At 44.2% G+C, this 60948-nt stretch overlaps 1 protein-coding gene across 2 annotated transcripts; it reads left to right on the forward strand.

Moving 5' to 3' along the window:
- The first annotated feature begins 14146 nt into the window (after positions 1-14146).
- On the forward strand, positions 14147-57096 carry C8B (complement C8 beta chain). Of its 2 annotated transcripts, XM_006048265.4 has the most exons (12): positions 14147-14305; positions 21318-21474; positions 24390-24531; positions 26504-26645; positions 29790-29922; positions 32924-33121; positions 37941-38181; positions 39949-40077; positions 42561-42724; positions 50707-50860; positions 53211-53279; positions 56532-57096. In XM_006048265.4, the coding sequence occupies exons 1-12, from the start codon at positions 14214-14216 to the stop codon at positions 56681-56683; spliced, it is 1773 nt and encodes a 590-aa protein (XP_006048327.3). In that variant the 5' UTR covers positions 14147-14213; the 3' UTR covers positions 56684-57096. The 2 variants fall into 2 exon arrangements, with proteins under 2 accessions (XP_006048327.3, XP_025144420.3); XM_025288635.3 differs by lacking the exon at positions 21318-21474.
- Positions 57097-60948: the final 3852 nt, after the last annotated feature.

Below are 60948 nucleotides of genomic sequence, written 5' to 3' on the forward strand. Positions count from 1 at the left end.
CTCAGTCGTGTCTGACTCTAGCGACCCCATGGACTGCAGCCTACCAGGCTCCTCCATCCATGGAATTTTCTAGGCAAAAGTACTGGAGTGGGGTGCCATTGCCTTCTCCATTAAATTATAATAAAGAACATTTATTGGACTTTACTTTGGTTGCAGGTACTATGCAGGTGGTATGTCCACATCATCTTTAACCCTTACAAAATCCCAGAAAGGCTTCAGCATTCCCATTTTGTTGGTAAAGAAACCATAGAGAGTTTAAAGCCCTCATCCAAGGTTGACAACTCTGGCAGCCTCAGGATTTGAGTGCAGATCACCCGGACTCCAAACCTTATTTTTAAAAGCTGTGTGACCTTGAGCAATGAGAGTTCCTCATCTGTGACACAGCAAATAATAATAATAATTCATGTTGTGGAAAGACTCATAGAATAAATAAATCAAAATAAATAAAGTAACTGCTATCTATCAGGATTGCCATCAGGATTAAATGAGTTGATAGGAGAAAGTGCTTTGTAAACTGCAATACACCATACAAATTTTATCAGTATTATTATTTCCAAAAATATGGTTGTTCCCATAAAGTCATCTATGGCATATATTTATGACAACATGACTCAGAAACAATTTTCATTCTGATGGGTTGCCTCCCTATCATGTTATTAAAAGATTAAGGAAAATGAACAATGGAGGATTAAGATTAGATCTTTCACACATGAAACCACAAAATCAATAAAGCCCCCTGTAATCCTTCCGACATTATGAAGAAATATACTCGAGGCACCCAGAACGATTACTCAAGGAAATGTCAACAGGTATTGACAAGAAGCCTGGCAAGGCAGCCTTGGCCGAGGCTTGGCCACCTGCCTCCCCTCACTCTAGCATCGTCCTGGAAAGCTGAGACTCACTTTTGGAGACACGGAGCAGTGAGGGAGCTAAGAAGAGGGGCACTTTTCCTTCTTACAAAGTTCTGTAAAATTTATGTTTCTGCAATTGGGTCAAAGCTGCCTGGGAAAAATGATAGCCTAAGCAGCACCATGGGGAGCACGTGATTACACTTATCTGTGGTCAGTATGAAAGCCCATTTTTATAAAATCGGCTGTGATTATCCTTATGCTATGATGGTCATTAGCACTGCGGTTCTTATTCGTATTTAGAGGATGCCAACTCTGTTGCTGAACACCTGTGTGATTGGGGCCAAGGCTGAAAACTCAAAGCAGTGCATTCTCCTTGGAGGGTTTCTTCTCCCTGCCCACCTAGGAAGGGATACCTGGAGGTGTCAGAGTTCTGGTGATTGTTGTGGTCTGCTTTTGGTCAAAAGTCTGAGATTTGGCTAAATTTAAGATGAAAACCTGGCCCTAGGGTGCCCTAAGATTGCATGCTTGAGCTCCCACATCCCTTCTGCTTAGGTAAGGATACATCAAGTTGGAAAACAGCTATGAACCAAGAAGGGAATCTCACCAGACACCACATCTGCTGGCACCATGATGTTGGACTCCCAACCTCCAGAACTGTGAGAAATAGGTTTCTGTTGTTCATTAGCTACCCAATCTGGTGTTTTGTGATAGCAACCCGAATGGACTGGGACACTCACATTGGCACCCTGCAGCAGGGGTAGAGAGTCTGTGCATACCCATGGCCCACATTGCCCTCTCAGGAGACGGGGGATTCCTTCTTGTCTGGCTCGTGCACAAAGACTGTGGTGTCAGTTTCCAGGATCAAGAGAGCCTCTGAGAAGGAGGAGTGACAGACCGAGGCAAATGCAGTTACTCAAACATGGGTCCAGAGTCATTTGACTAGTACATTCAGGATGAATAGAAACTAGCGAAGAAATATTTTGCATAAAAATCAAAATTGTATTGAAATTCACATAAGACTTCTAAAATAATTTGTTTGTACATCAAGCAGTTTTTTGAAATACCTTTCTTGGGCTGGTGTCATCTTCGTTCAATCACTCAGTTGTGTCTGACTCTTTGCGACCACATGGACTGCAGCACACCAGGCTTCCATGTCATTCACAATCACCTAGAGTTTGCTCAAACTCCTGTCCATTGAGTCAGTGATGCCATCCAGCTATTCATCCTCTGTTGTCCCCTTCTCCTCCTGCCTTCAACCTTTCCCAGCATCAGGGTCTTTTCCCATGAATCAGTTCTTTGCATCAGGTGGCCAAAATATTTATTGGAGCTTCAGCTTCAGCATCAGTCCTTCCAGTGAATATTCAGGACTGATTTCTTTTAGAATTGACTGGTTTGATCTCCTTGCAGTCCAAGGGACTCTCAAGAGTCTTCTCCAACACCACAGTTCAAAAACATCAATTCTTCAGTGCTCAGCTTTCTTTATAGTCCAACTCTCACATCCATACATGACTATGGGAAAACCATAGCTTTGACTATACAGACCTTTGTAGGGAAAGTAATGTCTCTGCTTTTTAATACACTATCTAGGTTTGTCATAGCTTTTCAGGATGAGATGGTTGGATGGCAGCACTGACTTGATGGACATGAGTTTGAGCAAGCCTGGGGAGCTGGTGATGGACAGGGAAGCCTGAGGTGCTGCAGTCCATAGCATTGCAGAGTCGGACACAACTGAGCAACTCAACTGAACTACTTCCAAGGAGCCAGCATCTTTTAATTTCATGGCTGCAGTCACCATCCACAGTGATTTTGGAGCCCAAGAAAATAAAGTCTGTCACTGTTTCTATTGTTTCCCCATCTATTTGCCATGCAGTGATGGGACTGAAAGCCATGATCTTTGTTTTTTGAATGATGAGTTTTAAGTCAGCTTTTTCATTTTCCTCCTTCACCTTTATCAAGAGGCTCTTTAGTTCCTCTTAGCTTTCTTACATAAAGGTGGTATCATCTGTATATCCGAGGTCACTGGTACTTCTCCTGGCAGTCTTGATCCAGCTTATGCTTCATCCAGCCAGGCATTTCACAGGATGTACTCTGCATGTAAGTCAAATAAGCAGGGTGGCAATATACAGACTTGACTTACTCCTTTAAACCAGTCCGTTTTTCCATGTCCAGTTCTAACTGTTGCTTCTTGACCTGCATAGAGGTTCTGCAGGAAGCAGGTAAGGTGTCTGGTATTCCCATCTCCTGAAGAATTTCCCACAGTTTGTTGTGATCCACACAGTCAAAGGCTTTAGTATAGTCAATGAAGAAGAAGTAAATGTTTTTGGAATTCTCTAGTTTTTTTCTATGATCCAACTGATGTTGGCAATTTGATCTCTGGTTCCCCTACCTTTTCTAAATCCAGCTTGTACATCTGGAAGTTCTCAGTTCACATACTGTTGAACCCTAGCTTGAAGGATTTTTAGCATTGCTTTGCTAACATGTGAAATGAGTGCAATTGTGTGGTAGTTTGAACATTCTGTGGCATTGCCTTTCTTTGGGATTGGAATGAAAACTGATCTTTTCTAGTCCTGTGGCCACTGCTGAGTTTTCCAAATTTGCTGGCATATTGAGGGCAGCAGCATCTTTCAGGACTTGAAATAGCTCAGCTGGTGATTCAGTATGATTTCGATGCCCAGGTGATTCAGCCTTAACATTGACTCTGCTATTCATCAATGCTGTGTAGGAACCAAGGCCGCAGCCTTCCTCCCCAGCACAAGCTTCAAGGTGGGTACTGGCTGCACCTAGATAGACATTAATGTTCTCTCTGCCAAGAGGGCTGCCATTCTAGTCTTGTCCACTCTGGGTGCTAAAATTCTCTCATCAGTAGACAGATACAGGAGCCCATCTGAATCGTGTATCCTGCCAGAGGGACATATACATTGGAATTTATGAAATTAACCATCAGGACAATGGCAATAATATTAATTGTTAAAATTTTTTGAAATCCTGCTATACATGGCACTGTGCTAAACACCCTCACCAACCTAAACAGAAAAGTCAATAACTTGACACAACTCCACTCATCCAGCAAGAGGCAGGCTTTATTTACAACCAGACATTCTGACTGCAAAGCCAGTTCTCTTAATGTGTATGCAAGGCAGGCCTAGTGTCATATGTCTGTTATGACCCAGTAAAGCTGAAATAATGTAGAACATGCTAAGGAGATGCTAGACTGGGGTCCTGATGTTGACGTCTTCCTCAGCTAAGGGTGCAGCCTCAGTCCAGGTTGATCTACGCCTCCTGCTTTGTTTTGATTGTCAGGTCTGTTGACTCTCTTCTGAGTGTCCCTGCTCTTCTCGCTGATGCTCTGTCTCTGCATTGTGTCATTTCCATGTATCAGGAGTCTTTAAATCCTTTGAAGGAAGACCTGGGTCTTACACCTGCCAGTTCTCAAAGTTGGTGTGAGTCTTGATTCCTGATCAGATAATTGCTGCCTTACCTGTGAGTCTGGAGATGGTGTTCTCCCATGGTGGTGGGACAGTGGCATACCCAGCTCTCTAATCAAAAACGCCCACCTCCCTCTGTGAGCCATAGCTTCTAGAAACAGTGGTTAAAGAAAGGTATTTGCAGACTCTTTGGAGGAGAAAGAGGCTCTCCTGATTAAGACATATTTAAAAACAACAGTGTTATTAAACGATGCCACTTCTTGAATGAGGAAGCTGGTCTCCAAAGATGGTTCGCAGTGAACCACACCTCCCTGTATTCACACCTGTGTGTCTCTTCCTTCCACAAGGGCAGGCCCTGTGACTCACTATAACCCATAGAATGAGATACAAGCAAAGTAGCACCAGTTCCAGACTAGAGCTTTGGTCTGGCAGCTTCTTGGAGCTCTGAACTGGCATGTAAGAAGCCCCAAGTGGAGTGGTCACCTAAAGAAGAGGCCCTGAGGACAGAGGCCCCAGAAAACTGCCTAGCCGAGTCAACAGGCATATGAGTGGAGAAGCCATCTGGAATGTTCCAGAACCAGTAGACATCATATAGAACAGAGATGACCACTCCTGCTGGGCCCTGTTCAAATTCTTGACCTCCAGAATTGTGAGTAATAGTAAAATAATTGATGTTTTAAGTCACTAAGTTTTGGGATGATCCTTTTTTAAAATGTATTTTATTGAAATATAGTTGATTTGCAATGTTGTGTTAATTTCTACTATACAGCAAAATAATTCAGTTATACATATATATATAAACATTTATATATGTTTATATGTGTTACATATATATATAAACATTTATATATGTTTATATGTGTGTGTACATTCTTTTTCATATTCTTTCCCATTAGAGTTTTTACAAGATATTGAATACAGCTCCCTGTGCTTTATAGTAGGACCTTGTCCATCCTGTATAATAGTTTGCATCTGCTAATTCCAAATTCTTAATCCTTCCCTCCCCGTTGGCAAGCAAAAGCCTGCTCTATATGTCTATGAGTCTGTTTCTATTTTGTGGATAAGTTCATCTGTGTCATCCTTTAGATTCCACATATAACTGATATCATATGGTATTTGTTTTTCTCTAGCTTATTTCACTTAGTATGATCATCTCTAGGTCCACCCGTGTCACTGCAAATGGAATTGTTTTATTATTTTTGATGGCTGGGTAATATTCCATTGTGTGTATGCACCACATTTTCTTTGTCCATTCATCTGTCAGTGGACATTTAGGTTGCTTCTGTGTCTTGGCTGTTGTGAATAGTGCTGCAGTGAGCGCTGGGGTGCGTGTATCTTTTTAAATCATACTTTCCTCCAGATACATGCCCAGAAGTGGGATTACAGGATGTTATGGCAACTCTGTTTTTAGTTTTTTGAAGACCTCCATACTGTTCTCCATAGTGGCTGTACCAGTGGTATAGAGGTTCTTTGAGATGATTATTCATGGCAACACTGGATAACAGAAACTCTGGTAACATTATTAATTGCATCAGTAATTCAAAATCTGATCACTTAACCACTATACTGTTTGGTTTGGGTTTCCAACTGTAAGTAAATTTTCCCAGAGTTCCTTCCCCTCCCCAAGACATCACCCTAATAATATCGGGCAAGTATATGATTTTACTTATAGTTACTCAGGTCGTCATCATAGATATGTACAATTACTCAAGTTTATTTCCTCCAGGAACCTGGGAGCTCCGTGTGGGCAAGGAACATGGGCTTTATTTACTGCTGCATCCCCCACTTTAACCCAAGGCTCCCTGTACAGTAGGCGTCAAAAATATCTAGATATTTGAATAAATATAGATACACTGATATGAAGTTCAGAGGAACTAAAGCATAGACTGAGAAGTATTCATTTGCCAGGCTAAGAAGTTTGAATTTGATCCACTAGTGAGTGAATGAACAGATGAACAAGGGGGCTTAAATTTCACCATTTTCCACAGTTAATCCACAAAATCAATGCAACTACATAATCCATTGAGTCATTTCAAGTCCCCCAGGTAATTAGTTTCCTGGCATATTGCCAGGCAGAATCCTATTTCCCCTCCTTACGCATTTCTAGCATTCCTGGAAATAATCTGAAATTAGAAAATGAGTACTCAATATTTTATTTTTAAATAATTTCCTGTACTTTAATCTAAAAACATTTACAAAAGCCTGTTACTCTGTGTTGAACTCCAGGCATTTCATTGCCTATGCCAGTAACGCCAATGGACTTTACGGGGTCAGTGAAATATCCTTAGACACTGGAAACCAGAAGTGTTTCATAGAAAATATGATGTACTGTGCTCCAATATGAAACATGCAATTATGTATAGATTCTGAGAACCACTAGGTAACCTATGAATCATCCACTTTGCCCATGTGTGGATCCTGGACACACTGCTGCTTCATGATATTCCTCGAAGTTTTCCCCAGTTTGAGGACTGCATTAAAAGTATACTCTTCACCACTGTCATGACCCATCTGTCTGCTAATGTTTCTTCTTTACCCCGTCTTCTCACATATACTGTAGAGTCTCTCTGATCAGTGCTCTTGTCAATAACTAGGAACCAAGCAGTATGCCCTTTCCAGCTCTAAATCACTAGCATTAAGTCTATTTGTACCTAGGAGGGCTCTCCCAAACTTTCCAATTGTGTTTGATAAGTACATCCCAGATGATGGAGGCAGAACCTGCACAGCTGCCTCTCCTCTTGGCATTCTGGCCAGCCCTCCCTTTGGAGCCCACCACTACCTTTCCCCATCTATCTGGCCTTTACAGTGCTAACCACCCCATCAGTGCTGATCCTCTGTTCTTGACACACTCCCTCTGTTTTCCTGAACTGTCCTGCTTATGCTCAGTGTCTTATGTCTGTTCCTGTCTACTTGCAGCCAGAGAGAAATACATACCTACCCTTTATCAACATCAACAATAGAAGAAACAGGGCATCTGTGTGGATCCAGAGAGAAACACCTATTCATATTTATTTGCAGAGATATACATATAATAGAGAAACAGAATCCCATACCCATCATCAGAAAGGACAAACCCTACCCTGGTGTAGACAGGGAGCCTCCTCTGCTGCTTTTCTGCCAGCACCAGCACTGTGTCGAAGATACTGGCTACTGTTTAGAACCCATGACTGCTTTCCAAGGGATATTTGCCAGTTCCATGGGGGTGAGAATGAGAACTGTGGGAAAGAGAGTGTATTAGTTTAGGTAACGTGCCATAACAGGAAAACACTGAAATCTCTACAGCTCAGCACAATAGAAGTTTATTTTCTTTTTATTGGCATTTCTTATGTTTTTATTTTTAATTAAAATTTTTCCTTAATCTTTATACAATTTTAAGATTACATTCTATTTATAGTTATTGCAAAATATTGGCATTTTTTGTGTGTGTTTTACAACACATCCTTGAACTTACATTACATCCAATAGTTTGTACCTCCCACTCCCTGACGCCTTTTGTCCCTTCCCTCTTCTCTCCACTGGTAAACACTAGTTTGTTCTCTGTATCTGTGAGTCTGCTCCTTTTTTGTTATAGTCACTATTTTGTTCTACATTTTAGAATCCACATTTAAGTGACATCACAGAGTATTTGTCTTCCTCCATCTGACTTCTTTCACTTAGCATTATGCCCTCGAAGTTCATCCATATTGTTGAAAATGGCAACATTTTGTTCTTTTTATGGCTGAGTAGAATTTCATTGTATATACTCTTAGCAGCTCAGCACAGTAGAAGTTACTTTCTTGCTCAGGCATAGACCATTTACTGGGGAGTGGGGAGAGTTTCTGCTCCACAGTCATACAAGAATCCAGCCTGCCAGAGCTTCCACCCTCTCCAATACTGACTCCCAAGGTCACCACAGGTATCCACATTTGGCAGGTGGTTGAAGGAAAAGAGGGAGAGTAGTGTTAACTAAACACACACACACACACACACAATGTTAAAGTTGTGAGTTAAGTTTTATTTGGGGCAAAATGAGAACTATATCCTGGGAGACGGCATCCTAGGTAGCTCTTGAGAAACTGCTCCAAAGAGGTCGTGGGGAGGCTCAGTGTATATGTGATTTTGGTAAAGGGGAAGTACATGCAATAAAGCACTTTTTTTTTTTTTTGCAGAAGGTTTTCTGCTAGTCCTGAGGAGCAGATGTCACCATGAAGGAATTAAGTGCTTTTCTAAATATGAGGGAATCCAAGAATTGGGCTCATAAAATCAGCTCCTGAAAATCTCTCTCTCTGGAGGTCTGTTCTGCCAGTTTTTCCAGAGCACAGAGTGCCTCATTTCTGCTCTCCGACCTGAACTCCCTTCAGGGGGTGCTGAAGGTCACCAGCTACAGCAGCACCTGATTGAATCCTTGCAGAGGTAGATGGCAAGTGCCAGTTTGTAGTTGGTGATAGAATGGCACAAGGGAGGGTGAAGTGGAACTCACACTTCTCCCTGTATTTCACGTGACTCTAGTCATAGACCCAGGCAGAATTGTGGAGGTGCCAGGAATGTAGTGTAGCCAACTGCCTCAGAGGAAGGGGCTGGGGATCCATATTCTCTTTCCATGAGAAGATTGGACTCTTCATTCATTTTACTGGCTATTTTTCCCCCTTCTCATGTTTCTATTTCAGAATAGAGACATTTCCTTTTCTCCCGTGGGTTATTGTTTTGCCAATTAGTCCTCCAAAGAGCCTGCTCCCCTCTCAGCCCATTCATACTTCTGTCCGGCCCCGTTTGGCACCAGCCTGGTGATAACAGCCCTCCATGGGTGAGTCCCAGCATGAATCACCACCACTGGTGATGCAGTTATCACAGCGGGACGCCAAGGGCTGTTTTAAATCAGGCTCCCCAAGACTCACGGAAAAACCTACAGTGGAAACCTTGGAGGTGAGGGGCTCCAGACACTGATGAGGACTCTGAAACAGCAGGAGGGGCATAAAGCTTTACCTCCAGAATTCTGGAAGGTGAGCCTGGAAGACAAGGAACTCTACTTAAGATAGACAAGTCTGGGCACATTAATCCACAGGACCAGGTGACCAAGAAAAAAGCATGAGCTGTGTGGAGGGGGGCTGCTTAAAACAGCTGCTAAACTCAGCCCTGGGTACTTAATATACCCTTCTTAACAGAGAACCATAATCTCGGTCATAATCATCCCACCTTTGTGCACAGTTGCATTGTTTACAAAGCCATTCACAAAGAGTATGTTATTTGCTTTTCTCAATGACAGGAGACGGATACTGTGTTTATGCCCTCTTTTGCTTTGGCACCACCAACTGCCCTAATTCAGGCCCTCATCATCTTTCAGAGGACTAACAGTCTGCTAACCGGTCTCTCTGCTCCAATTTGCCTCCCTCTAATCCATTCTCTATACTGCAGCCTAGCAATCTCTCTCACAAAGAAAGCTACCCCCTTCCTTCTCTCCGGAAACCCATTGAGAGCTCCCCCTTGCACTGAGGATAAAATCCATATCATTAGCCCTGCCCATCGAGCCCTACTTCTGACTCCCATCTGCCTCTCTAGCTTCATTCCTTTCCATACTCAAGCTGAACTCCAGACTCCAGCGACACTGACTGTCAGGTTCCCCGCACATGCTGTGTAATTTCTCGCCTTTGCATCTTGATTTTTCTGGCCTTTCCCTGAACTGCCACACACCCTCCCTTTGGTGCTTGGTTTGTTAACTCCTCCTGACCCCCGAGGGGCCAACTCAAGCATCACTTCTGAGCAACATTTCCCAGTGACCACATGCACACCCATGCAGGTGCACACACGTGCACACACACACACTCGGCTAAACCCAAACCACGGTACTGCCCTGATATATGACTGTGTCTGTCCCTCTCACCGTGGTGCCAGCTCTTACAGGAAGGTCTATTACATATTCATTTGTATATCTACGCACCTAGGATTGTACCTGGCATCTAGTAGCTCTCAGTAAATGATTATTGAAATATTATTTCAACAAGCCTACACTGGAAACGAGGGAAACTGGTGCTCGGGGAGCTTAAGGGATTTGTTCAGGATATAAGGTAATAAATGAGAGAAATGAAATGCCAATCTAGGTCTGTCTGATGTCCCAAACATTTCAGACTGCTTTGCACTGCCTTCAAAGAGACCACAGAGAATTCTGTGAGCTGAAGAAGTTCTAGCTCTTGAGGGAATTTTTGCTTCTTGTGTTATTCTATTTTTACTTCTTTTGAGTCTCATATCCTTCTGGAATCTGAGGAGGGCTATAGACTTTTTCCTATAGAAAAGCACACATGCACACTGAATTTTGTATGTAGCAGAAGAGTATATTAGCCAGGGTAGGGTAGCTGTTGCTGTAGTAACATATAGACCACAAAGTCTCAATGAAATAGCACAACTAAAATTTAAATCTCACTCATAGGAAGGATCAACAGGGACTCTCCTCAACCAGTGTCAGGGCTGTAGGCTCCCTCCATCATAAGACACTGTTACCTTAGCGCATGCTTTGAAGTCACCAGCACAGAAGAAGAGAGAAATGGACAAGGCACGCTGGCTCTTAACTGCTTCAGCATGAAAGTAGCATGTTTGAGGTGGATTGCAAAATGTCCCCAAATTCTCTCCAACAAACCCTGATGCACACACCTTTGCAAAGTGACTCTGCTTTTCCTCCTATCAACAGATATTATCTATGTCTCTATCTCTTGAATGTGGATTTGGCCATGTCTTAAGACATACTGAAGTCAGAGGCTTTAAAAGCACTTGTGCATTGGAGCCTATGCTTTCCTGCTGCTCTTTGGAACCATGAAGACCATTGGGAAAAAGCCTTGGTTAATTAGTCTTTTTTGGAGATATGCTGCTCAGTTATCCCATCACATTGGCCAACAACCACGATGTATAGACTGGAAGGATGGATCCTCAGGCTGATAAGTAAGGCCATTCTGTAGCAACCAGCCCCCTGCCAACCCTCTTAACTGGCTGAGGTTGCATGAGTGAACACAGGCAAGACTAGCAGAACCACCCAGCTTATTTAGCCCAGAATTACTTGATGACCCAAAGAATTTTGAGTTTATAAATGGCCATTCTTTTAAGCTAGCAAGTTTGGGGAGTATTTGTTATACAGCAAAAGCTAACTACTACAAAAAAGTGGGTACCAGGAGTGGAATGTTGCTGTAACAAAAACCTAAAACATGTAGCATTGATTATGGAACTGGAGGCTAGAAAATTAATTATCAAAGTGGGGAAAAACAACACTGTCAGTAGGTCCATAGACCTGGAGCTATGAATTGCTACATATCATTTAAAAGCCTGAAGGCCCATGATTGTTTTAAAAACCCCTTTCATGGCCAAAGAAGAGAGCTATGGCCAGAGAATGGAGAGGGAGGTGTGATCATTGTACTAGACATTCATCAGTCCTGTAAATTCCTAAGAGGACGTTTGTAAAGCGTAGGAATTATAAAAAGAAGGGGTTAGGAATAAGGAAAAAAACAACAACAACTTGAATCTAGCCATAGATTTATCTCTTAGCAACTATAGAATCAATTGAGGAACGTTATCTCAGAGGCATATAAGATGACACTTCGTGTTTTTTTTTTTTTGTCAAGATCAAACAAGATGATATATGGGGAAAACTGTTAAACTGCTAACTGTCCATGAAAAATACCTGTATTATCACCACAGCCTGAGGCCGAGTAGCACCTAAAGCCACCAGGGGGCGCTATGAGGTTGGAATTCCAGGAGACCCATTGGTGCCTGGAATCAAGCCCAGAAAAGTCCATTGGGAAGACTTTCTTGAGAAAGTGATGTTAATATGAAACATAAGGAATGACTTATATTTAGCTACATGGCACATATTCTGAGAAGAAGGAACAGCATGTATAAAAAATCTAGAGGTGAGTGAGCACCTGACTCATTCATGTAACTGTTCTCTCTAAAATGTGTGGCTTTCTCCATGAGTCCTTCAAGTTTAGGAGGTTGGACAAGAACCCCATCGTGTAAAGATGTAGCTCCTCTTAAAGGCAAGCTGAAACGAGAAAGGACATGGATCTTTCTTGAAATGCAATTTTCTGCTTGTTTACAAATGATTAACTACCACAATCAATTGTGTCAAAGTTCAGGTCACTGCATCCTTTGGGACAGCGATGAGATGGTGCCTTGAGCTTGGGATAATGACAAGTGGAATGCACACGGGATGGTCTGAGAGCAGAGCTTGTGTTCTGTGTTCTGGGCACAATTACTGTGAAGGGCCTTTGCCCTCTGCGGCTTTCCATCCATCCCCTTGCCACTCTTCCTTGTTTGCACTCCCAAACCCCAGCCTAGCTGTTGCAGCAGACAGGGCAGGACAGGGGGCAGGCTGGTGCTTCCAACCCGTGTCAGGAAATAAGTCAAGGGTTTAATGTTTTATATAGTTAAGCCTCAAAACAACCTTATGAGCTAAGTATTAATGAATCATGATCCCCATTTTCCAGATGGAAAAAAATAGTCTCAAAGAAATTAGGTAGCTTGTTCAAGGAAGTCAAATCTAGTCTGTGTTCTTTCTACCAGACCACCCTCAAGTTGCCCACTGTCTGTTCCCTCTTAGGACCCTCACCTACACCCGCCTAATCAACAGAGATAGGATGGTTGTCGGCCCCGTTCCTTCAACTCTCTATGGTCTGAAGATTGGTTTTGTAAATGCCTGGTCAGTGAAGTTTGGACTTTAACTTGTTGATTCTGAGAGGTCAGTGGTAGGGGTACATTTGAGAGCCGGGGCCATTTGTATATGACCTTTGAGTTTGCACTATGCCTCTTTCACATCACACTTCTGTGCTCCTTGCCACAGGCAGGGTGGGTACCACCTCCAGGTTGGCAGTCAGGGCTAATGCTTTGGCTACAATGGACCTGAAAATGTAAAGACACACCTCACATGTGGCCACAGGCAATCGTTTTTAGGAATCATTTCTACAGGTATCAAAGTGAACGTTTGCTTGGATTATGCCATTTCAGGAGACCCTTAGAGCACATTCCTAGTGGTCCAGTGGATGAGACTCCATTCTTCCAATGCGAGGGGCATGGGTATGGTCCCTGGTTGGGCAACTAAGATCCTGCATGCCTCGTGAAATGGCCAAAAATGAAAACAGGAGACCCTGAGAATCACATTTTGTCTTCATCCTGTTTAATGGTGAAGCTACGTAAAAATGACAGGGCACAGAGTCCCTTTCAGAATAATGAAAATTCAAAGGGGAAGCACTTTTCCAGGCTCAAATAAAACAAGTCTGAATTACCCTACATGAGTGGCACCTGCTTTTGCTGTGCTAAACCATCGCGTCTTCTTACCTTTAACATGGGAGAGGTGATAGGTGAAGGGTGCAGGTGATAAGTAAAAGGTGTTTATTGAACTTTTTCATGTGCTGCTATCACTGTGGCTCTCAGGGTTATCAGTAAATGCTGGAGACAAATGTTTAATCTGTTACTGCTGCTACTGCTAAGTCACTTCAGTCGTGTCTGACTCTGTGTGACCCCATAGACGGCAGCCCACCAGGCTCGCCCATCCCTGGGACTCTCCAGGCAAGAACACTGGAGTGGGTTGCCATTTCCTTCTCCAGTGCATGAAAGTGAAAAGTGAAAGTGAAGTCGCTCAGTCGTGTCCGACTCCTAGCAACCCCATGGTCTGCAGGCTACCAGGCTCCTCCGTCCATGGGATTTTCCAGGCAAGAGTACTGGAGTGGGGTGCCATTGCCTTCTCCACCAGAATCCATTACACATGAATAAAATCTAAGCTTTCCACCATTCTCGTTGGTGTCTGGAGTCCCAGATAAGTCTTCTGTCTGTGCAAAGTCTAGGTGTTTCTGGTCACTGGTGGCTTTCTGTTTACTTTGCCCAGCTGTTTACTCTCCGGAAACAGAAGCTGACGACAGAACTCCCTAGGTAGACTCTTCATGGAACCGGGAGCTGCAGTCAGACTTCCTGTCGCAGAGGGAAAATGAAGACCTCCAAGACATGGGCTTGCAGGATACCGGCAGAGCTGTTTCTTCTCTGTGCTGCCCTGGGATCTTTCAGTGTGCCCAGCTCCAGGTAGGTGATAGTTCCAAATGACTTCCTAATCAATAATATGATGGGGAATATAAAGCCATATCATGCTGACCCTCTCTCCTTGTCACATGCCTATTGAATAAGGAACATCTCCTGAAGCAATTTACATGCATCTGATTACACTATATCAACAACTCTTCAAATTATTGTGGAACCCAGCCACCGACTTCAACAAAAGTTCTCGTAGGAAACAGATGCGTTTAAAGGTATTTTATCACGCTAAGAAGAATAGGATCCTTGCTCTGTATTCTGAACAAAGCCTCAGCATACTTCCTTAAGTAAAAGGTCTGTTATGTATGGAGGAAGAAAAGCCAACTTATAGCAATGATTTTAATGCAAGAGTGACCTACTCTACCTGTTCATCAGGCTAAATTTTTGCTCTCAAACCACCCTCCCCCCGCCCCCCACATACAAACTCCAGATATTCAGTCTTTTAGGATTATTTTTAATTGGGTGCAAAACAGGCTAAAGAAACTATCCGAGTTGAAAGCTCAAACTTAATCTGAGTGAAAGTTCAAGGTGGGATCCAGTGAGGGAAGCCTCAGTGATGTATCAGCTGGGGGATCGTCCTGGTGCAGGAGAAGCTGCTGCCCTTACAGTGAGAAGCTGAAGCTGTCTTGTGTCCCAGGCTCCTTGTGAGCCGTCCCATCGGAGGAAGGACTGTTAATGTCATTTCTCTCACTCATCACATAAAGGCTCTGCATGCACAGCCTCTCATGGGAGGAGCAGCTGGTGCCCATTGAACGGCCCCTGGTGTCAACTCTGCTGAGCACTCAGCCCCTGCTGGGTACCACCCGAGACCAGGGTGGTGAGTTTTCACTGCCCATATTGGGCACTCAATGACTGTTAGCTATTACGATACAAAGAACCTCAACTTGGTCCTGAGAAGAATGAAGTAGCCAAGCCTTCCTTGTGTGTACTATGTGTCTATCAGGATCCAAGGAAATGTGTCTGGAATGGAGGGTTTAAAGGGGTTATAGCAACCCTACCCACATGTGGACCCCTGTGTGGGACCTCTCACAGGCTCTCAGGATGCTGAGATGAATAGGACACAAAGCGGTCATGTTCTCGTGGAGAAAATCAACATGGGAGCACATCTAGGTGTACTGTTGCGAGAGAGAGTACAGGAGCAAGTGGAAAACCAGAGAAGCAGTGATTGGCTTTACCGAAGACAGTGTGGAGAGGCTTCTAGAAGAGAGGACGGTTGAGCTGAATATTTCTGTAGGAGTAGGTGTTTGCCAAATGGGAGAGGGTGAAGGGGTGATTGGCTTTACCGAAGACAGTGTGGAGAGGCTTCTAGAAGAGTCGAGGGTTCAGCTGAATATTTCTGTAGGAGTAGGTGTTTGCCAAATGGGAGAGGGTGAAGAGCATTCCAGGAAGAAGCAGCAGCCTGGACAAGGGCATGGAGATGAAAGAGCCTGGCTTGTTCCTGCAGCTGCATGTCCAGGCCAAGGTGTAGTAATAGTGTTAGTCGCTCAGTCGTGTCTGATTCTTTGTGACTTCATGGACTGTAGCCCGCCAGGCTCCTCTGTCCATGGGATTCTCCAGGCCAGAATACTGGAGTGGGTTGCCATGCCCTTCTCCAGGGTATCTTCCCAACCCAGGGATTGAACTCAGGTCTCCAGTATTGCAGGCAGACTCTTTATCATTTGAGCTACCCAGGGAGCATGCTAAAGTGAGGAGTTGCCAAAGACAGGACCGAGGCAGAGTCGGCAGGAGTCAGATCCTGGAAAGAGCTTAGAGGGGGCACCAGTACTCTGGCTAAGGACCTTGAACTTTATCCTCAGTAGTGGGGAGCCATGGAAGAATTGACACAGTCAGACTTCCATATTAGGAAGTTCACTTGGATGTAGGACATGAAGGGGTAAGATGAGTGAAGCTGACAGGCTGGGAAACCTTGCTGAACCCTCCAGTGATGTCATGAGATGGCTGTTGTCCCTATTCACACTATGCAGAGGAGCAAGTGGGTCCTCAGAAAGGAGAAGAGATTCATTCCCATCTCATGAGTCTCAAGCCCTTAGTTGAATCCAGATTTAGTGCATTGGCCTCGATCTGTGATTCCCATGGAGCAGTCTTGAACATGGCATATGTTTGAATCCCTTAGATGAAATGGAAGAATAGCCTTCAGTTCTGCAACAGAAAATGCTGAGACCTTCATATTAGCTAAGAAAGGCTACCACTTTTAGTTACTCTTCTAATCAAGTCAGATGAAATTCTCATTCCATCTTCATAAGACAGACCTGTGTTTATTTATTGCTGCTCTGTGTAAGGCATTTAGATGTATTAGGTCTGATCCTCACAGCTATTTGAGGTAAGTGCTATCATTTACAGTTTACAGAGAAGGAAACTAAGGTTTGGAGAGAGAGTGTAACTATTTTAGGATTCCTCACTTAATACGTAACAAAATATGGATCCAAATCCATTTTTTTTTCTGGTTCCAGAGCCCCTGTATTTTTCTGCCTCTTGCTAATACATTATCCTTTCTCCACCTGCATTGTGGATCTGACTTGCTGGACTCCAAGGCCATTTCTCTATCTCTGGACCACACATGTGTTGCCTTGAGATGTGGCTTTAAATTCCATGTCTACAACAGCAAATGACACAGAGAAGAGAAATGGAAAATCTGCCACCCAGAAGCTGCCCCTTCCAGCAAAGAAGAAGGATTTTATTTGCAAAGGAGATGCAGCTGCCTAACAAATTGTGTGTGACAAGAAAGTTGTTGTGTCAGGGCATTTCTACAGAAAGCCAAAATATATTGACATACCCCATCTATATAAACTGATGGCTCGCAATTTACTGCTGACCTAATCCTGCCGTGCATGGTGGATCCATCTTTATTTTGATCTGAGACTCCTGCTAGAAAGACTAGGAGACAAGAACTGAGTGAAATATGTCCTCAGCATTCCACACACCTCAAGGAAAGGCAGGTTCATTCTTGTCAGACTTTATGTGGGGGATACATTCCAACACCTCGTAGAAGGGTGTTTGCTGTTGCATTGTTTGCAATTGCCAATGAAAAACTGTAGGTGTCCTTCAAAAAGAAAACGTTAAATGCCTGTCTTATGATGGAACATTTAGATAAAAGGAAGGAACAAGATATCTTTATGAGTCAACATAAATGGGCCAGAAATGCAGTGCTTTTTTCATATTTATTTTAAAAATTTCTTTGTTTGGCTGCACTGGGTCTGAGCTGTGGCATATGGGATCTTCAGTCTTCACTGTGGCATGTAGAAGCTTTTTGTCATGGGATGGTATATGGGATCTAGTTCCCTAATTGGGGATTGAACCCGGGCCCCTGCATTGGGAGCACAGGGCCTTAGCCACCGGGCCACCAGGGCAGTCCCCGGCAACACCATGCTGATTGACAAAAGCAGGTTATAGAATACTATGCCTCGTATGAGTGCAGCTCACAAAAGCAATGCTATATCTTGTGCCTATATGTGTATATGTAAACATTTGAAAGACTGGAAGGATATATACCAAATTGATGACTGTAGTATCCTCTGAAGAATATGAGAGGAAAATGGATCTGGAGCTGGTGTCAACCACACCTGTCAAATTTATAAGGTTATTTTTTATTTAAAAAAAAAAAAGACTTGAAGGAAGTATACCAAAATGTTAGCAATTGCCAATCCTGGGTTGTGAGTACCTGAATATTTATTATTTGTTTTCTGTAGTTCTCTGGGCATGTTTAATTTTTCAACATTAAAGCATAAAGAGAATTTTGAATGACAGAGTCAAGTCAGTTGGTCAGAACACCCATCTGATTCATCTCTTTAAATTCATAGTGTGAAGGCATGTGTTACAATAGCCATACACAGAGGTCCTTACTGCCCCTGTGTTCTGTTGGGTCCATGTTAGTCCCAGGAATTAAAGATGCAATTGAATGCTAGCCTTGCTTGCAGATGGCTTCCAAGTGGTGCCAGTGGTAAAGAACCCACCTGCCAATGCAGGAGACTTAAGAGATGAGGGTTTGATCCCTGGGTCGGGAAGATCCCCTGGAGGAGGGCATGGCAACCCACTCCAGTATTCTTGCCTGGAGAATCCCATGGGCAGAGGAGCCTGTTGGGCTACAGTCCATAGGGTAGCAAAGAGTGGGACACAACTAAATCGACTTAGCATGCACACACTTGCTTTCAGATTTGCATTTTGTAGTACTAATAAACCACACACATCTTATCCAGTGTAATTTACAGACTATTCATTCAGCTGATTACCTCATTATATTGCCACCTCTGTAATGAAAATTGGGTGCAAAAATGAGAGATCTGGTGGTTATAACTACTTTTTACCAAGTTCCTTCTGTAAATGATCATCTTGCCCATTAACAGGCTTTCAAATCTCAGAGAAGAAAGTAATTGTGACTCTTTTTTTTTTTTTAATTTATTATTATTTTTTTAATTTTATTTTATTTTTAAACTTTACATAATTGTATTAGTTTTGCTCTTAATAGCATGTGTACACATTACTTATCTGCTCTGTCTCCGCTGTGGGCCAAAATGGATGGATAGTTGCTAAAAACACAATGTAATGGTTTCTTAGTGGAAACAGGAAGAGCTGTCTTCCTGCAGCGCTGTCAAATGCGTACTTAAAGTGAAGGCAAATCACAGACAGTATTGTTTTGTCAAACCTGGGCAGATTAGTAGATAAGAGCACCGTTCTAACCACCCCCCCACCCCCAACTGCTGTGCAAGTCCTGCCTCAAGTAACCATTTTAAAGAACCCACCTGTGGTTTCCAGTAGTCTTTGACCTTTCATTAAACATTCAACTTTATGAGGCAATTGATTTTTGCTGGTCTCTGGGGTGGTCATGGAGATGGATTTCACTGTAGTTAATATTATCCTCTTTTTAGGACTTTTGCCAAGTGAGAATGTATTGTTAATGACCTTGACTGGAGTGATGTGCTAGTGGAGATTATGTGATGCTCTGCCTAAGGACTGAGTCTTGGATAAGGAGATGAGGGAGGCCTTGCCTGGAGATGGAGGGGACTGGTAGAGGGAATGCTGGCCCGGTTCTTTCTGGGTAGCCTACGGAAATGAACGCAGCACAGAGACTAGAGGCGAGCAGAGCTCAGCTCGGACCCCCACGTGGCTCTTGACCATTTCCCTCATCTGTCTAGGAGGTTGCTGCCTTCTGGCATTGCTGTCAGGATTAGATAAGATGGCAAGGATGAAACATCTCATACAGGACCTGACAAGTCCTGGATGCTCAATAAATCTTAATTCTCTTTCTTTTCTCCCTTTTTGCCTTGAAAAGAAACACAAATTACAAAGAATTTTACACTGCTATACATTTTTTCAGATGGAAGAAAAACAGAAATTATAATATACCCATCGTATTACACATGGGGAAACTGGAGGCATAAACAGATGAAAGAACATGACCTTTCTTTCCCTGTTTTACTCAATGTCCCATGAGTGCCAGGGACTCAACAAAAAGTGTTACCTTATTTTCTGGACAGATTTCAGGTTTCATGTTGTTTGACTGCTCTGCACGCGTAGCACCACCTACCTCTCCCATCCCCCACTCCCCTCTCTGTACTATCTTCACTCTAGCCTGGCAGACACTAGTCTCTCCAGGGCTTATTCTTGGCTGATGTCTCTCAGGAATATTTTTATCCTCTCCCATAGCTTTTCGTGATCAGATCTGTATCTCTAGTGCAAATCTCTCTCCTGAGTTCCAGATCTACATAGGAACCATTTATTGAGTGCCTCCACAGGCATCTGGAACTCAGTATGCCCCAACTCCATCTTCCACAACAAATTCCTTTGCTCCTGGTTTCCCCACACACCCAAACTAGAAACCAGCATCATCCTCAGCCCCTTTCTCTCTCTAAACCACACCCCATCTGGTTACCCATCACTCTGTCCATTCCCCCTGAAAAACATCTCATATGTCTGTCTCCCCCATTCTCTATCCCCTGGATGCCAGAGTGGTTCAGGCTCACACCACTCATTGGTGCCATTGCTTGAGCCTCCTACCTGCTTTTCCTGCCTCTGGGCTTTCCCTACTTCCATCTGGCCTCCACACTGCAGCCATGATGAAGTCCTAATGCTCAACTCAGACCATCCATCCTGCATGCTTAAAAACCCTGCCTCCTTGGTAAAGTCCGGAAGAGCTAAGGAAGGAGACATGTTTGTCTTCTCTTATCCTAAGACAAACTGTGAGTTCCAGAGAAGAAGCTGTGTCTTATATTTCTGTGTTCTCTTGAGCACAGTATCCTGAATATGATTTGTTATCAGAAAAAGTTTCATAGACTCATAATATGAGAGGGTGACTTAAAAACCACCTAGTCCAAACTTCTCATTTTCCAGGGGATAAAACAGAGGCCCTAAGATGGGGAGGGTACTGCTTGAGGTCATACATCTAGCTGTGGTTGTAATCCCTGTATATCTCAAGCACTTGAGACCTTATAAAGTGCTTTCACATAAACTTTCTTATTTAATCCTTCAAATAGCCTTATGAGGTATGTTTTCTCATTATATAGGTGAGAAAAGTGAAGCGCACAGGGGCTGAAAAACCAGACCAAGATCACCCAGCTGCTGATGGATGATCTTCTGTTCAGAGTTCAATACTCTTTTGACTGTAGCTAGCCATAATCTGAGGCAATAACTGAGGGTTCCATAAATATTGCTGAATGAGTTAACTGGTACTTGACTGATAAACTAATGTTCTGTCCTTAGTCCCTCAGTCATGTGTGACTCTCTGAGACCCCACGGACTGTATGTACCCCGCCAAGCTCCTCTGTCCATGGAATTCTCCAGGCAAGAATACTGGAGTGGGTTGCCATGCCTTTCTCCAGGGGATCATCCCAACGCAGAGATTGAACCCAGATCTCCCACATGGCAGGCAGATTCTTTACCACTGAGCCACCAGGGAAGCCAGCTTTGCATAAATGAGCAAATATATATTTAATGAATGGATGGATAGGCAGTGGAATGTAGACTTAATTACCTTCTGATACTTCACTCTCTTCTCTGTGATGACCTTTAGAGGTGAAAGGCCACCCTCTCTTGGGTCAAACGCAGTCAATGAGAGCCTTGCCAAGACTAGACAGACGCGGAGTGTGGATGTCACGCCGTTGCCTATTGATTGCGAGCTGTCCAGCTGGTCCTCCTGGACCACGTGTGATCCCTGTCAGAAGAAAAGGGTAGGTACCCAGACCTTGGGAGACCTCTAAGCTTCCAGGAGCCCTGTCCCTCAGCAAGATCAGTTAATGCAGTGCTGACAGTAGCTGATCATAGTAGGAGTTTGATAAATGTTGGCTGATTTAATAAATGAATTTTATTCCTCTGAGCTTCCAAGGAGCAATCAGATCCTGCCTTTGATCCTTCAGGTTTGTTTTGAAGCATATCTATCCTTTCTCCCATTAGCAGCTTCCTAATTAGACTTCCTGCCTCCAGCCTTATTCTTTCAATCCATCTTTCATGGGGCAGCCAGGGGAGCTGTTGGAAATGAAAGTCTGGCTGGTCTGTCCCCTGCTTGAACATCCAAAGCCTATGCATGGCCCTTAGGATCAAGTCCAGACTCATGGTCTTCACGGTCCCCACACCTTAGATAGACCTGGCCCACATCTTCACAGAACATCCCCCTCACCAGCACACAGAACACATGTATTTTTCTGACCATTTCATACTCTGTTCTCAGGCTGAAATGTCCTTCCCACTTCCTTCACTGACTAACACCTACTCATGATTTGAAACTTTGCTAGGGGCCACCTATTTTGAGAAGCCTTCCTTGAGTTCTTAGCACCCCTTGCTCTTAGCCAGACACTCCTTTATGAACTGCAACAGCTCCTTATTCCTGCTGTGTCCTAGCACTCATCATTTACTTTTCTTTTATTTGCCTTTCCATTAAACTGCAAGTGCTTAAAAACTTCTTCAATTCTGTGTCTTTGGTGTATATGCCAATGTTTAACATGTTTGAGGTGCTCTATAAATATGTGTTTGATCTCCTTACATTTCCTGAAATCTCTGTAAGGAAGGATAATTGTTACCCTTTCTGTTAGGCAGATAGATCAACAGAGACCCAGAGCAGGTGAGTGAATTCTTGGGTTCACTTAGTAGTAAAGACAGATCTTGAACTTGGGCCATCGGCTTCTTGTCTAGCCAGTTCAACCAATCAAAACACACCGTCTCTGTAGTATTTGTTCTTTGAGCTTTCTTGTCACAGGAAGGCTGATGCAGGATCCAGGCCTAAGAACAGCACATTTATCACAGAATAGAGAACGGTTCTCACTTTCCCCAGCTCCTCGGGAAACGAAAGCAGCCATGAGCTAAGACCCTAAAGAGGCTGTGGAATAGGCCCAGGACAATTACCCACTTAATTGGATCAATGGGAGAGCCAAGCAGATACATTCAGTTCCCAAAGTAGGCTTTATTGCTGACATGATTAACATTGATCCAATTATTTGGATAATTGCTTCATCTGCACCATAAACCAGGAAGACCCATTGTGAGCCAGCCATCCATCCACTCATCCAGTCAGAGCTCTACACTCAGACTTTGCTATGCATGTTCCCTCAGTTGGACATCATGTCTGCAGGGTCAGTGGCTGGGAGTTCATCATTTCTTTCAACAGGGATTGAGAGATGTCTTTCCTTTATCATCTCCACAGTCCTCAAACCCATTTTGTCTCTGGTGCCTGGTGCTAGTCTTCTAGTATCTTCTTTGCAGACCTTATCCCTGTCCTGCCAGCCTCTGCCTCCTAGGAAGAAAGATGCTCTAGAAATGCAAAGGAGCAGAGGTGGATGGTTGTCTATATTTCTTTTCTAGATTTCCGGATGCCATGCGCATAATAACTGTGGCTGGTTAACGTGTCAGTCTTCAGAGGGACAGCTAACAGGTCTCCTGCCTTTGGTAGCACCAAAATCTTGACTGCAGCTAGCATTTGGAAGTCACCCAAATCTGATAATTTCCTTCCCCTGCAGTGGCTTCTCATTTTACCACGAAGAAGTACTAAATCCAACCTTATTAGGGCCCAGGACAGCCTGCCTTAGCTGTTCCTGGCTCCATGTCCCTCCGTCTCTTCTCACTCTCCCTCGTTAACTCTTCTCTCCAGCCAGGGTGGATTTCTTGTTTCCTGGAATAAGGCACATACTCTCTAGCCTCTCAGGTTTGGCACAGCAATTCCCTCCATCTGGATTGCCCTTCTCTCCCCTCCTCATGCCAGCATTCCATGTTTGCCTGACGTGTCTCCTCACCCTTTGGGGCTCAGCTCTGATGTCGCTTCCCCGTCTCCTAAGTCTGCACTGAGGACTCCCCTCTGTTTACGGAGCACTCTGTCCTGGCCCTGTCACGGCTCCCCTCCCACTGTGTGTTCACTGCCTTGTGCTTACCATCATGACCACCACCAGCAGCTGTGACCTCCTTGAGGACAGTCCACAGGACATGGTTATGATCAAATACAAACAAAGCATAAAAAGCACCCACGTTTTTCCAGCATTGTGTAGCTGAATCAATATTTTGGAAATCCAGTCAATATTTCTGAAATAAACAAACAGGAAAGTAGAGACAGAGAAATATTTACTGCTAAAATTATTAATAATTCAAAAGAAAAGTAAGCAGAAGAAATTGAATGTCTACTCTGTACCAGACAACATAATGAGATTTCATATATAATTGAAACTACATAGCTGTACATAATTATCCCCATTTTACAGATTAGTAAGTTGAGATCACAGTGCTTAAGTAACTTACCCAGTATCACATAACTAGAAAGTAACAGAGTCAGTGGCTCCAAAGTGGATACTTCTGCATTTTAAGCTACTTAGTAAATGAGAATACTTGAATCAACCCATTGGATTAATCAAGCTGAAAGACTGAACTGGCCCCATCAATTCACTTACTACCTTTGACTTGAAAGTCCATGCTTTCCCCACATTCAACAAACCTGTATTGATCACTGTGGTACAGAGACTGAAGATAAAGTCCCTGCCCTCAGAGAGTTCCCAGGCTATTTGAAATAGGCAAACAGCCAGTGGCAATATAGATCTTTAAGTGTGCCCTTCGCTCCCCATGTCCCTGAGGCTCTGGCTTTGTCTCACCTTGCTCCTCTCTGCTATAGTACAGACATGCCTACTTGATCCGGCCCTCTCAGTTCCATGGGGAACAATGCAACTTCTCCGACAAAGAAGTTGAAGACTGTGTTTCCAATAGACCATGCAGAAGTCAAGTGCGATGTGAAGGCTTTGTGTGTGCACAGACAGGTATAAAGGGACACAGGAGTGGGAGGGGATGGATATCAAGTAAGGTGATGGCATGTGATGATGGGAGCACTGGCTATTGCCTAGTGCTCAAGATCAAAGTCATGTGTCAGGCCAGGAGGCCTCCTTGTCCTCCTTGACCTCTTTTTACATATGTTATTTCATAAAAACAACCCTACCATGTAGGTGTTAATATTACCTCCATTTTACTAATTGAGAAATTGAGACTTGGAGAAGTTACTCACCCACAATCACTTAGAAGGTAAGTGGAGGAGATATAATTAGGAATTTGGAAATTCAAATTACATTCACTGACATTAAGGACACCAAAATTCTGTGTGCTGGAATCAGAAATCCTAAATCAAATTTTATTTTGACTTTGTAATTTAGAAGTCATTTGAACCTTTCTTCATGTTGGTTGTCTACACAGAAAGTCAGAAGTGATGTTAACACCTTATAAGTTTGCTATAAGCATCAAGTACACAGTGGGTATAAGAGGTCCTTGCAGACCTTGAGCCCTGCTGGCTTTCTCAGAGGTTTGGGGCTAAATACAATGTAGCCACACTCTCTGCAACAGTTCAAAAGGGTGGTAGCATCATTTATCTCTGAAAACTTTGGTGAGATAGTCCCTGCATTTCTGTATCACCAAGTTTAGCATAACCCTTAATGCATGAGATAGTCTTTGAAACATTTTTGATTCAAAGAAGGAAGAAAAAAACAAAGGACTGATGGATGGGCAGACAGAGGGAGGGAAGGAAGGAAGGAGCACACAAATAAATTATCATGAGCTGCAGAACTCAGTAAACACTTTCTTTTCAATTAATTCCTTTAACTAATTCAGGCAAACCTGACTCTCTTTCTCGAAGGCTCCAGCAAAAATGAGAGTATTTTGACCCAGATTACCTAGATGCAAGTTACAACTCTCTACATTTGCCACAACTTTGTGAACTGTGCTTTAGTATCTTTTCAGAAAGAACTAGGGATTCTTAGAGCAATTTCTAGGCATTATTGCAAACGCAGAGCTCCATCCAATAAATCTGAAAGATGTTTACATGTATCCATGGACTCATTATGACTGGTGTTCCATGATTCTGACCAAAGCCAATAATGGTTATTCAGGCCAGCTTTAGTTTAAATGCCTTGTAACAAACATTTGAAGACCAGATTGTTACTCTTCTGCCTTTAATACCCAAAGAACATTGGTTTAAAATGAACAGACATGCTTAAGTAAAAATGGCCACCTGTTTTATGGGCTTTACTCCCAAAAGATATGCAAATAAGAAAGGAAGTCAAGTCAATAGGGAAAAGAGTTTCAAGGAAGTGGAGGAGCCTCAAATAACTTTAAATATACAGTCTAAATATTTTTAATATCTACTAGTCTGAGTGGCTCTGATGTTGAAGGCAGTGCCGTTTAATGGGGTGAGTTTGTGATAAGAAAGCTATAGGTTCCAATCCTCCTGCCAGTTCTTACCAGCAGTGTGCATTTAGACCATCAAAGCACTAATAATAGTAATAACACATACCCAGCTCTTACCACGAGTCGGTACTGTTGCATTTTTTGTTTGAATCCCCAGCGACCTTTGGCGGTAGGTATGATGGCGTCTCTACTTTGCAGATTGAGTACATTGAGACAGGGAGTCGGGAAATACGCGGAAGGTGCCACAGCACGTACTGTTGCAGGGCCCTCCGAACCCACCTCCTCTCTCCAGTCCCAAGCAGAGGAGCCCAGCCTTCCTTCCGGTCTGCCTAGCAAACCTGCCCTCAAGAGCGTTCAGAAACACAACACTGGCTTCTGGTGGGGAATAACAGTGAATTCCATGACCACTCACCCCCAGTACATGAGGACTAATGCAAACAGAGCATTAAAGTTGCAGCCAAGAATCTGGGTCACGGTGGGTCTCAAGTCATGTGAACCACCCCCACCCCCGCCCCTTCCTGGCCTCGACCTGTGGGTAACCCCATTTCTCCTTCCCAGGGAGGTGCATAAACCGAAGACTTCTTTGCAATGGGGACAATGACTGTGGAGACCAGTCAGATGAGGCGAACTGTAGAAAGATTTATAAAAAATGTCAGCAGGAAATGGAGCAATACTGGGCCATTGGCAGCCTGGCCAGTGGGTAAGTTACCTTCTTTCTGTTGTGGAGCGGGAAGAACATACAAGTAAATGTGATCTGGAGAAGAGAGAGGGAGGGAGCGATAGACAGAGTGGCTCCTCTGTTCCCTTCTGGAAAAGGCTGGTGTGTTAGCAGATGCTCGCAGCTGCTTCCTGACGACAGACCTGGGGGCTCTGGGAGCACGTGCCATGGCCAGATGGACCAGATGTGACTGCAGGGAGGGAGCACTGAGGAGAGAGCTGTCGGGGGGCCACGGTGGCTTCACACGAGGGCTGGGGGAAGGGTTATTTGATGCCTGCTCTGTGACCATGTCAGGTACTTTCTAAGCATTACCTTTGAATGCTATTGACAACTGCCAGGAAGCTTTATCTGTTTCTCTGTCCCAAGGCCTCAGCAGACAGGCTGGCTCAGAGCAGAGGCCACTAAGTGACTGGCCAGTGCAGGAGTGCATTTCCAGCATGGCTCTGCCGGCAGCCTGTGTGCAGTTAGTTTGGGGGCTCTCAGTTGGTTAAATCCTCCGGGGAGGTGAGGGATCAAAAGGGGCTGACTGGCCTGGCACTCAGCCTCCTTTCCTGCTGCGCTGTGCAGCCTCTCAGCCTCTAGGGGAAAAGTCAGGGCCTCTCCTCACAAATCAGCGTATGTGACGCAGTGTGGGAAGCAGAGAGGCTCTGGATGGCATTCTCCTCCTTCTTAAGCAAACATCAGGTCTCCATCCTGAAAGGTTGCTGTTAGAGACACAGCCTCCTCATGTGGGGAAGACCTCCTCCCAGGACCGCCTTAGACACTAGTGATGATAAGCCCCATCTCCTTGATGAGGAAACTGAGGTCTGGGAAGTTAGAGCTCCTGGGGGGTCACAGGTCAAAGAGGGTGACAGTGGACATACAGAGCCAGCAGCAGAAGCCAGCTGGACCCTGCAAGAGGGGCAGAAGGATGGCTTTCGTGCTTTAGTTTTGTCATTTGTAGACAGAAGTCAGTCATACCCTTCTTTTCAGGTCTGTGAGGGATAAATAAGCTAATGCCGTGGTAATAAGCTAACACATGAGAGGCAAAATATGTGGTGGGAAGAAAGCAGACTCTGCTCTTGACTAGACTTAGATGCTCAGACTTTGAGTCCTGGCCCCACCAGCTGCTGGGCAGGTCAGTTGCCCTCTCTGTGTCTTACTTTCTTCATCTGTTAAATGAGTATAGTCATAATACCTATGGATTCCTTGAACCAACATGTGTAATTGATTATTATGGTATTAAAGAAAATAAATGAATATACATTGTTATGCTACATGAAACCCTATCACAGGAAAGACAGCCTGAAATGATTCTGGTAGGAGCAGAGCAGACCAATAGGCAGAAGCTGAAAGGAGACAGAACTCCTTTTAACAAAAGAAACAGAGCTGTCAGTCATAGTCAAAGCAGGTCAGGAAATGGAGGCTTGCCTTAGGAGGTGGTGAGAAATAATAATGTTGAGGTAGAGATGAGATTTTCATCCTTTCTAAATGGACATCATGACATCTACTACCCAGGGCTTTGGGGACACTACATAAGGTGATGTCCTGAGCCATCCATGACTGTGCCTGTTTCCAGTTAGAAACGCAGTAAATTGGAATTAATTTAGTGTCTTGTGATGGGAGGCATACAGAAATTAAAAGGAAAACCACCATCTCTAAGGAGCACAGAATCTTGGGGAGATGCTGCTGCTGCTGCTAAGTCGCTTCAGTCGTGTCCGACTCTGTGTGACCCCAGAGACGGCAGCCCACCAGGCTCCTCTGTCCATGTAATTTTCCAGGCAAGAGTACTGGAGTGGGGTGCCATTTCCTTCTCCAATGCATGAAAGTGAAAAGTGAAAGTGAAGTCGCTCAGTCGTGTCTGACTCCTAGCGACCCCATGGACTGCTGCCCACTAGGCTCCTCCGTCCATGGGATTTTCCAGGCAAGAGTACTGGAGTGGGGTGCCATTGCCTTCTCCGCTTGGGGAGATGACAGGTAAATAATAATAAGTCTTTATCGCAGACCAAGCCATGTTCTAAGCACTTAGTAAATATGGATACATGTAATCCTCACAGGCACTCCAAGAGATAGGGTTTTCTTTGTTCTCATTTTATAGATAAGGAGACCTAGGTACAGAGGCTAACTGGTATGCCTGAGGTTACATAACTTGTGAATGCCAGCTCATAGGCTCATCACCTCCCATGTAGACCATTCTTGTAAGGTAACTACAGTAGGTGCAGAACAATAAATGCATGAATGGGGCAAGCATGGGATCTAATAAGGGCCTCTAATGCTGCTTAGTACAGTTAAGTTCAGTTCAGTTCAGTCGCTCAGTCATGTCCAACTCTTTGCGACCCCGTGAATCACAGCATGCCAGGACTCCCTGTCCATCACCAACTCCCGGAGTTCACTCAAACTCATGTCCATCGAGTCGGTGATGCCATCCAGCCATCTCATCCTGTCGTCCCCTTCTCCTCCTACCCCCAACCCCTCCAAGCATCAGGGTCTTTTCCAATGAGTCAACTCTTCACATGAGGTGGCCAAAACTGATGCTGAGTTTCAGCTTCAGCATCAGTCCTTCCAATGAACACCCAGGACTGATCTCCTTTAGGATGGACTGGTTGGATCTCCTTGCAGCTTAGTACAACAAAAGAACTTAGTCTAGAAAGATAAGTAAGAGATAAAGGAGTGAGTATGGCTTCCCTGGTGGCTCAGCAGTAAAGAATCCTCCTGCCAATGCAGGGAGAATCAGGTTCGATCCCTGGGTCAGGAAGATCTCCTGAAGGAGGGCATGGCAACCCACTCCAGTATTCTTGCCCAATAAATCCTGTGGTCAGAGGAGCCTGGTGGTCTACAGTCCATGGGGTCACAAAGAGTCGGACACAACTGAGCAACTAAGCAAGCGATGAGTGGCTGGAAGGGTATTTAGGCATAGGGAACAGCCCTTACCAAGAAGAGAAGGAGCAGAACAGACTGGAGAGAGAACATCTCCATGTAGTAGGGGACTGGCTTTGTGGTTGTGGCTGGGAGTGGCAGGGGATAAAGCCTCAACAGATACTGAGGGCCATGTGTGCTGTGCCCAGGAATTTGGGTGTCCTTTAGTAGGTCCACCAGTTGGGATTATATCCTCACCTCACCCCCTTTTCTGCCTCTTCTTCCCTGCAGGATTAATTTGTTCACAAACAACTTGGAGGGCCCAGTTCTAGATCACAGGTATTACGCCGGTGTGTGCTCCCCCCATTACATACTCAACACGAGGTTTCGGAAGCCATACAACGTGGAAAACTTCATTCCACAGGTATGTGCCAGCCAGGAAGCCACTACAGGGCCATGGCAGGGACACTGGCAGAGGAGCCAGAAGCTTGGGTCCAGACCCTGTCAGCAGCCCCCTGCTGGGCCAGCTCAGATGCTTCGCCTTTTCTCTCTGAGCTTCAGTTCTTCATATGTAAAATGGGTGGTTGCTTCCTCCAGACACAGCTGTGAGGCCAACCTACGCTGTATAGTAGAGGCAGTGCAGATATGTAGTAGCATAATTATACCAACAACAATAACAAAAACTGCCATAAAGAGACAAGCACAGCTTAGGATTTAGATTCTCATAGATGTCTTTGCAACTTACCAGCTATATCATCTTATATACTCTGAGCCTCCATTTTCCTATCTTTAAATTGGGATTTTAAAGGTTCTACCTGCACAGAGGGGATAAGTGAGTGCAAATGCTTAGCACACACACAATACCTGGTTTAATTGTGAGTCTCAGGAAGTGTTTTTTTTTTTTTTTTTTTAAATGAAAAAAGGCTCTTTTTGCCTTCTTATTTATAACTGGTAGCTTCAGTTTCACATTTGGATCAAAAGCAAATGCAGACACTGTAGGTCCTTTATTTTGCCTTTGAAAAATTTCATAGACTTTCATATATAAACATGGGTATCACAGCTGGGACTTGCTAGCTAGACTTCCAGAGTTCATCCAGACACTGTGTGTGTGTGTGTGTGTGTGTGTGTGTTAGTCGCTCAGTTGTGTCCCACTCTTTTGCGACCCCATGAACTGTAGCCTGCCAGGCTCCTCTGTCCATGGAATTCTCCAGGCAACAATACTGGAGTGGGTTGCCATTCCCTTCTTCAGGGGAATTTCTGACCCAGGCATTGAACCTGGGTCTCCTGCATTGCAGGTGGATCCTTTACCATCTGAGCCACCAGGGAAGCCCCGAAGAATTATATCAGTGGGGTAGCAAGTGACCCAAGCAACTTAACCTCGTGACTGGAATCACTGGTTAGTCAATGATTTGAATGAATGTAGTGAATTGAGTGGCAAAGATGTAGATGTCCCAGATGCCTGGTGATACTAGAGACATCACAACAGTCATGCTAGAATCCTAGTAACCAGAGATAGCCAGACAACAGGAATCAACTTCTGTTATTATCAAATCCTTGCCTATTAGAACCAGGCATTGTTCTAAGCATTTCTGTAAGTTATAAAATGTTCTACCAAGGTAAGCCTGTGTTATTAACACAGACTTAAAAGCAATCTCACAGGGAGTAGGGTTCAGAGTAGACTTTGTCACTGCATAATGCACACATAAGGCAGAGGGGGAAGATCTGGGTGTACCCCAGGACCCCGTTGTACTTTAGGCTAAATTCTTGCTCTGTTCTTGACCTGTTTCCTCATCTGTAAAATGAGAGGACTGGACTGGATGACCAGGTTGGTAGTTTTCATGTCTAAAATTGTGCAGTCCTAGGATTTCCCTGGTGGTCCAATGGCTAAGACTCTTGCATTTCCAATGTAGGAGGCCTGGGTTCAATCCCTGGTCAGGGAACTAGACCCCATAAGCTGCAACTAAGACCTGGTGCAGCCAAATAAATACATAAATAAACAAAAATTTAAAAATAAGATAAAATAAAGTGGTATAGTCCTGAATGTTAAGCTGCTACCTCTCCTTTCTCTTCCTTCCTGGTCCCCTCCACACCCCCATACAGTTATTGGCTAAAAATTACAAAATGAGTCTTGGGATAAATATACCCTCCCCCATGTTGACCAGCACCATCCCTCCGACCTCCACTTTTTTTTTTTTTTTGGTATCTCTATTTTTTTTAATATAAATTTATTTATTTTAATTGAAGGTTAATTACCGTATTGTAGTGGTTTTGCCATACATGGCCTTCACTTTCAAAGGAGAATCTCAGAGCGGACGTTTCTCTCCTGGTAACCCAGGCCGGCTATGTAGCTTGGAGTCTCCTCTCTCTGTAGCTGTGTTTGGAGCACGTGGCAGGCACTGTGCAGTGTTTTACCCACATAGACTCAACCTCAGAACATGCCCGCTGGCAGGAACTGTTACCGTTTCCATTTTATACAGAAAGAAACTGAGGCACAGAGAGGTGAAGCCCTATGTCCAGGGTTACCCAGTGAGAAAATGGTGCACTCCACCTCAGGGGTCTCCAGACCATGTTTGGAATCACGTCTGCTTTTCTTCCTCAGAAGCTGAGGTGTTATGGGGGACTACAAGCCTCCAGAAGCCAATGGGATGGGGATGGAGACAATTTGGGGCTGGTCACTTGGAGGCCACCGAGGCAGCGCCCTAGATATTTCCCTGTGCACAGCACCATGAGCACCAATTTTTGAGCTAACAGCTCCTCCAAGTTCACAAAGGCTTTTTGCTGTTCTGTCCCTGCATCTGCCACCCCCATACCCCATCCCAAGACCTTTCACCAGCCCCTCATGAGCTGCCACTGAGCTCCTCATCTGCACAGGTTTGCCTCTCTGACCCCAAATCCACCCCTTCCAACCCAACCGCTGTTCTGTCCTGTCATGAGTTTCCTGGTGCCCAGCCACTGCCTCTGTTGGCTTTTTGGCAAGTCATCCCAAAGCCCCAGAATCTGGATGCCAGCCCACTCTCTCACTCTCTCATGGACCCTGTCTTCTCCTCTCTCTTGTATCTTCTGGTACAACCACACTTGCATTTTCAACCCCCTGCAGTTTCTGGGCCCACCCTGCCCTCTCCTACCTTCACGTTTCTGCCTGAACCCAAGTCCACAGCCTAGAATGTTCTCCTGCATTTCTGCCGATTGAAACCCAAATCAAGCACCCACCTCTGAGTGTCTGCTCACCGTGTTGGGCTCATCTGTTTCTCCTGCTGGATCAAGAGCCCTGGGGGTGGAGGTATGGGTGCCTCTGAGATTTTTGCATCCAATGTACTTAGTTTAATACCTGCAACATAGTAAGAGTACAGTGTGTGTCTGTTGATTTGAATTGAACTGATGTGAGTCAAATGACATATGGAACATTTGTTTTTTTCTTCCTTCAGACCCGAGGCAAATATGACTTTACGTTGACAGAATATGAATCGTACTCAGATTTCGAACATAACATCACAGGGACAGCAATTAGCAAGTCTAGTTTCAGCTTGGGTTTCAAAATTCCTGGAATATTTGAACTTGGCTACAGCAGCATGAGTAATATTGGCCAACATTTTATTAGCAGGATCAAACGATTCTCTCATACGGTAGGTACCCTTTGCTTGCTTTTCCATTCCTATGTATTCATTTGAATTTTCATATCCACGGATGTCTGTATATTGTGTTACTATTAGTCCTGACAGCCAATTATATTTGTTACATTGAAAAACTTTTCACAAAAAATACCTTGGTCTTACATTAACTTTACTTTTCAGAAAGACCAGCCAGTGGTGGCCTTCTATAATTATTTACTCTAGTTTTTAGTATGGCGTTGTTTATTTTTAAATTGTTTTAGTTTTATTGGAGTATAGTTGATTTACAGTGTTGTGTTATTTTTTTAGCTTTAATATTTTTATTGAAGTATAGCTGATGCACAGTGTGCTTTCTGTTGCAGCCAAGTGATTCAGATATACATATATATACATTCTTTTCCATTATGGTTTATCATAGGATAGCGAATATAGCTCTCTGTGTACTCTCCTTTTCTTTTCTTATTTTTTTGGTACTCTTATTTACTAATAAGCTTTTCACTTGGTTTTTATTAAACTAAGGAGCATAGTTTTGCCAAAACTAAATTATTTCTGGAGACTTTTCGACTCCCAGCAACTTGACTTCTATTCTAAACCTTCAGCTGAAATTCCTTTCCAGAATGTTATCCAAGACCTCATCTCCAGCTTCTTGGAGCTGTGGATGGAGCCACATTCCTGTTTCTCATGGTTGCTTTCTGCTCCTTATCAGTTAGTTTTCTTCCTGGTTTCTAACAGCCCCACTTGTTCTCTGTTTAATTTTTGGTCATCTTTTCTTCTTCCTCTATAGCCACCCACCCCAAGTGTCCTTTTCTACTCACCCTGCTCCTCTGCCAGGGCAAGCATGAGCCTTTGCCACCACTTCTGCCCTTTCTGGGAAGCTCAGACCTGCACCACCCTCTCTTCTGGGTATCATTACCCAGATGCCTTGTGGACACTCCAAAGCAAGTTCCTCTTCCCAAGCTCTCTATGTTAAATAGCATTCTTTTCCTTCTGCCTTTCGAGGCTAAGAATATCTGAGTCCTATTTGGTTCTCTTTTCTCTTTATTCCCACATGTGGCTTGTGCTGTCACTTCAGTGGTGTCTGCCTCTTTGAGATCCTATGGACTGTAGCCTGCCAGCCTCCTCTGTCCATGGGCTTCTCCAGGCAAGAATACTGGAGTGGGTTGCCATACCTTCCACCAGGGGATCTTTCTGATCCAGGGACTGAACCCATGTCTCTATGTCTCCTGCATTGACAGGCATGTTCTTTACCACTAGCGCCACCTGGGAAGCCCACTGTGTTGGCCACCAGATCTTTCACTCATGAATATTTCTTCATTTTTTTATTGAAGTCTAGTTGATTTACAATGTTGTGTTAATTTCTGCTCTACAAAAAAGTGGTTCAGTCCTAGGTTCAGTCCTAATACATATATATATATTAAATTTCACATATAAGTGATATTATATGGTACTTGCCTTTCTCTGTTTGACTTACTTCACTTAGTATGATAGTCTCTAGGTTCAGCCATGTTGTTGCAAATGGCATTATTTTGTTCCCTTTCTGGCTGAGCAGCATTCCATTGTATATGTGCCACGTCTTCTCTGTCCATTTATCTGTTGATGGACATTAGGTTGTTTCCATATCTCGGTGGTGGTGGTTTAGTCGCTAAGTCATGTCAGACACTCTTGTAACCCCATGGACTGTAGCCCACCAGACTCCTCTGTCCATGAGATTTCCCAAGCAAGAATACTAGAGTGGGTTGCTGTTTCCTTCTCCAGGGGATCATTCGGACCCAGGAACCAAACCCGGGTCTTCTGCATTGCAGGCGAATTCTTTACCGACTAAGTTATGGCTATCCAATATTTCTTAATCAAACTCTAATTACATCTTCTCTAGCCTAGGCCCTTTCACCTCTGGCTCCAGCCCTCCTAATGAGCCTCCTGTCTTTCAATTTGCCCCTTCAAATGTATGTGCTGCCAGAAAAATGCTTTTCTGATACTAACCTGGTCATATCACCTGTTCCCTATTGCCTATAAGGTGAAGGTCAAAGCCCGTGACTTAGTGGAAGCAGAGCAGTTGGAATGGGAAGTAAGGTGACATGAGGGCTTGGAAAACCTTGGATTCCAGAAAGGACCAGGTGTATTTATTCCCTGGTCACTGAGAGTTGGCCGCATGGGCGTGATGTAGAAAACTAACCTGAGAGGAACATGGAGGAAATTAAAAGTCCACAGTGATTTATGTGAGAAAACAGGAATGGTGAGGGGCTTAAGTTCTGCTGCCAAATTACCAACCAGCAGAAAATGAGCCATAAACATGAATTAGACTGTAATCGTCTCTGGTTGTTTTTCTTCACCTTCTCGGCTGTGAGCTGCTCGGGCACAGAGGCTGTTTCTTTCATCTTTAGGTTCAGGATGGTACTTGGTAAGTGCTCAAGACTAAAATATAATGATGAAGGACAGGACTGATTATAAAGGAACTTGTCTTGTTAGAGGGAAAGAGAGGGGTACCATCCTTGTCTCCTTTTGTCTCTCCGTCTCTCTCCCCTTCCCTCACAGCTCCCTGATTTAAACAGCCAGTTACATAATGTTACCTCATGCTAGGTACTAATCTAGATACTTGGAACCTAGAGACAAGTACAGCACAATTCTTGCCTTCAAGTTCACAGTCTAGTAGGAGCAGCAAACATGTATGCAGATAACGGTCCTGATTTTGACATCAGTTGTAATACAGCATGTGTGTGTGTGTGCGCTAAGTCGCTTCAGTTGTGTCTGACTCTGCAGCTCCATGGACTGTAGCCCACCAGGCTCCTCTGTTCATGATATTCTCCAGGCAAGAATACTGGAGTGGGTTGCCATGCCCTCCTTCAGGGGATCTTCCCGACCCAGGGATTGAAACCATGTCTCCTGTGGCTCCTGTGTTGCTGGTCAATTCTTTACCATTGAGCCACTGGGAAAGCCCAATCCTGCATGGTTTATTCTATAAAGGAAAGATAAGCAACGTGCAATGCAGTCCTGGGAGGTGGAGAGTCAGGGAAATTCAAGGGTGCCACCACATAGAAAGCCCAGCTAAGCAGAAATTTTAAATATGAGGTGTGTGCCAGGCAGAAAAGAGAGGGAAGAGCATGTCTGGCAGAAGGAACATGTGCAAAATTATATTATGAGAGAGAATGACAGATGTGGGGGAAAGTAAGATGTTAGATGGATATTGAGGTATCATGTAGGTATTAGAGAAAAGTACAGTATGGTGGAGTGTGGATTTCATGGTTGTAAATGTTGAAGCCAGGAGGCTATTGGGGGACAGATCGTGACATTCTTACCTTCAGAGTAATGGAGTTGATTTTATTCTTGGGCAATGGAGAGGCCAACTGGGTTTTGTTTTAAGCACAGAGTGGCATTTAATGGTATCAATAGTTTTAGGACATCAACTCTCATTGGAGCACTGAGGGCAGCTAGAGGGAGAAGGGAGATCAGTGGGAAAGCTTTTGTCATAACCCAAGCAGAAGAGGAAACCTAGAATATTTAGAAAGACCATGAACAGAGCATCTAGCAGCTGCAAAGTTGGAAAGATGAGGAAGAAGGAGTCATGGATGGCTGTGGCAGGACTAGGGTGGGGGAGCAGGGCAGGGAGCAGAGGTGGCATGACTTACAGAGCTGACAGGTCAAGCTGGCTAAGAGTTTTAAGATGCAGGAGGAATGTGCATTTCCTACTCATTCACCTTTTCCTCAGCCTTCACCGTAGTGTAGGAATGCCTCGTCTCGGGTTATATTAGCATCCCTGGATGTTTGCCCTTTATCTAGCATTGCCATCTTTCAGTCTCTTCCACACACCAGGGGTCACCAAACTTGTTCTCTAAAGGGCCAGAGAGTAAATATTTCAGGCTTTGCAAGGCTGCAGCATCTCTGTAGCAACCACAGAGCTCTGCCATCATAGGCTGACAGCACTGATGAACAATGAACAGATATGTGGGCAGGGCTGCACTGCAGTGAAACAGGATCGCAAAACCAGATGCCGGATCCTGTGTGCAGGCTGTGGTGTGCTGACCCTTGCCATGCACTGCAGTGTCCAGCCTTCCTAAAGCATCGCTTTTACTCTTTCTCGAGTGCATTTTCTTCAGAGTTTAAACAGCATCAACTGCCCCCTCTCACCTTCTGAGATATCCCATCCTTTGTGGAGTGTGTTTTTCCCATGGCTTCTCTTGCCTTCCAAGATGGCCCACACTCTGCCTGTGCAGTGTATAGCTCCCTGAATAAACATTTTTTCTCTTTAAAAGAGGCTTTCCTGGTGGCTCAGATGGTAAAGAATCTGCCTGCAATGCAGGAGACTTGGGTTCAATCCCTGGGTCAAGAAGTTTCCCTTCTCCCCTGGAGAACGGAATGGCTACCCACTCCAGTACTGTGCCTGGAGAATTCCATGGACAGAGGAGCCTGGCGGGCTATATACAGTCCATGGAGTTTCAGTGAGTCAGGCACCACTGAGTAACACTTCCTCTCTTTAACAAAAGAAGCATCAACCAAGACGTTGCCTTTGGCGGTCAGCACACCCCGTCTCCCCTTGGAATGCAGCACAGGCACCTGCCGCGGCCTGCCCTGTCTGCAGCGGCTTCCCTTCCTTCTCCTTGCTTATTTGCCACTGTCAGGAAGTGAGCAAAGAGCAAGCTCTTCCAAGCCGAAAAGGACATCAGAATATTTCTGAAAAAATGAAGGCTTGTCAAAGGGGCCGTCTTCCCTCAGGTCTCCTCAAGGAATCATGAGTGATGACCCCTGGCCAGAACATTGAATGATATTTGCAAAGTTCATCTTCTCGTTCCAGATTCCTAACTTTAAAGGTCTGCTTTTCCCTTGTTGGTGTTTCATTTAGAAAAGCAAATTCCTGCACGCACGCTCTGACCTTGAAGTAGCGCATTACAAGCTGAAAACCAGAAACCTCATGCTGCATCACGAATTCCTTCAGCGAGTCAAGCAGCTGCCCTTGGAATACAGCTATGGGGAGTACAGAGATCTCTTCCGTGATTTTGGAACCCACTACATCACAGAGGCTGTGCTTGGGGGCACTTATGAATACACACTCATCATGAACAAAGAGGCAATGGAGAGAGGAGGTACACCGCCCGAGGACCATGTCTTTACTGATGGGGCGCGTGGAACTATGAGTTAACAGGGAGAGAGGCTTCTATTCCTTGGTGGGGGAGGGGTTATAAGTTATGCTCCCAGTTATCCTTCTCCCTCCCTGGTTGTCCTTTCACAGTTTCATTTGCAGATTCCTCATCCTTTGTTGATGTGTTGATGGTGGTCCTCCTCTGCCAACCCTGTCTCTGGGCAGTCCTGTTTTCTACATAACTCCCTCTAGACAATAACATCTAATCTCCTGGCTCTAAATGCTTTATACATGCAGGTGTATATGTCTATCCTGGATCTCTTCTGTGAACCGAAGAGCTCATGTAAAAATGCCTCTTTGAGATCTCCATTTGAATGTCTGCTGACCATCAAAAACTTAACATGGCCCCAAAGAGAACTTTCACATGTTTCTTCTGTAGTCATCTGCATCACAGAATGATTCCACCTTTCAGTCAGCTTTGAGGTGATACCAGTGCTGCTGGTTCCTAAACCACACTTTGAGCAGAAATGCCTTAGATTATCAGAGCTTCCAAACTAATATTCAACTCCCATTTTCCTTCCACAATCCATTCTCCATACAGATATTACAGATCTTTCTAGTTGTAATCAATGTCAAGTCTAAGATATGATTTCTTCCTCTCAATTCTGTACTCTTTCCGGCAATATGGCATTTGTCAGGTTAAGGGACCTGCCCCAGGTCACCCAGGTTACAGTGGCAGAGCCGGATTTCAGTAATAGGTCCAGTGAACTTGCAAGAGGACAGAAGGCATATAAGGTAAATTAAGGTCAGTGTGGCCTCCCTCAGTCTTGCCAAGATTAAGGGTACTGTACTCCATACCAGAGGTTTCAAAAGTACTTGTCATAATTCCTCTGATTGCTTTCTACAGAAAGGTTCTATGATCAAGTTGTGGAAACATAATAGATCCCACTTTGAGAGTTTCACAGGCATACTGAAATCAAGTGACCTCTCCATCACTTTTGATACCACATTTATCACACTGACTCGACTGCATAAGCCTGGTTTCTTGTCATTCTTGCTCTTAAAGAAATATAAGAGATATCATCATGGGATTCATGTTTCAGGGAACATGCTTTGGGGAAAACTGATCCACATCAATGTTCCCAGCAATCCCAGGTTTTAAAGCTGTTCTCCTCTCCTTTCCCTGACCTCAAATGCTGTAGAAAGGCGCTCATATGTCATATGGAAGACTTCAGCATGCCCAGGATGGGAAGGTGCCCTGGGGAGAATTGGATAGGAATAGATGGGAAATGGTCCAGAAATGAAGATGAAATAAGGGAAATTGGTTCTTCTCTTTGCCAGGGACTATACCAGACATTTCATAAACATTATCTCAACTAACCAAGTAACTGTTTGTACTACATCAAAGAGTAGAGAAGGAAGGACAGTTCACAGCAGCCTCTATTCACTGGATCGATACCTAGAGACTTGATAAGAAGCCATATTTTTAGAAAGTGACTCTGAGCTCTTCCTGCCTTTGGAGAGCGGCAAAAACCCTCTGAGTATCTGTAGAAGCTGAAAGGGGAAGTTGATGCTGATCTCAAATGGGGTCTCTGGCCTGGTGCCAGGAGCTGCCTGCTGCATTTCTTGTCCCTAGTCTGGCCACCTGTTAATTTACACCTGAGTCCCTGAGGGCCTCCAGGAAGGGTTTGGCGTCAGGGATCGACTACAGGAAAAGGCCCAGGACAAACTGCCACTTTAGGTCATGAGCCTCTTTTCTTGCTTCCTTCAGATTACTCTCTTAAGAACATCCATGACTGTGCTAAACATGATTTTAAAATCGGCGTCTCCATAAAATATGTCTACTTGAACCTGGGTGTGTCGGAGGCCAAGTGCAGTGACATTCTCAATGAGATAAAAGGTGAGTGGCAAGGGCATGTGACTTCTCTGCTTATCATCCTTCCTTCTCCAGTAGCCCAGAACCATCACTCTTTAAGCTAAAGGTTGCATATTCCAAGACATTTCAATTAAAATACTAATTCATTCAATAAAAACCTACCTAGCTCCTACTATTGTATTGGTATGCAGAAATGAATAAGATGGCCTTCCTGTCTTCATGATATTCACATGAGTAGGCAAACAATTAAAAAATCAAGGACCGGGCAGTGATAAGCACCAAACTCGGTCTGGCTTCCAGGAACAGGCAACCTGAGGAATAAGGTATCAAGGTTGCTTTTAGGGAGGGAAAAAAAAATCTAACAATGAAAATTTGCTCTGGGGGCCGGAAGTGGCCTGGCTAGAGGTAGGATGGTCTAGGCTGGAGAGGTAGGAGCCAGGTGGAGGCAGTGGGGGATACGGTTGAGGCAGCTAGTCCTTACCTGAAGCAATGGGCAAGATGGAAACTAGAAAAGCAGGCAACGCCACAAGTCATGTAGCAGAGTTCACATGGTGGGTGAGACTAGGAGTGAGTGCTAGAGCCAATCTGGGAGCAGAGATCTTGGAGGCCACACAGGGGAGCTGGAATCAACACCTAAAGTAGAGTAGGAGACGGAGGGATCAGCAGGGCTCTAGTCCCGACCTCTTCTGCACCCTGAGCTACTCTCCTTCATCTGCTCTACAGACTAAGCTTGTCCTTATTTCTGTGATCATATGTGATTGAAGAGTTCCACAGCCAAAGCAAAACAAAATTAAACAACAATGAAATGAACTGCTGGTCTAGAAGAGTTTCTTGTGGCTGATGTGCAGTGGATACTGTTGTTTGTTTATTTTGGTGGGGCTGGATCGGAACATGCATCCTACATAGGGAGGCAGGCAGAAGACATACATGCTCTTCAAAGATAACTTGTAAAGTCACTCCCAATCCAAGTTACTGAATAGAGCATTACCCAGTACCCCAGGACCCTTATCAGTTACAACTCCTCCCTCCCTTTGGAGATAACACCATCCTGAAGTCTCTGTTAAAGACATCCTTCCTTTCATGATAGTTTTACCACCTACATGTATTGCTAACCTCTATGACTTAGAGTTGGGCTTCCCTGGTAACTCAGTGGTAAAGAATTCACTTGCCAATGCAGGAGATGCGAGTTCAATCCCTGGGTTGGGAAGATCCCCTGGAGAAGGAAATGGCAACCCACTCCTGAATTCTTGCCTAGGAAATCCCATGGGCAGAGGAGCCTGGAGGGCTACAATCCATGGGGTTGCAAAAATGTTGGACAGGACTTAGCAACTAAATAAAAACAATGACTTAGAGTTGCTTGTTTTTGAACTTTATATGGATCAAATATAATCTTTCAGTTCTGGTTTTTTTTTTATTTTGTTTTTCTTTGATTTCATGTTTTTGTGTAAAACTATGGTTACTTCTTTTTCACTGCTGCATAGTATTTTATTGTATGAATATATCAGTTTGTTCCTTCTGTTGTTAAATTTGGATTCTTTCCTGTGCCAAGCCATTATATTCAGAGCTGCTATGAACATTCTTACACATTCTTCTGACGCACATGTGCAAGGATTCTCTAGGGAATGTACCCAGGAGTGAAATTGTTGGGTTGTAGAGCATGTACTTATTCTACACTAGGTAATACTGAGATTTTTCTGAAATGGAGGTATCAATTTACAGTCTGACCAGTAGTATACAAGACTCCGTTTGTATGATGCTCAAGTGCTGCAAGCTCAGAGTAGAATAGTCATTTTATACCAGTTTCTTTGGCTTCGGGCACAAGAAAAATTAGAATAGGCATGACTTACTGATATGATTGAGGGCTTCCTGGGAAACTGCTTGAGAAGTCAAAATAATAACAGTAGACATTGAAAGAAATAAAAACAGTAGACATTATTTAGTGACTATATATTACATTCATGCTCACACCTTATAGATTTTCCCACTTTTGTCATATGAGACAAAGAAGTAGTATAGCTCAGAGACTGGGCGTGGTATGGGGAGTGAATTCTTTCCCTTAGTGCCTAAGATTTCGTATCTGCAAAGGAAGGATTATATACTTCCTATTTCATACTGAAGAGTAAGTGAGTTAGTACATGTATAACGTTAGATTAGTGGATGACACATAAATGATGAGTAATCTTTGTCTATTTACCTATCTATGATCTGTCCCTATGTATGTATGTATGTATCTGTCTATCAGCTATTTTCTGTAGGCTCACTTAGCGACTGTCACTTACAGGACACTTTCTTGTCCTGCCTCCAGCTTGTGTCATATATGACTGAGTGCTCTGCCCTTTGCCCTTGCACTGTGACTCCCTTGCTGGCAGGGATGCGTATTGTCCCACTTACATCTCCAGGGTGACCTCCCTGAACATTATAGTCACCAGGTTGTCAGGTGGGTTGCAGCAAATTTCAAGGTGTGAAAATGGATCCCCTGACATGCCAGGGCTCCGTATCCATTCCAGACAGAAACAAGAAAGACAGCATGGTGGAAGACTTGGTGGTCCTTGTACGAGGAGGAGCGAGTGAGTATGTCACTGCCCTGGCATACAGAGAGCTGCCAACAGCGGACCTGATGCAGGAATGGGGAGATGCAGTGCAGTACAATCCGGACATCATCAAAGTTAAGGTACACGCACCCACCCCACCCATCCTTTCCTCTATTCAGAAAACAGCTTCTGAAGGGTTTCCCTGAGCCAGGGTATAGAATACAGAGCTCAATAAGACACAAGCCCTAACCTTGAGATAGATACCTTAGAGTAGAAAATGTATCCAGAGTGAACTGATTGTAATACTCTGCACAACACCAGCTAGAGACCCCTCACTCCCTCTCACTTGGGCTCCCAAGTTGCTCAAGTAAGTTAACCATCGGCTTCTAGTTCCAAGCTTCTTAAATCAATATTGTTTGCAGTTTATTGGGGAATCCCTCATTTAGTTCTTTGTTCATTTAAACATTTATTCCTGCGACCAACAAGTCATTGCTAAGTTTCTGTGATGTGATGGGAACTGAGGCACTGGAGGAGAACAGAGGAGGGTGCGAGGATGAAAAATGCAGTCTGTGCTGAGCAGTAAGATCCATGGATGCATTACTGTTTTACAGGACAGCATAATACATAATGGTAATCACCAACACGTTTTGGGCACCTACCATGTTCATGATACTCTGCCAAGGACTTTGGGAATGTTATTTCATCTAATTCTCATGAGCCTGCAAATTTAGTATGCTTATCTCCATTTTACAGCTGATAAAAAATCAAGGTCACAGAGGTTTCATCTGTCTGTGACTGCTCAAGAGTCCAGACCTGAAAAGTTGACCTCTTCCCTCCCCTCCAAATTTTCCTGCGGGTTTGGTAAATAGAAAATAATGATCCCAACCACCTGTCACCCAAACAATGGCAGTTTTCCAACCTTAAGCTAAAAAGACGTTAGCTAGAGCAGCGCTGTCATACACATCAGCAGGGTTGGTCCTTGCCTGTGGGCACTTCAGCACGGCGTCCATGTCCCATCTTACACGGACCTCTTCTTGCCATTGTCTGTACAATTATTGATGGTCCAGCATCCACCCTCCGGAGATTTACTCTTACAGCCAAGGAGAGGAGTTAAGGGGCTGGAGCTCTGATGAGAGGCTGTGCAGTTCCTGAACTTGGCAGTTTCCCAGTGTCTTTATTTATATGTCAGTTGCATGGTTGCTGCAGAACAAGAAGGCTGCCATTCAAATCCTTTCCTCTGCCACATATTCAGTAGTTACACTTAGGGTTTAGTTGCTGGCAAGCATCGAGAAAGGTAAAGTGAGCCATAGCTTGCAGGCGGCTCTAGAGAAATCTGGGATGGGCTAATGACATGGTGACATTGGTTGGTATCACAAACAAGCATGGGAGAGAAGAGAGTTCATGGAAAAACAGACCCCTGGTCTTTACTTTTTACTGATATCTTACCTGAATTTTGTTTTAAACTTCAAATTAATGGATTGCTCTGGTTACCTATCCATTTAGGTTGGAAGTGCCGTCATGGGCATTGGGAATGTCAAGTATCCAGCAGCATGGGATATGATAAAGGGATGTGTGTTTTGTGTGTTTGTGAGAAAGAGAGAGAGCACATGTTAGCGTGCTAAGCATCTCAGACCTGCCACCATCCTCAGAGATGTGGTACTTCACTGATGGCACAGAGGCTTCACACAGCATGTATGTGATGCCCTGAAAAGTATCATATCTACTATGAGTATAGTGCTGTGAAGAGTTGTGGGGACTGAAAGGGGAGAGATTAGAAAATCAGAGATGTTTCCAGAAGTGGCGGAGGTGAATTTGTTGAAAGCTTTTGTGCATTTCTCCTATATATCCCTAACTTGAGTTGGAAACATCTATTGTAGTCACAGATTCTTTCTGGCAAGAGAAAACTGTTTATGACTTCATATTATCTCAAAATAATTCTCTGCACAATCAGTTTACCAGGTAGTTGGAGCAGCAAGTGCTTTCCAAGAGAGCAGAGACCACTCGATAAGTAATTCCTAGACACGGAGTACTGGCCAAGGCTCATGTACATAAACCAGTCTTAAAGATCAATATCTGGAAACACAGTTCCTATAGGAGCCAGGTAGGCAGGAAAGAAGACCAGAGAAGAGCCCATTCACATTGTCTACTGGTGAACATTAGATATAGAGACATGGCGCTTTCTTCAAAGAAGAGGTAGAGAAATCACTGGACATATATAGAGAACTTTGAACACAAAAGATTGAGATTATATCCAAGATAAAATAGACAAGCATACATCTAAACATAGAAGTAAACGTTACAATATATTTTCTTTGTGATTATAAGAAAATAAAGAATTTATGAACTAAAAAATAGAAGCCGAGATGTTTAGACACTAATCAGATGAAAAGGGAAATGGCTGAATGTAGGAAGCCAAAAGCACAATAGTAGAATCAAAACCTACATTGGAAACTATAAAGAACAGAATTGACACTGCAGAAAGTTGAGTCAGTGATGTGGAAGGTGCTGTAAAAATGTTCCTATAATGCAGAAGCAAAAGACAAAGAGATTAAAACAATGATATAAAAGAAATATGATGGACACAGAGTACAGCAGTGGAAATCTAAAACCCAGAGCATTCTTCCTGAGAAAGATACAGGAGTGAATGTGAAGATGCATTAATCAAGCACATAATAAGGGAAACTTCCCTGAGCTGATAATGCAAAATGAACAGCTCATTGAAAAGCAGGCAAAAGTACTGAAGATAAAACAATACTGAAACACAGCATGGTGAAATTTTTTACTTTGAGGAACAAATAGATCCTACAGAAATAGAAGTCGTACTGATCTTAGAATTATTCGCAGTGCTAAATGCCTAAAGATTGTAGAGTGACAACCATGAAGGAAAAAGCTTGTGTCCCAGTGAAATGGTCTTTAAAGGATGAAAAAATTCCCCAAGACATTTGAAGGAGCCTGGCAATAGAGGATGTCCAAATAATTATGAACTTCAGACAAATAAGGAATATTTTTTTTAGGATAAGCATCTTTCAAATATTTCATGCAACATATTTGGTGGCTCGGATGGTAAAGAATCTGCCTGCAGTGCAAGAAACCTGGGTTCGATCCCTGGGTTGGGAAGATCCCCTGGAGAAAGAAATGGCAACCCATTCCAGTGTTCTTGCTTGGGAAATCCCATGGACAGAGGAGCCTGGCGGGCTACAGTCCATGGCAAAGAGTCAGACATGACTAAGTGACTAACACTTTTTCACTTTATACTAAAATTTCATTTGTTACTTAACTGAAATTCAAATTTAACTCAGAATACTATATTTCATTGTCAACCTTAGTCACAAAGTCTGTCATCCATGGACATATCCATTGTGGTTGGGGTGGCAAGGTTGTGGTCTGGGGTTCAGGCTGATGGAGACTCCATGGTACAGAACATGGCATGACCAAGTGTAGAAGGGAAAATACAGTGCTGAGTGGTTCAAATGAGGCATCAGGAGAGCCTCGGTTATGCCACCATGAAACAGCCCCAAATTTCAACGACTTAGTCCAGCAAAAGTTTATTGCTCAGTCACATTCATGTCCAAAGTATACTGGTAAAGAGGCTTTTCTGAATATCACTGTGGGATCTGGGCAGTGGAGGTTTTATCTTGTCATGTGCCCCCAATATCATCACAGCTGCTGCTGCTGCTGCTAAGTCGCTTCAGTCGTGTCCAACTCTATGCGACCGCATAGAGGGCAGCTCACCAGGCTCCCCTGTCCCTGGGATTCTCCAGGCAAGAACACTGGAGTGGGTTGCCATTTCGTTCTCCAATGCATGAAAGTGAAAAGTGAAAGTGAAGTCGCTCAGTCGTGTCAGACTCTTAGTGACCCCATGGACTACAGCCTTCCAGGCTCCTCTGTCCATGGGATTTTCCAGGCAAGAGGACTGGAGTGGGTGCCACTGCCTTCTCTGCAATCTCTTCTCTGCCATTGCCATCACAGCAATGGTAAGGGACTGGGAAAATTCACCACAATCTCCTGCCAAAGCTTCAACCTGGAAGGGATGCTCCCTCTGCTTACCTCTCACAGCTTAGAAAAAGTCACGTTGCAAACCTGCCCTTAAGGATGGTTCAGGGAAAAGCAATCCTGCCAAGTGCCCAGAAGGAAAAGAAGCTGATTCATTTGGTAAACAGTGATAATGACCATTACACTTTACTGAAGCAATTTATTCAAAGATTCTCTAAAAGCAGGTTACTCTGATTAACAGAAGGTTTAAAATGTAGATGCCGTGGTAGCAAGAATCAGTAAGATATTTCGGACTTAGACTGTCAGATCTCACTTGAAGTAATAAATTCTGAATTTCAAATAAGGAAACCCACAAATATTATTAAGTGGAAGGTAACACAACAACAAAATAATTTGCCGCACGTGAAATCTTTCATGTGTAAGGAATGATACTGTTTATAAGAAAAATATCTCAAAGAAATAGAAAACTCTCAGAAGAACTCAGATGATAAATAAGCAAAATTTTAACTTCTCAGCAATAAAAATGAAAATTAAACAATACAAAGTATCTTTTGCCTATCAGATTAATGATGATTAAAAATCTTTAATACTCAACCTTATTGGGAGCAATGGGATGGAAACTTTTATATTATGAAATAGGACTATAAAATGGTACATCCCTTTAGGAAAAGAATTTAACTGTATATATCCAAGACATTAACAATGTTTACAGTGTTTGATCCAATAACCCTAAATGCAAAAATTGTCTGTAGAAATCATTTTAAAAATTGGTAAAGATGTATCTATAAAGGCCCGCCTGATTTTATCTGCTGTAGTCTCACTTTATCTGAAGTTTTGCTTTCTGAGGTTCAGTTACTCATGGTCAACCATGATCTGAAAATATTAAATGGAAAACTCTTAGAAAGAAGCAATTTTTCAGTTTTTCATTGCAAGCCATTCTGACTAGTGGGATGAAATCTTGCTCTGTCTCCACTGCATCCCCACCTGGGATCCCCAGCCATCAGCACCATCTGCTCCTGACATCCAACCCCTGACATGATCATGGGTCAGTAATCCAGGACCACCGAAGCAGGTGAGCTTTCTGATGGCAGATCAACAGTAGCCTGACACTATGTCATGATGCCTCCGTCGTTCACTCACTTCAGCTGATCACGCTAGCATGCTATGATCTCATGTTATCACAAGTAGAAGAAGGGTACTACAGTACAATCAGATGTTTTGAGAGACAGAGAGAGCACATTCACAGGACTTTTATTACAGAGTATTGTTATAATTGTTCTATTTTTAGTTCCCATTGTTAATCTCTCATCATGCTTAGTTCATAAATTAATCATAGTATATGGGTATAGGAAAAGACATACTATATGTTGAGTTTGGTGCTCCTCATGGTTTTGGGCAATCATCAAGGGTCTTGGAATGTATCCTGACTGATAAGGGAGGACAACCATATTTGTAGTAGCAAAGGAAACATAAAAGTGGAAGCAATCTAAAGATTCAATAACAGAGTATAGTTGAATACATTGTAGTCCACCGGACAACAGGATACCCTGTAGTCATGAAAATCATTTTATCAAGGGTTATTGAATAGCATAGGAAAATGTTCATAATATGACATTAAGTGAAAAAAGTGGAATGTAAACATGTGCTTTTCTTATGCCATCAATTTGGTATAAGTATCTGTCCATCTACCCTTCCAAAAATATATTCTGAAAGGGCACAAATCACAATGGTAACAGTTCATATCTGCTGCTGCTTACCGAGTGTTACTCTGGTAAATTTCTTTAAGTTTTCTGTGCCTCAGCTTTGCCATCTATAAAATGGAGATACAGAAGTTTACCTGATTCCCAAGATTGTTGTGAAGATTAAGTTAGATCACATATGTTTTTAGTTCAGCAACTAATGAATGCTGGCTATGGCAATAATCAAGAATGCCAATCACCAGGGTCCATCATAGACACCTGCAGGGAGTTTTATAGACCGTGCCTGCCTGGCGTGCTGCAGTTAAGGGGGTCGCAAAGAGTCGGACATAACTTAGCGACTGAACAACCACCACCATCTCTGTGCAGCAATGTAATCAACAGTTTTCATGAGTGCAGGTGTGCTGAGGAACCAATGATCAATGTGAGTAGTTAGGATTGGGTGTCTGGGGAAGAGATGTAGAAGAAAGAGGGAGGAAGGGAGGAAAGAAGAAGAGGACAAAAGAGAAAAAGACAGGAAAAAGGAACCAGCAAACCAAAAAAAAGACAAGTGAGCCACATTAAGTTAAGAAGGAAACTGTGGAGGGAATCTTAGGAATTGCTGCCAAGTCCCAAAGCAGACTGTCCTGGAGAACCCTGGGATAGAGGTTGGGAAAGGAGAATAATCACCATTTTTAACCAGTTTTCATGAACTAGTAGGAGAAGCACAGATTTGGGATTAGAGTCCTGGCACCGCTATTCAATCAGTTCGTCAACCTAACCTCACCTGAAATGGCGCTGGTAATTGCTCCCGTGCGAGGATGAAGGAGGATCATAGCACAGCCCCTGGCACACAGTGCCACTGACTTCATCTCCTGGAGCAGATCTTAGAACTAGTAGGAAAATGCCTGGTAGGTTAAAAGCAGGTTAAAGGCAGCCTTTCGAGGTGCTCTGGCAGGGAGAGCAGGCTGTTGGAGGAGCTCATTGTGGGTGTACAGCAACCCCCTATGTACCCCCGCCTACCCACCATGTGTGGCCAGAAGCTGGACCATTCTGCAAACAGCCTCTGGATCAATTCATTGACCACAAAACGGTGAGACAATGGGACCACCAAGGGGCCTTGCTTTGCCCACTGGAGTGAAGGTCAGCATCAGATGCATTAAGAAATGGAAGCAATTTTCTTCCCACTGGAGGCTTCTATTAGGCATGATTGCCTGTGTTTAGATGGACCCTAAACTCTCCAGGGCTGGATTAGCGCAGGATCACAAACAAAATCTGGCGAGAAACCTGACCCTGGAGCTGAAACTCTGAGCCAAGAGGCTCTGAACATGTTTAACTACCTCTTTGGACTTTGCCTCTGTCTTTTCCAAGGCCACAAATATCTGTGGCCTCCTGCTCTCAGACACTGCCATGCCCACTGAGAATATCTTTCTCTCTGCTTGCCACACCCTGGCCTCCATGCCAGCTGCTGTTACCCTAATGAGGCCTCCCATTCCATTTTCATCCTTCTACCCACTCTTATTAGCCACTCTCACTAAGCTTGGGGATGAACCCTCCAGACACAGCTGAGCAGTATATAGGTCTGATCTTCAGGAGCTTACAGTCTATTTAGAGATGAAGGAAAAGGGACTTCAGCCCAAAACATTGACCACAAGGGAGAAAAGAGGTAGAATTTGCATTGGATGAGTAGTGTAGACAGTATGCTGAGCATTTCATAGTAGGAAGGTGTTCTGGAAGCTTCAGAGCTCAGGGGAAGTTTCCCTAATGGTGGCTCTTGCATGACATGAAGGATTTTCACAGGTTTGGGGTGGAGGTATTGCTGGAACAGGGCTCCTATAATACTTCCAAAGAGCGGCTTGCAAATCACCTCCCCTCTCCCACCAAAGAGAGATTAACAAGCTCCTCCTCTCTACCCTGGTTACTGTCCTGCAATTGGAGAAGGAAATGGCAACCCACTCCAATATTCTTACCTGGAAAATCCCATGGACGGAGGAGCCTGGCCGGCTACAGTCCATGGGGTTGCAAAGAGTCACATGATTGAGTGACTTCATTTTCCTCTCTACCCATTACAAGTTACCACTGTTACCTGTAACCACTGTTCTGTAAGTATCCGTTAGTACAACTGTCTGTATCTCTAGATGCTGAGTTCTGGGGGAGTGAAGTGGGGATTTTATCTTATTCCTTACTGTGCTTCATGCCTGGCACTTGGAAGGTATTCAGCAAGTGTTTGTTGACCTGAACTTGAATGGGCTTGTTTGTGGCTATTGGGTGGGATGGGAAAGAGAAAGGATGGGGTGTCCATCTACGTGCTGTACTGTCCATCCAGTTCCATATGAATCCACTGTGATCTGCATGCACCAAACCTGCCCATTCCTATGGAGCCTTACTTTGGGCTTTTGTTACTATATGACCAATGTATTCTGTTGAAATCAATGCCTTTGCTCCTTTCCCAGGTAATGCCTCTGTATGAACTGGTGACAGCCACAGACTTTGCCTATTCCAGCACAGTGAAGCAGAACATGAGGAAGGCCCTGGAGGAGTTCCAGAAGGAAGTCGACTCCTGCCAGTGTGCTCCCTGCCAGGGGAATGGAGTCCCTGTCCTGAAAGGTACCGTTTCCAGTGTCATTTGTAGAAGCTACCATCTGGATGGGCTGGTTCTGGGGCCAGATCACGTTGTCAGATCCACACAGCTTCCAGAGGTGTGTTTCTAGGTCAAGGTTTGATGTGTGTCTCCAGGGCAATTTCTAGGTCTTTCCCCGGTCCTCTGTCTCAAGCTCCAGGGACTGTCATAAAGCTCCCTTCTTTGTCTCAGAGGAAAAAAATATGAGCCCCTGGCCATTTGGAGCCTTTTAAAGCTGAGCTTCTCCACCCTTGTTGGGCATTAGAACCACTGGGGATCTTTAGAACTACTGATGCTAGAGCCCCAAATGTGATCATCACATGAAACTCTAGGGAAGAGACCCTCATCAGGATGGCTAAACCCTCTCCTCTTCTGGTAGTTCTAATTTGTGGCTGGGGTGTGACTCACCATTGCTAAAGTCCCCACCTTCCTGGAGCACAGTGAGGTGGGGTTGGCCTAAGGAGGCGCCTGTACTCAGGTGGCACTAATGGCAAGGTGCACGATGCTCCTGTCAAGGTGCATGTGAGAATCACCCAGGGACCTTTTCACAGACACAAAGCCCTGGGCCTCAGCCCAAAACAGTGAAAGCAAATCACTGGGACTGGCCTTTTAAAAAGCCTACCAGATAATTCGGTGTACAGTGAAAGTTGGGCAGCTGTTCCACAGCTGAATTCACTGGCAGACAGAATCCATGATTTTGCAGAGCTTTTAGACTAGCAGGAGAGCTAGACTTGACCCAAAGGTTGCATTAAAATGTACCAGTGTTAGGACCAGGAAGTCAGAATGCAGGCAGCTAGAAGAGGCTGCTTGGGCTGTCAGGATACCTAGGTTCTAGCCACAAGGGAAAGCATTAAACTGAAGGCAGGGACAAGCTGAGATGCTATCGCCTGTAACAGGGAGTGGGGAGGGACTCCTGGTCAGACAAAAGGCCCTCCCTGGGCCGAGCAGGGGAAACCCCTCCTGCATATCCTGACCAATACATGGTGAGACAATTGGAGGATGGAGAGGTGGCAGCATAGATGGGCCATGAGAACTTCATTGCTAACTTGAGGGTCACATCCAGGGTCACCGCAGTGGGCAGAGTAAACATGGGCAGGGCTGGGGCCTGGGGTTGTCTGCTGTTAGATGGGCTGAGGAAGGGTCTGGTCCAGCATAATGCTGAAACAGGGTGCCAAGAGCACCTGGGTACGGCAGATCCCAGCCTAGGGAGCCAACCGGCAGAACTCATGTGGGTAGAGTGAGCTCAACAGAGGGGACATGAGAGGAGATCTGTTCTCGGGGAGAAAGATCCCACCTGCTCAGCTGAGATGGATGGATGTGTATCTAGCTTCTCAGAGGGGATGGAGATGAGCAAAGCAGGCATAAGTGACAGCCTAAGGATGGAGAGTTCTCCTTCAGGAACAGGACCTGTAAGTGAGGCTCAGTTCAGCAGGAAGTAGGATCCATTCACCTGCTCCAGATTTTGATCTAGGGTTGCTGAAATCCCCCTTGCCTTGTGTGTAATTTGGACCTAGAGACTGGGACTCCCTGGAGGCTCTACTTTGGAGGTGAGGAAGAAAAGGAAGCCAGAGACTGAAAGGGCCTGGCCTGTAAAGTCCTGTAAAAAGAGTTCATGTGGTTGATGTGAGAGAAGCTCCAGGGTGACATGTGACAGATTAACATAAAGAATAATTTCTAAAATGTCAGAACCGACCAAAGGGAACATAAAAGTGAAAAGTGAAAGAAAGTGAAAGTCGCTCAGATGTGTCCCACTCTTTACGACCCCATGGACTATACAGTCTGTAGAATTCTCCAAGCCAGAATACTGGAGTAGGTAGCCTTTCCCTTCTCCAGGGGATCTTCCCAACCCAGGGTTTGAACCCAGGTCTCCTGCATTGCAGGTGGATTCTTTACCAGCTGAGCCACAAGGGAAGCCCAAGGTAGCATGAGACGTCCAAGAGTAGTGAGTTCTTCATCACTAGAGGTGTTCAAGCAAAGACAAGGAAATTACTTGATGTGAAATTGAGCACCAGTGACCACTGGCCCCAATGACCTCAGTAATGTATCTTCTGACCCCCAAAATCCATAAGTTTAGGTCAAAGGTCAGCTAATGGGTAATTTTTCTCAGTAGCTCTACATCATTTTCTGTGGTGGAATAAACACCCTTTCATGAGCAAAGGACCTTCAAGAAAGGAGTGGGTATTCTTGGCATTGAACCTTCTTATTTCAAACCATTCAGTTAAACGTTCGTCCTATTTTAACCTAATGGAAAAGCTGTGAAGTGGAGGGAGGGTTGAACTCCAGGAGCTCTGTGTTTCACATGGCATGATTCACGTTTTCTCCGCCTTGTCTTCACAGGAACACGCTGTGAGTGCATCTGTCCCGCTGGATTCCAAGGCTCGGCCTGTGAAGTCACACACCGGAAAAGTAAGGAGTCTGTGAGGGTGGGTTGGGAAAGGAAAGTCTAGGGAAGTCCAGAAAATAATTCAAAAGGGTAAGAGCAAAGTCAGGGCATAGACTAGGGAACTGGACACTATGAACTTGTGATCCGTCTTTTTTTTTTAAGCTTTATTTGTTTATTGTTTTGGCTGCGCCAGGTCTTCACTGATGTGAGTGCAAGCTTTCTCTAGTTGCAAGGAGCTGGGCTTATTCTTCATTGCGGGGTGCGGGCTTCTCATTGTGATAGCTTCTTGTGGAGCTTGGGCTCTCACAAAGAGTGGGCTTCAGTAGTTGCAACAGCCAGGCTCAGTAGTTGTGGCACCTGGGCTTAGTGGCCTTGCTGCATGTGGGATCTTACTGGACCCACCAAGGCTTGAACCCATGTCCCCTGCATTGGCAGGTGGATTCTTAATCACTGGACCCCCAGGGAAGCCCTTGAGATCCATCTTGACTCCTGACTTTATATTTTCACAACTGAGAGTACTCCATGTTACAAGACTGCTAACGCATGGCAGCCGCAAGTCATCTCTTCAAATCATCCTGGAATGTTTCTTTCTTTTTTTTTTTTTTTTAATGTAGTGAACTCCTTGGAGAAGGCAATGGCACCCCACTCCAGTACTCTTGCCTGGAAAATCCCATGGACGGAGGAGCCTGGTCCATGGGGTCGCGAAGGGTCAGATATGACTGAGCAACTTCCCTTTCACTTTTCACTTTCCTGCATTGGAGAAGGAAATGGCAACCCACTCCAGTGTTCTTGCCTGGAGAATCCCAGGGATGGGGGAGCCTGGTGGGCTGCCATCTATGGGATCACACAGAGTCGGACATGACTGAAGTGACTTAGCAAAGTGAACTCCTATTCAACCCTCAAAATCCAACACAGATGCCCTTTCTTCTGTAAAAATTATTCTAACCCAAGTAGAATTAATTTCTACTGTGGGATCCCATAGGACTTCGAACATGTGTTTATTATAGCTCTTAGCACATTCTATTTTGGGTTGTGTGTGTCTCCCTCCCTGTCTGTGAGTAGGGATCATGTCCTGTTTATATCTCTGAGTCCTCAGGTTCCCACACAGTTACTGCTGTTTAATTAACAACTGAAAGACTGGATTACCATTTTTTAAGCCAGTTTATTATCTAAGAATTCTTAACACCGCCTATCCCCCACCCCCGCCTGTTTCTTTTCCTTTCTGTGCATTTTTGGTGATACCATTAAAAAAAGAAATGGCATATCCAATAAAAATACCAAACATGTATTAAATTCTCCACTAGGAAGATCTCCTGGAAGAGGAAATGGCAGTACAGTCTAGTATTCTTGCCTAGTCCACAGGGTCACTAAGAATCAGATATGACAACAACTGAGCGTGCGTGCGTGCGCGCGCGCGCACACGCGCACACACACACACACACACACACACACACACACACACACACACACCATTTGGTAGCCGACAACTTGGTGAGGGCTTTGACTCAGCATGGATTCAAATTCCATCTCATCATTTAATAGCAAATTACTTGACCTCTTTGTGCCTTGATTTCCTCATTTTTAAAATGGAGATGATGATATTAACACATCATTGACCAGAGATGTATTGGGTTGACCACAAAGTTCTTTCACATTTTTCTATAAGAACATATGGAACAATCTGAACAAAGTTTTTGGTCAACCCAATATTAATGCTTCCCTGATGGCTCAGTGGTAAAGAATCTGCCTGCAGTGCAGGAGACACTAGAGACATGGGTTTGAGCCTTGGGTCAGGAAGCTCCCCTGAAGGAGGAAATGGCAACCTACTCTAGTATTCTTGCCTGGATAATCCCTTAGACAGAGGAGCCTGGTAGGCTACAGTCCATCAAGTCAGACATGACTGAACGACTGAGCACGCATGCATGTACACATATGCAATATTAATGTCACATGTGTTAGTTTCTGCAAAAATCCCCTGGTCAGTAATGTGTTAACTATCTCAAAGAGTTATCTTGAGTCTGTCTTGAGACATAAAAAGCACTTGGAAGGATGCCTAACCCATCAGAAGAGCAAAATAAATATTTGTTCTGGAGCAAAATATATAGTTAATTTTTATTTCAAGTATATTAAATACTTTCATCCTCTCAATAACCTCATGAAGTAGATACTGCCAATACCCCCATTTTATAGATGAAGAATCTGAGGTTCAGTAGGCACCTAATTAACTTGCCCACATGGTAGATATAGGGACCCAGTTTCAGGTCCAGTGAGCTTGTCTCTGTTGCCTTTGATCTTGGTGCCTGCTCTGCCCTCCTCCCCAGTAAAGGGTTCAGGGGTTTCTTCACCCCCTCTCCTGCTATATCTCAACCAGACCCCTGACAGTGATCTGTCCAGTAAGAGTATAATGACAAAAATCACAGGATTTCCACTGGTTGCAGGAGACCTTGGAAATCTCCTTCTCCTGATATCTCATGTTACCAATGGTGAGGCCCAGAGATATTAAATAATGTACCCAGAACTACACTGCAAGTCAGAGGCTCGGCCATGTGCATATCCATCATGGTGAATGTAATTGACTATTTTCCAGTCTCATCAACAACCAGAAATCCTAAAGGGAAAGGCAAATGTCAAGGAGGAGTGAGCACGGTGTTATCACTTCACTGAAAGCACTCAACGACCACTGTGGATAACAGAGCTCCCATTTGATATGCTGAGAAGAAGTTAACCATCTAGCATTGTATACCTTGGAAGTGTCTAAGCTAGAAACCATTTATTCTACTAATATGGACTCAGGGATTCCTATGTGCCAGTTTAGGTGCTGGAGTTCATTCAGTGGTGGGAAAATCAAATATAATTCCTCTCACCATGGAGATTGCTCTTTAGAAAGACCAACATCATTTGAATCGTCTGTTTCTATTGTAAGTGCTACAAAATGCTCTGAGAGCTTAAAATATGAAATATTGATGGGGAATTAGGAATCAGGAAAGGTTTCCCTGCAGAAATAACACTTAAACTGAGATCTGAAGGATGAATAGGATTGACCAGAGGAACAGAGGAGAGAAGGGTATTTGGGGCCAGGAGAACAGCATGTGCAAAGGCCCTGTGGTTGAAAGGAGCATAGTGAGCTAGTGGCCTAAAAGAAGGAGAGTGGACTGGAGTGGGGAGATCAGAGATTCAGATTCCCAGTGCCCTAGGGTTTATATACCTCACCCCTCCTGTAGGGCACTAGTGTATAATAAAGGCTAATTAACATTCATTGACCTTCTTTCTTATAGATGTCCCCATCGATGGGAAGTGGAATTGCTGGTCAAACTGGTCTCCATGTTCTGGAGGACATAAAACAAGACAAAGGCAGTGCACCAATCCACCTCCTGGAAATGGGGGCACCCCCTGCTCGGGCCCTGCTTCAGAAACACTTAACTGTTAAGGAAGGAAAAGCATTTAGCAGGTGATGCTCCTGTGGGTTCAACGCAGCATAAGTGCTGAGCCCTTAGAAATCAAGCCAGCTCAGCCCCACACCTGCTCCCATTTGGAGCTGGCCCATGGGTGGAGGGCTGTGCCATTCAGAATGTTTAAAATAAAGATATTATTTGTCAAGTGCACATTGATTTGAACAAATAGTAAGTTAAACAGTAATTAGGGTCTCCTGAAAGGCTTAACCATCCTGATAATCTTCACTTTGCTCAGCTCAGCAATTTTATTTTACTCACATTTACTACTAGCTGGGATTGTGTTGGAAGTTGTCTATGTGAAAGTCCCACTATCCACCAGTGACCTGCACAGAGTAGGTTCCCAGTGATGGATCCTTGAATAGATATTAAACTGCTCCTATCCTGAGGACATACTGTCTCATTCATCATGTCAGTTGGGAATTCAGGTTTATTGAATGATTAGTATGTGCCAGCCATGGTGCTCAGTGCATTTATTCATTCATTCCATCCTCAAGACCTTATAAGGTGGATACTTTATTAGCCCTATTAAACAGTAGGACGGGGAAGGCAATGGCACCCCACTCCAGCACTCTTGCCTGGAAAATCCCATGGATGGAGGAGCCTGGTGGGCTACAGTCCATGGGGTCACAAAGAGTCAGACACGACTGAGCAACTTTGCTTTCACTTTTCACTTTCATGCATTGGAGAAGGAAATGGCAACCCACTCCAGTGTTCTTGCCTGGAGAATCCCAGGGACGGGGGAGCCTGGTGGGCTGCCGTCTATGAGGTCGCATAGAGTCAGATATGACTGAAATGACTTAGCAGCAGCAGCAGCAAACAGCAGGAGAGCCAGCTTGGAAGAGTTCAGTTACTTCTCCAAGGTTATACAGTTAGGGAGTGGGGGAGCTGGACTGCAAACCTGGGCACTCAGGCTCCAGAGTTTTAAACTCTTAACAGTGATGCTCCCCTCCTCTCCGTATTGGACATTGGATTAACAAGGAATTTCTTATGAAATGTAGAAGAAGGTACTGTGTGTGTGTGTGAGTGATTGACAAATCCCCACCCACTGCATCCCAAAGAGCATGGATCCAGGTTCCTCAGCTCCTTTTGATGCCGAGCACGGGAAATAAGTGTGTGTTCTGGGGCAGAGCTGAGTTGTTGTGACATGAATGGGTACCCAGAGAAGATGCTGAACAAGAGAGAAGAACAAGGGAAATTCATCACTGAATGAGAGACAGTTTAAAAAAAAAAAAAAGAGAGGTGGTGGTTGGAAGAGGAAACACATCAGGAAATGTTCAAGCTGATGGCTGTGGAGTGATGGGCAGTGTAAACCTTCTGTGCCTCTGTACGCTGTAGTCTGCTCACTCATGCTTTCGTGAAAATCTCATTTGGGAAGGGAAGTACTTAAAGATGAGAATAAGAGTACAGTTGATCTTTAGGTTACTAAGCACCAAAATATTTTTATTTTTTAGACTGAGTCAAGTGATCATTTAAGCTTTGTTGTTCTCTTTCATTCCATCTCATTAGAACATCCGTTAATATTTTCTTTGCTCTCAGGCACTTCCTGTTGGATTGCATATCATGTGAATTTGTTGAAATCAAATTGGTGGGGGAAAAACAAAACAGTTGATTGAAGGTGAATTGGTTCATCATGTGTATTTTCAACCGATTTGTTTTCAACCACGTGATCTGCTGTAAGTTTGCCGCTGGGCTAGGTACTTGGACCCAGGACCATAACATGTCCATGACACCAAAGCACAGGTCCCGAGCACCCACCAATCATGCCACCTAGCTCCCTGGAACTGAGTCAGTAGAAAAATGTAGAAGAAGCCGATCCTTTACTGCTCAGGGCTTGCTGCAGCACGCATGTCCATTCTGTCTGCCTTCTGCATCCTCATGTCCCCTGCAATTGAACTGACGGGTCCAGGTCCTTGTTTGGCTTAATATTATTGCTTTGCCGTCTGCTGTTATTTCAACAGGCTAATCCAATAATGTTTTATCTTTTTCATTATACCGAGGCTGTATAATTTTCTTGTGTTATAATCTATCTTCTTTTAAGATTCCCCAGAGATGGGGAAGAGAGGTTCTGTCTTGGGTTGATGGCAGGCTCCCATGAAGCTGATACAGGGACGTGGAAGGCAACACTGCCAAATTAAATTCTGAATCTCAATCACAGCCACCGCTTCTAATGGGAAATTTGAGTTGATTATGGAGATGACAGCGCAGGTTCACGTTTATTGCATTTAGCAGAAATTGTTTATCCTATTAAATACAGTCTTGAAGGAGAGACAATTGAATTGTAGAGCACCGGTGAATACCCGGGTGACGCCCAGGCACAGCTAAACTGTGTAATAATTATATTCTTATTTGTGGGCTGAACTTCCCCTCGTGGCTCTTTTTGCAAACAAATGCATTTAGGAGGAGGCTGAAACAGAATGTAAGAATTAAACAAAATAAATGCAGACTGTGCTTTTGGAAAACCTTGGCAACTGTAGCTCACACCGGCATCCCCATGAAGGAGCTGCAGCATCCGTGGGGCCCGGGGCCAGGCAGTGTGTAGCCTGGCAGTGGTCCTGGACGCTTGATCACAGCCCGGGATACCTGGGGGTGGGTGGGTTTTGCATCTCAGAGTGTGAATCTCTGAAATGCTGGGGGCTCGGCCATGTGCTTGATGTCAAGACAGGGAGTTCTGTGTCTACACTTCCTCTGTGACCTTGGGATAATAATATAACTTCTGTGGGAATAGTAAGTATTATAATTATTTTCACAATGGTAGTAATAATAATAGCTGCCAATTATAGAGCACTACTCTGTTTATGAAATCTTTTAACCTGCATCATCTCGTTTAATCTTTATTTGAATTTGATGGGGTAGATATTAATACAGTCAGCAGGTGACATGTAGGGAAAGCTTCAAAGGGAAACATGATACTTGCCACGAATGGGCTGACTATGAAAATCAACATAGATGCTGAGGCCGGGAGAAGAGCATCTGCTGGCAGAGAATCCAGAGGAAAATGGCATTTTTGTTTTAAAGGAGAGGGCTCTGGTCTGCTCCCAAGCACATATACAAAAAATCCCACTGGGAAGAGTGGGGCTGGAGCAGAAAGCCCTCAGGACACTTGGCCAGGTCTCCCTGGGGACCTTTGTAATTAGCATCTTGTTGGACATATTTTGTTTTACAGGTTGAAGATGTCCTTAATGACAGCTGTCTATTTGCCAGTGTTTCCAGGCTCTCCAGATACTGTATTTAGTTTGTTTGCTGTCTCCCATTCTTCTGAAATATCATGTCCCTGAAGCAGAGATAGTGTCTATCTACTGCACTCACGTGTCCCAAGTACCCAGTACAGGGCCTGGCACAACAGGCAACAATAAGTCATTGTTGCATGAATTCATGAAAAGGAATGTGAGTGGGGCCAAGGGCAGAACCATCCCAGGCCAGATAGATTCTTTAGTGGATCGGTGGTACATGATGGTGGCATCATAAAATTTGGGGTACTGCGACCTTGAGAGTGTGGCGTCCACACAGCACTGACGGGGGGTGCATCCAGTCAGCTTGGGGAACAGCACTATAGAAGAAGAGTAAAACAAAAGAGGCAGGAAAATTGTTGATGCAGGTCAGGCTGAAAGTACAATCCTTGTTAGGGGACCACCAGAAATCTCCAGGGAAACTTTACAGAGGAAGAGAGCTGAAAACTGTCTTCATTGGTGATGTAAACCTGAGAAGCACATATATATATTGAGGAAGAAACCGAAACTCAAGAGGGTTAAAAAGCCTGCCCAGCGTGCGGCAGAGGTAGGAGAGGAATAAAGAAAAACTTAGAAAAAAATCTTCCAACATCCTGTCTTCACCTCATTTTCTCCTTTGTGGATTAGTATTAAACCTAGTATGACCACCTAAACCCCACCAGCAGCACGCGGGATAGTACACTTGACACCTTTGAGAACCCCTGTTTATTGGATGCTGTCATGAAATCAGATGTTTCTATTTGCTGTCTTCCTCTTTGAGTTGTCTTTCTGGAGCGTTAATTCCAATACCAAGGGATGAGGGATTCAGAAACTCAAGGGTGAGTTTGCTGTGATTCCTTGGTGGGGGGTGGGGGTGGGGGGCTAGGTGTGGGGAGCGCCACGACCTCTTGGGCAGAGCTGGAAACAGGCGAACAGAGACAGAGTGAGGCTGTGCTGAGAAGTATGTGCCCTGGTGCCACGCTGCTGCTTTTGTATCCTTGTCTGGCTCTGTGATTTCCTAGCTCTGTGGCCTT

This window comes from Bubalus bubalis, chromosome 6 (assembly GCF_019923935.1).
Source record: "Bubalus bubalis isolate 160015118507 breed Murrah chromosome 6, NDDB_SH_1, whole genome shotgun sequence".
Taxonomy (NCBI): domain Eukaryota; kingdom Metazoa; phylum Chordata; class Mammalia; order Artiodactyla; family Bovidae; genus Bubalus; species Bubalus bubalis.

What these genes read in the sequence shown, in the direction of transcription:
- C8B (XM_006048265.4), top strand. Translation starts at nt 14,214, where the DNA reads ATGAAGACCTCCAAGACATGGGCTTGCAGGATACCGGCAGAGCTGTTT. An exon ending in TTCAGTGTGCCCAGCTCCAG is followed by an intron (nt 14,306 to 21,317) that starts GTAGGTGATAGT and finishes GATGACCTTTAG; the next exon opens with AGGTGAAAGGCCACCCTCTC. An exon ending in ATTGGCAGCCTGGCCAGTGG is followed by an intron (nt 26,646 to 29,789) that starts GTAAGTTACCTT and finishes TCTTCCCTGCAG; the next exon opens with GATTAATTTGTTCACAAACA.